Source organism: Phalangium opilio, unplaced genomic scaffold (genome assembly GCF_054372755.1).
Source record: "Phalangium opilio isolate 3A_F unplaced genomic scaffold, DU_Popi_V2 ptg000053l_1, whole genome shotgun sequence".
In the NCBI taxonomy this organism is placed as follows: Eukaryota; Metazoa; Arthropoda; class Arachnida; order Opiliones; family Phalangiidae; genus Phalangium; species Phalangium opilio.
Genome location: NW_028324172.1, coordinates 4,584,716 through 4,651,778, shown reverse-complemented (window position 1 = coordinate 4,651,778; position 67,063 = coordinate 4,584,716). Strand labels below are relative to the sequence as shown.

Sequence of the window (67,063 nt, the reverse complement as noted above, 5' to 3'; positions counted from 1 at the left end):
TTTAGACCCATTTCAAGTCGATATTTAGACCCATTTCAAGTCGATATTTTGACCCATTTCAAGTCGATATTTAGACCCATTTCAAGTCGATATTTAGACCCATTTCAAATCGATATTTAGACCCATTTCAAGTCGATATTTAGACCCATTTCAAGTCGATATTTAGACCCATTTCAAATCGATATTTAGACCCATTTCAAGTCGATATTTAGACCCATTTCAAGTCGATATTTAGACCCATTTCAAGTCGATATTTAGACCCATTTCAAGTCGATATTTAGACCCATTTCAAGTCCATATTTACCCCCATTTCAAGTCCATATTTAGACCCATTTCAAGTCCATATTTAGACCCATTTCAAGTCCATATTAACCCCCATTTCAAGTCCATATTTACCCCCCTTTTCAAGTCCATATTTACCCCCACATGTGATATCGTTACTCCGCGTGTAGCCCAGCAGGGGCATAGATAATAGATTGTATATAAACGGGGCTCTCCGCTAGATAAGGAGAGTTCCCGGTTAGAGCGAGTGGAATAAAGTTACTTTACCTTTATCTCTTATGTGTTATTCTTAAGCAACGACACTACATTTTGGCGACGGAGGCGTGTCATGTTAAAGGAGAATCGCGCTTAACAGTCGGTTTTACGGTTCGGGGTACGCTATAGTCGCGTTACGGGGATCGTCTTTAACGTCACGGACGCCGGTCAACCATTACGTTCGGGGTACGCTATAATCGCGTTACGGGGATCGTCTTTAACGTCACGGACGCCGGTCAACCATTACGTTCGGGGTACGCTAGTCGCGTTACGGGGATCGTATCATGACGTCCGCAAATTTGCCAGCTCTTGCGCCGTTTACCCTACTCAACGACTCGACCGCTGTAGCTTCACGTTGGGAAAAATGGATTCAACGCTTTGACATCTACTTGGTTGCCATGAACGTCACCAGTGACACGCGTAAACGTGCACTGTTACTTCACACGGCGGGGGATGACGTATTTGATATCTTTTCGACTTTAACGCAGACCGGGACTACCTATGATGAAGCCAAGGCCGCGCTCGCGCTACATTTCGCTCCTCAACGCAATACGGAGTACGAAGTCTTCGTCTTCAAACAAGCCAAGCAAGGCGAAGATGAGTCACTCGACGACTTCCATATTCGATTAAGAAAATTATCAACGCATTGCGATTTCCACGACGTATCACGCGAAGTCAAGTCTCAGTTCATAATGGGAGTCAACTCCAAGCGGTTGAGGAGAGCTGCGCTTCGGGACCCAAATTTGTCCATGGAAGATATCTTGAAACAAGGTCGTCTGGACGAAGCAACGGATCGTCAAGCAGCTCCAATGGAAAGGTCGGGACCAGAGACTGGTAAAGAAAGAGTCGAGGCAGTCACTCACAACAAGTTCAGGGGGCCTAGGCGAGAGGAGGCAAGGAAATCAGATCGCATGCCTCTACCACAGGACCAATCATGTCGCAATTGCGGATACGAATGGCCTCACGGAAGAAAAGGTTGTCCAGCCAAGGGTAAAATATGCTCCAAGTGCAAGAAAGCGAATCATTTCGCCAGGTGCTGTCAATGGACACAGCGGGATACACGGGAGAAATCTCACAAGGTCCGAGTGTTAGAGAAAGTAAGCTCGGAGAGTACCAGCTCGGAAGGGGACGAAAGGAACGAAGAGTACATCAACTCAGTAAACAGTTCAGCGACGGACGGGTCACCGAAGGCAATGGTATCACTCAATGGCAAAGACGTGTTAATGACCATCGATACTGGAGCGACTGTAAACGTCATGGGGGAGGAGACTTACAAGAAGCTAGGTCTACCACCAGTGAAGGGAGCGTCAGTTGAGCTACGAGCATATGGGTCCAGGAAGCGATTACCGGTACTAGGACGCTGCAAGATTACCTTCGCGACACAGAAAAAAGAAGAAAAGGCATACATATACGTGGTTGGATGCAGGTCGATATCCGTACTGGGATTCAAAACCGCGGAAAACCTTGGGTTGATCAAGATATTGACGGACGAAGTCCAGGAAATTGGAACAATCTCGGAAACAATTGATTGGAAGGCGGTATTTCCGGATCTATTCACCGGAATTGGCAAACTGAAAGGGTACCAGGCGCATCTCCACATCGATGAATCGGTACCGGGGAAAATCCAGCCTCACAGAAGAATTCCTTTTGCGATGAGGGACGTCGTGGAAAAGGAACTGGAACGATTAGAAGCAGAGGACATAATAGAACGAGCAAATGGGCCGACGCCCTGGGTTTCACCGATTGTCCTGATACCAAAGCGTGAACAGAACCAGGAGCTGACGGGAGCTAGCCAGAGAAAGAAGGAGTATCGCATGTGTGTTGACATGAGACTTCCCAACACGGCTATCAAGAGAGAACGTCATATTACACCCACGACTGAAGACATATTGGCCGTAGCCAATGGAGCAAGGCTGTTCTCGAAGATTGACCTGAGAATGGGGTACCATCAACTCGAACTGGATGAGGAGTCAAGGAGGATAACAACGTTTTCTACGCACGTCGGGCTGCGAAGATACAAGCGACTATTCTTTGGGGTGTCATCCGCTGCCGAGCTATTTCAAGACGTAATATCACAAGTCATTGCAGGGATTCCGGGGACCATTAACGCCAGCGATGACATACTTGTTTGTGGACCTTCGAAGGAAGAACATGACCAAAGACTAGAGCAAATCTTACGTCGATTGCAGGAGTCAGGGCTGACGTTGAACGCAAACAAGTGCCTCTTCGGACAGAGTTCCTTGCTTTTCTTTGGATTCGTGTTATCAGACAAGGGAATATCGGTGGATCCAGCTAAAATAACTGCATTCACATCGCTGCAACCCCCAACTACGGTAGAAGAAGTACACAGCTTGATTGGTATGATCCAATATAGTGGAAGATTTATTCCCGACCTGGCAACGATAACGTTCCCGATAAGGCAGCTGTTAAAGAAGGATACGCCGATGGTTTGGACAGAAGAACATCAACAGGCATTCACTACGCTCAAGACTCGTCTAGCTGCCGATGTAAAATTAGCCTATTTTAACCCGAAGTATAAGACGAACTTGGTGGTGGACGCAAGTCCGGTAGGATTGGGAGCAATTCTAAGCCAAGAAGATCCATGCACGAAGACGGTCAGGGTGGTAGCATACGCCAGCAAGTCGTTAACCGACGTCCAGCGTCGGTATTCACAAATTGAGAGGGAGCTCCTTGCAGTCCAATGGGCGATAGACCACTACCATCTTTTTGTCTACGGCGTCAAGTTCACCGTCTACACGGATCATCAGCCGTTAGTCCACATCATAGAGAAGCCCCACCTGAGAACCTCGGCAAGGATTGAACGGATGTGTGTCAAAATCCAACAGTACACGTTTGACATACTATACCGGCCAGGGAAGGACAATCCATCCGACTATCTCTCACGTCACCCAGAACCCTGTTCCACTCCGGAAGAGAACGATGATTTGGAAGCTTACATCAGCTACATAGTGGACTGTACTATCCCGAAAGCCATTTCCAAAGAAACGATCATAGAAGAGACCCTCAAAGATCCGACATTGCAGACGGTAATCCAAGAACTTGGCAAACTGGGAGGCTCGGGTTCAGAATTTTCCGGCAAAGATCTAACCCAGTATAAGAAGATCCGGAGGGAACTAGCGGTACATGACAGTGGAATATTGCTCAGGGGTTCAAGAATCATTATACCCTTAGGATTGAGAGAGCAATGCGTGGATCTGGCACACATCGGACATCAAGGGATCGTCAAGACGAAGAGGCTACTACGAGAGAGGGTCTGGTTCCCAGGAATAGACGAAATGGTTGAAACCAAAATTAGGAATTGTCTTGCGTGTCAGACGGTGGTAGGGGATGTCAAGGAAGAGCCGCTGAGGATGACCGAATTGCCGGATGACGTCTGGACCAACTTGGTCATGGATTTTGCTGGTCCATTTCCGGATGGCTGTCACCTGCTCGTTTTGATCGATGAATACTCACGGTATCCGGTGGTTCAGGTGGTCACTACACTAACCGCAGCCAACATCCTGGACAAGATAGAACGGATCTTTGCTCTCTTCGGGTTTCCGGAGAAGCTGAAGACTGACAACGGACCCCCATTCAATTCGTTGGCGTTTACGAAACGGTTAAAGGAGTTGGGGTGCTATCACCAGCGAGTCACTAAACTCTGGCCACAAGCGAATGGAGAAGCAGAACGGTTCATGAGGACATTGAACAAGTTCATCCAAGCTACCCAAGTTGAGCAGAAACCATGGAAGAACGAGCTCAATAACTTTTTGATGGCGTATCGAACTACACCCCATACGACGACGGGGAAGTCACCAGGGGAGATCTTGTTTGGACGGAAAGTAAGATCATGGCTTCCCGAGATGAACACTATAAGGCCAGACGCTATATTCCGGAAAGCCGAGAAAGAGAAGAAAGACGCCATGAAAGTGTACGCAGACAAGAAACGCCATGCGATTCCTCATGACTTCCGAAAAGGGGACTGGGTCTTGGTTCGACAGCAGAAGCATAACAAGCTAACACCTTTCTACGATCCCGAGCCCTATCAAGTCGTTAAAGTCCAGGGGTCACGAGTCACTGCCACTAGACAGGGGAAAACGATTGAACGCAACTGTTCTTTCTTCAAGAAAGTTTCGGCGAAAGTAGCTGCTCAAGGGTCCTCAAGGCGAGGAGATGATATACCGGACCGATCGCAACTTCCTGACTGGCCACGAATCTCTGGGGCCACATTTCAAGTTCATATTTACCCCCATTTTAAGTCCATATTTACCCCCCATTTCAAGTCCACATTAACCCCTATTTCAAGTCCATATTTAAAACCCCTGTTAATCTCATATCAAACCCCTGTTCAGGACCATACGCCTGTTATACAGTAATATTTATAGTCGTGTTTAGTGGGACTTCACTACCTTTCCTATTGTGTATGTACACGTTGAAGGCTTCCTTATTATATCAATCCTGACTGAACACGATTATAAGTTAATGCCGTTAAAATTATCCAAATGAACTCTTTTGGGCAACAACTAATTAAGTCAGATTGGTTTTAATAACGAGCATGTTTTACTTTTTAAAACATCACTTAAACAAGCTTTCTGAGGTCTGTATGCACAATTTTTTAAAAATACATGCTTTCAATTATTGCTTATTGGAAAATATTTCATGGCATAAGAAATTTATTTTTATTTTACAAACCGAGATTAATATTAGGTCATTACTAATCAACGCGGGTCTTTTCCAAAAAATCGTTTATTTTTCAAGGTCCCTCAACAAAAAAACGTTGAAAATATTGCTTGTTTTATAGGTCGGGTTAGGTAAGACATATGTTAGTTAGGTTACGTGTCATTGAGACATAAATTTCACGGTCCAGAGTGAGCCGAAAGTTAAATACATATTAAAACTAATAGAAGTAGTAGTTTAAAAGAAATGTGTCATAAATGATGCTACATCCTTATATTAGGATATAGCTTACAATCTTTTCTGCTTAGTCTCTGGGGTCGAAAGGGGTAATTCAGCATAAATATGGGCAAACCGTCGTTAGCAATTATATTGGCAAACGAAGTATAACGATAGGGTCTTGTTTAAATGTAACTTTCTAAGTACAGTGGCGTAACGACGTTTGTTGGGCCCGCCAGCAGCCCGATAATTAGGGCCCCTTCTTGAGTGTCGAGCTTTCAGAAACTATGAAAGCATCGCGAACGTTACTACTTTTCCCTTTCATAATTTATAGCAATGCGCCTTGTCGCCGCTCTCGACTATGATTTCTCATACTAGGCTCACTCCCCTAAACTGCAATGCAGGGCCTCAACTCTTCAGAGAATTTTTAATACAAAAAGTAGGATTCTCTTCGCAAAATTAATGCATTCTATAGGACCAGATTAATCAAATTATAGGATTATACGGGATTCATAAATAGATTGAGAGTGTGGATAATTTTATTTTACTTTATTGAGAAAGTAACACTCTTCAAATGAGCGTTACATCGCACATAGATCTAAACAAATACTGAAGGGTTCACACAGACATATTTAGATTTACTTGAAAAAGTGACCATTAATTAAATGAAACTGTAAGCAAAAAAGAGACCTAATTGAGTGAAAGTGACCAAATCAAGCTCTCTAAAAGGGTCAGATAGGAAGAGATGTTTTCAGAGATGACAGATTTTCAAAACTCTTTTTTATAATTAAACATATTTTAAAGGTCTGTGCTATGATTCAGTTCAATCTGTGGGCTTAGATAATGAAAGATGATTATGATCGAATTGAAGATCAATAATTCCTGAGCGAGCGAAGCGAGGTCCGCGATTTTTGGATCTGACCAAATGAGATACGAACAAAGATGTATAATGATGATGGAGTCAAAGAATATTGGTTATTAGTTAGGAAAAGGAATTAATTTAAAACATAATTGCTCAATTGACGATTGAATGAGAAGAAAATGACAGACTTGGCTCTACATGGGATCTCAGAACGTTTTACGGCGGAGAGGGCAGGAAGCGAGGCCTGGCCAATTTTTGTACATGTTAATGTTTTTGATAGGATTTCGAATCTATGAAGAAATTTCAAAATTCTAGGGCTTTGTGAAAAGTGGTGTAAAAAAGTGTATATTTACGCGCTTAATTTTCCGTTTACTTCATTTAATATACTTCTAAATTTTTCCACACCTTTGTAATATGAAAATAGGAAGTACAAATTTTACCTAAACCCATTTCAAAGGTGTTTCACCCTGTTTTCAAGTAAATTTCTACCCCTTTGTATCCCTTCAACGGGTTTTTATCTTAAACATCTCTTCAAATTCTAAAATGTATAGTATTAAGCCTACACCGGGGAAACCTCGGGACAATTCTCTCGGTTCCCTGGTAAAGATTCTTGACGCCGATGGAAAATCTCTTGACGTCATCGGGAAAGGTCCTTGGTCGAGATATGACCTGGTCAAGGTAGCCTGGGAGCACGGCCAAAGGTAACAACGAAGCCGGCTCTCTGGCGACACTGGCCAAGGTGAATCCCCTATAAATACAAGGATTCGTCCTTTTGTAAATCAGAACTTCACCCAACTAGCTCCGAGAACCTCGCCCTTTTTTAATCCTGCATACCCAAACCAAAGGGACGCAAAAATCTAGATAAATAGTTAGATTTTGTACTTCTTAGTAACTTGGAATACCAATCCAAGAGTGTAAATAAAGTTTTCGTAATCAATTTGTTTTAAATGAGGTTTCTCCTGAAGTTTTCATTTCGTACACGGAAGTTTTGTTACAGTCCTAGACTTGTTTTAGTCCGAGTCTAAAGACTTAATCGCTCTCCCCAAAGAACCATAGAGGAAGATTAAAATTAAATCAGCAGTTTAGTAATCGCAAATTCCGAATACGGGCAGCTCTTTCTTCAAGTGGTTTTTCGAACCGAATGCGAATCGAATAGTAAATATCCTATTCGAAATCGAAATCGAGTACTCGTTCAAACGAATATAACTCGTTTTTTAAAAAATCTTGTTCGAGTGCTCGTTTTGAAAAATATTCGTTTCAAAACGATTAATCGTTTTCTAAATAAGCCTAGCAGTGACTTAAATCGTAAATTTAACTGATATACCTAGCTTTAAAGTTCCAATATTCATGGATAGGGAGAGTTTATTCCTAATGCGAAAAAGTTTTCCTGGCATGGACCGATCCTATTTTTGGAGGTTCGCTCTGCTGGCGATTCCTCGGATTGGGAAATAAGAGATACCAAGCAAGGTTGGAGTGAAAAGAGGGGGTTTCATTTTTGAGTTTTTTGGTACCTTTTCAATAAGAAAAGGCCACTCTTCGTATAATTTTTGGAATGAAAAGACGTGTTGGTCGGAGTGACCGTATTTGGTAAAATTAAACTTTCATGATAATTTTCTGTTTTCGCTCTTGGACTGAAGCATTAATTCACCTACGTGGAATAAAGTGTTAAAACTATTCTGTGAAAACAGTGACAGTTTTTTCAAAACGAGTACTTAAAAGTGGCAAATTCGATTCGTCGAATCGACTACTCGATTCTAAATAAATGAATACTATTCGAAAATTCGAGTAATCGCACAGCCCTACAAAGTTCGGAAATATTTGGCAAAAATCACGAATGAAATCATGAAATCTCAAGAAATAGCGAAATCATGACATCTCACAAAATAGCAAAATAAAAGAAAAAATCCCACAATCTTTGGCGAAATCGCAAAATCAAAGAAAAAATCGCGAAGTCAAAGAAGAAATCCCTAAATCCCGTAAGCTTTTTTCGGCAATGTCGGACCCCTCGTGCGAGTCACTGTATAGTCTTAGATCGTTGTAGGGTGCTTTTCAACCATAGCGCATTGGAAACCACAAGGAGTATTGCGAAATGATTTTTGCCCTTGTTTCTAATATGAAGCAGACTACGCATCATGTCGACCTAGATTTGTCAAGTGAAAGTCTCGCGTTAAAACATGGCATCGGGAATAAGGTAGATTCGTCCAAAAATGTAACCTAGCGCGGCCCTTCCTAAAATATTAGCCTGGAGAGGTCCCTGTTGATAACTTACGTCTGCAGCTTCTTTCAATACGCTTTCGTTATAGACCTCTTCTTCCAAATGTTAAAGAAAGAGTAGTCTTGTCCAACAGCAAATTTACGTTCGGATTTAAAGTCACAAAATGATCGTTATCTACTGCGTGCCCTCACCATGAGAAGTCAAAACGAGTTTTACCAGCGGAATCGACAAAATTATTTCCGCACGATCATTTTGTTGACATCATTATCCTGTCAAAACACAACCTTATTAGTGTTTCGACACCGTTTTGTTAAAATTTGCATTTCTAATCACGCAAACGGACTTGGATCATCAGCGCCAATCGAGGAGTTCATCACTCTCAGATTCCCGGTCCACCTATTAAGGATTACGCTTTGTAATTTTAGGGCTGTCAAGAGTAAGCCTTTAAAGATTACGCATAATGATTTTTGTAAAAAACAATTAAGGGGGCATTCTCGTTCACTGATTACAATTAGTGGCTGGCTCCTCGACGAAAGGTTGGAACAATTACATTTCGAAATAATGGCATTTACAAGAAGCAATCACAGTTTGTTATTAAAGTCGTTATAGAGTCCAATTTGTTTTACACGCACATTTGCTATATCTAAAGCAGAATGTCGACAGCATTTTGACGCCATGAAGTTAAAATGTTAATTTTTAAAGGCGAATTTTAAATCATGATTTTCTAGATCAAAAATAAGCTTTCGCGACAATACCGGTATTAATGTTCAGTCAAAATCAGTTTTTCGTCTTTTCAGGCTTTAAACCTTCGAGAAGCGGATATCTAAATGAGTTTGATATTTGTCTCTCATTTTCTTTAAGTTTTAACAGCTCAAAGTAAAAGTATTTGAGTTACTCCCTCTTAAGTCAATTTTATTCTTTTAATGCTTGTTTTAAAACGGTCCGAGTTGAAGCTTTTCAATTTTCGTTTTTTGTTATCTTCAAAAGCGCGTCTAAAGTTCGAAAGAAAAGGCCAAAAGGAAAATATTGGAAAACGTTCATTGAAAATGGCCCTTAATTTAAAGTCAGGGATATAGTTAGGAAAAAGCACGGTCGTTTACTTTAACGCGGACAGTTTAGCCGTTGCTCTGTATGTACCCGTACTCTAAGGGGCACTTGCTAAATCTATGCAAGACTTAGGCTTCGTCTCTAGTTGTTCGTGGGTCCTTGGTAGTGGTTCGCCCGAGAAGGAGCTGCCAAGACTGGCCTTTCTAACTCGGAGTCTCCCATCTATAAGAGGGGTCGGACTTCGGCCAAAATCCTAAAATCCCTTTGGAAATTCTAAAATCCAAGCTAAAATCCTAAAATCCAAATGAAAATCCAAGTTAAAATCCTAAAATCCAAGTAAAAATCCTAAAATCCCTTTCAAAATAAAAAAAACTCAAAATCACGAAATTTGTATTAAAATCTAAAATAGCTTTTTGCTAAAAGTCGCGGCGATCGGCTAGGGTTACGAGAAACCTCTAGCCTCCCAATGGCACGGCTTCCACCAAAGGATAACGAAATTGCGGGTTTGCTTATCCCTAAATTCCAAAGTTGTCAAAGAGGCATACGCTTGAATTCAAAGATCAACAATAGTTATGTTTAAAATGACTTTTGGAATAAAGGTATATTAATGACGATTATTTAATTTTATTTTTATAAAAAAAATCTGGTAATTGCGTCTCCACTTGGAGAGGTTTATTTTTGTTTCCCAACTTGTCTTATCATTTAATATGAACCAATTGCCTCATAAATTTACAAAATCAGTGAAAAAGATGGTCGCTAGAGAGTATGGGTGGCCTTATAACCCAGGTTTTACCCCCCTTCTTTCCCCCTTTCAGGGGGGGGGGGTAAAACCTGGGTTATAAAGCCATCCCGGGGGGGGGGAATTAATGACGTCACGTGATGGTGTTGGAGGGGGGGAATGGGGGTTGAATTGATGACGTCACGTGATGTTGTTGGCGGGAAATTTGAATTGTTGAGCCACATGGTGGTGGTTTTCTTGATGACGACACGGCTAATTTTTGATGACGTCAAGTGGCTGGTACCTTTAGGGATAGGCTTATGCTATTGTAGATCCTGGTAGGCTTATGCTATGGTAGATCCTGAAAGATAGGCTTATGCTAGGTTATTCTAGGCTTATGCTAGTTTAAAACAATCGGATTTTAAATCAAAAACATTTAATTAGCGTGATAATAACATACATAATTAAGTTGAATTAATAATAAATTGGTTAAATATTTAAAAAAACCTCCTTAAACTTGATTCAAGCCATATCTGAAGATGTTTTTTTCCTATACCGGACTAATAAAGCGCCGTTGGTAGGAAGTCGAACCCTGGAATGGAAACTCAAATGTTGTTGAAACAACACAGAGTTGGACGCATTACCATCAGGCAACCACACGGTTTGTTAATAAGCTCCTTTTACACTTTTTTAGTCGCCGTATATGATTTTGAAATTGTTTAGCAATTTTCATATCGTTAATTTTTCGATTTGCGGTAAAAGCTTTAAGGAAGGCTTTCGTACTTTTCTTCTTACTTCTATGAATAAGATAGAGGGCGCTATACTGCCCGCATACGCTACTTTCTAACCTCTGAAGTTGTCTGGTAACCTTAGGTAACCTATTTGATGCGAAAACACCCAAAAAGTTGGGCGTATCTGATAAAGCGTGAATCAAGTCTACGGTGGTGGTTGCTGACATTTTAATAATCTACAATTACGTTTCTATTTTTATCGATTTGAATCATGCTTTGAAATTCGGCGTATACAATGCAGACTGCGGCTTCCGACAAAGGTTTAGCGAATCCCATGTCCAATCTTAATTGTCCTTGCTTAACGGGGTTCCAGTGGTTTGTTTCACTAGCAGATAGGTCCGGTGTCAGATCAAAAGCGTAGAGGGTTAACCCGTTGGGAAACTCGTCGGGAGTAATATCGTTACCGTCGTCTTTATAATGAATACCCGTGCCCGCGAACAATGTTTGATAAGCTTGTATATACAAGTTTTTACCGAAATCAGGAGTCAACGGTTTCGAAGGTATTTGTTCGTTATCGAGATACAGAGACAAAAAATTTAAATCCCAAGTTTTAAAGTAAAAGGGATTCAGAGCGTAACTGCCCTTGAACGCCGCGTTGGATACTATTCCAATAATGACGCGATTAGGCTGAGGGCCTAGATATATATTGTTAAAACTCTCGGTGCTACTTCCGGTAGAGATAGTTTTAGTTTTAAGTTCGGTGCGCGTAAAATTATATTTGGCAGTACCGTTATTAAGCGCTGCTTCATGCGCTAACAATATTTTAGGACTGAGTTTAATTTTACGTACCGCGATTGCAGCGTTTAGTATCATGACTTTACAGTTTTTGATAGTGGCTGTTTCGTCACACATTAAGGCAAACTCGTCCTTGTTGCGAGTAAACACGACTTTAAGGTCCACCCCGTTTAAGAGATATTCGGGAATATTAAACACGTCACTAAACACGGGTGTAAAAAATTCAATCACGGCCGATTTAGCAGTTTTAGTCATTCGAGCGACAAACCTTTATTTGAAAAGTCGTCGATTTTTCCGGCTTCGTCCTTTTCCCATCCGGCCATCATGAGGTGAGATTTTTTGGCCGCGGGTCCGTAATTTGAGACAGTTTCGATAAAAGAAGTGAAGGCGTAGTTTTGAGCGGCTGAAGAAACTCGGGTATTGTTCAAGAAAACATCGCAAGTTCTCCACAATGCATGGCCAGCGTTGTTCACGAAAGCTACCACGGCGGCATCAGGAAGATCACTTCCATCTTCGTTGGTGATTTTGACTTTGTTGTAATGCATGGTGTGGGCTACATCGATGTAGCTATCTCCATTGCCCGAGATGAGGTATTCGAGGGTAGAGCTATCACCAATGGCCGCCAAGGGTTTGGCCCATACACCTTGAGCATGTTCGACACTAGTTTGAATCGGCACAGGGGCAAAAATGTCCAATTCACTCTTAAGAGCTTGGAGAGAAAACATGATTTTTTCAGGAGCTAAATATATAGCGTGGCGTCTGCTTTGAATGACGGTGATAAACTGATAGGCGTTTAACTTTACGTCTCTTTATCATTAATCCTGAACCTTGCTGAGCAGCAGTCATGTTCTCATAAGTTTCCTGCAATCTCTTTTTCGCGGCACTTTTCACATTCTGACCTTGCATTACGTCACCAAGAATCTTTTGTCCCGTACTAATGGCTCTAGGTGCCAGATACTTTGCACCTCTAATTAATAAGGGGCGTGCCCATCTAAATCACCCTTTCAGGGCGCTCCCAATCCCGTGACGTTTTTGGTGGGGGGTCCTGACAAATACTTTTGACACCCCTCCACCCCCTACCTGATCTAAATAATACCTCCTATACTCGCAACGAGACTCTAATGTTTGGGGTTTTGGCATGGTCTAAAGTGTAGTTTACAGGTCGACGTTCCAAACTCGAATGACGCGGCTTGGCCTAAACTATTCCTTATATCAATGTCTATAGTATCAAAGTAACGTTTAGCAACTTTAACGTAATGGGGAGAGTTAAGTGATTTAGTTATAGTCGAACCGTGAGGTTTTTCGCTGTCTACGCCTACTATACGAAGTAGCGGGGCTACCGTATCGCCTATAAATTCATTAGCTACTATATCGGAATAAATAAACAATTGGTCGGGAATATAATAATTTAAATTAGCGGGAACAGAGCTTCTATACGATTGGCTGGTTTTATCTGAAGGGCAAGAGAAAGACGTACTTTGGCCTTTTGGGGTTTTAAATCCTAATATCCTTTTCAAAGTGGGAGAAAGAGCCAAGATACCGTTAGGTTGAATAGTTAAAGAAATGTAATCAGAGAGGGGATCCGAATCAAATTTACACTTTGAACCGTATTGAAAGCCGTTTAATCCGGAAGCTATTTGTTTAAGGAGGGCTTCTAATGAATTGTAATAACCCCCGGGAACTATAAAGGCCTCGGCTTTAACAATTGGCTGTGATTTTCCGTCCCGACCTTTTTTATTTTCATGCGAGACCACCTGAACGTGACCTTCCTCACTGGGTATGTTAAAAAAGGACATTGGGTACAAAACATCTACTAGAGCAACCTCCCAGTCCTCCCCGATCAGCTCTATAGCCTGGGGCAACTTGGTAGTGTACGAAGACGTCTTATTGTTGTCATAAATTTTCATGCTAGCGTTGCTTGGTAGCGTTAGGTAAAAGGGAGACTACATCTTTAGCCGGAATCCAACAATTCATAGGAGGGGGATAGCCTAACCACTTTACAAAAAGCTCCTTTTGTCCTCTCCTAGTCCGCTTACGAATTACTTTCTCGATCTTGTACGTCTCGGGTCTAGCTACCGACTGAAGTTCCATCCCGTAAAACACCCCCTTTATTGGTTCCCCGTTTAAATCTTCTACTTTGAATACCGGAGGGCGTCTCTCTATTTTTCCCACTATTTTAAAAACCTCTATTGTGTAAGTTCGCTCGTACCCTTTTTCAAAAATCATCTTATTTCTACTTACTCGAACGTATTCGCCCACCTTTAATTTTTTCCCGTAAACTTTCCTTTCGCTAAAGTACTTTCCGTATACATTTTTAAAAACCTGAAGGACATTGGTTCCAGTAACTTCCAAAAGGAGTCATTTTTATTGCGGAATTCTCAGTTGTAAAAAATATAACCCCTTTCTCCTTCAAGTATCCTTGTAATTGGGAATTTCTAAATTCGGTACCTTTATCCCTCTGTAGCTTCCTAGGAACCCTTTCTCTAAAGACAGACTTAAAAGCCTCAACCGTTTCAACACCGCTTTTTGATTTTAAAGGTACGGCCCAAGCTCTTCTGCTAAAGCAATCTATTACGGTTAATATGTATTTGTACCCGTCGTTGTGCGACTCAAAGAACGCATGTCGTTCAAATCCGCCTGATATTGATCTCCTATGTTAGTTACAACCACCTTGTTTCTTTTAAACTTTCTAAAAACTCTCTTATGTAAAGGATACTCATATTTTCCCTTTAACCAATCTAGTAATTGTTTCTTACTAATCCCCTTTTATTTCACTGCTAAATATAATTTTTCAGCACCCCCGAAACTGGCGGGGTGGGAAGGGTTAAAGTAGATACCTTCTAAAATTCTGGGGATTTTACGTACGCTGCCCATTTCGGAGACTCGGTTTTAATTTTTTAGCTGCTGCCTTGACACTAACTTTGGGAGCTCTAGTTCCTTTGATTTTAATTTGATGGGGTATTGTATACGAGGCTAGAGGGGAAAAACTAGAAAGTAGGTTTGTAAATGCGTAAAAACCTCTAGGTTTTGGGTCTTTGTTAGAGGAAGGCTTGACAAATTCTAAAGCTATATCTCTAATATTCGAGCCGGGTATTATTGCATCATTAACTATAACTTCCCCACTATCTGTCCACCTAAGCTTTTCAGGGGTAGTGGACATCTGATCAACGATAATTTGTACAAGCCCTTTATATTTAAGGGGGATATTGTCTAACCAAGCCAAGTTATAATAGTTGGATGTCGGTTGGGGGACCGTGGGTATAGGTTGCCTAGCGATAATATGTAAATTATTTTATCTTTGTAGAGTCTGTTCGTATAAGCGCCATTTTGAGGATTCGTCTAAATCTTTACGAGCTAAAATAACATTCATTTCATTGTCCAATTCCGAAACTACTTGTTGTTGGGGGTGTGGGAACGGGTCGCTTCTAAAGGTAGAGCTAGGGACAAGGACCATTTTCTGAGCGTACTGCATTTTTACTGACTACCTCCTGTTATGGCGCCGATAATAGAGCAAACCAGAGGGAAAAGGAAAGAAAAGAAACTACAACCCTCCTGAACTAGTATATCACGTTTTGTTTTGGCTTTTATTTAATTTAACGTTACCGTGTAAGGTATTTTCAACCCACTCTGCGATTGCGTCAATTAAGGGTTTCTTGGCGTTACGTAATATGATCCTACGATGTTTTCGAGGGGAATTGGCAATAACGGAGAGCAAATATCTTTGCGACCGAACGGCATAAGACATAGTGACTAAATGAAGAGATGGCTAAACACCCGTCTATTATTATAATTATTTGGGAATGTAAACTTTGCAAGGGTTGTCGGGAAATATTCCAGTCCTAAGTCTATGATTCTCGGGGCATCTTTGGTGTAGATCGAATAATAAATATCCGAAAGGTAAACTAGTAGCGTCACGGTAGGTATCGACAGCGAAACGCCATTTATCGGCAAACATTTGTCTAGCTATTATTGAACTTTGCAATTTGTCTCTAGGAGATTTCATAAGAATAAGATAATGAGCGTTCAAAGAAACATCTCTAGAGTCTTTGGATGGAATACGTTTTGGACGATATAAATTACACTCAACTTGCGATGATGCGTTCCCTTGGTAAAAAGAGAACCAACTTCTCCTTTGTTCTCGGTCATCAAGTCATCAATGATTAAAAGGCAAGGCTTACCGCCTGTATATTCTGATAAATCTGGCATACCTTGTTTGAAAACCACAAATTTTCTCAAACTTTCGAAAAAAGGTTGCCATTCACCGTAGAACCAATGTATTTCGCTTATATTAGGGGGAAAACATGGCTTCCCTGTTCTCTAATATTTTTAAAACTAATTGAGTTTTCCCGCTTTGAGACGGGCCTGCTATCACCATGTTAAAAGGATGGTAGAAAGGATACATGACCTTACACTTTGACTTTCAACGAACGAATGAGATAAAGATTGTAAAGTGTTTGTATATATATATATATATAGATGAGATCGACACGTAAAATGAACAATTGCAATTTCGAAAATACATGGGGTATTTAAGGAAGCATTGACGAAAAAATTAGTTAATCCCAGGACATTTCACCGAGACGAAAATGACTAATTGACAATATTGATAAAAAAAAAACAATATGGCTAGACTTTATATAACGACTAAATACATGTTGACTAGATAAATATATAAATAAATTAATATCACCGGGACTGACTAGATAAATAAATAAATAAATAAATAAAAAAGAAGAGACCCCTCACAGAAATAGATACTGTCGAATGTACTCAAACTCGGTAACCGTTAGGTAGCGTGCGGAAATCTTCAATTAACCTAACCTTATCCACCACAGTTCTATAAACCTTGGATTGGTCGACACTTATTACAGTGTGATCAGCCTTTCGGCGTATTTGCTTGGGGATTGGTACTTGGATTGGTTCCGCCGGCGGTTCGTAAATGCCTATAAGTCCCATTAACCGATCCATGTTAACCAAATCTCTGGTGGTATGGTTAAGTCGGAACCCATTAACCTTCATCTCGACGGCTGTCGATCCGGTATCAGGGTTCACAACTCGGTATGCGTAGTTCTTACATCCACCACTCGCATATTCTTCGATGTAGGCCGCGGGTCCGTACTTTTCAAGCTTACTGGTCATTTCACCTAGGAAATTCCCAGTTTCGATTTCGACGCCCCCTGGTGTGTAAACGTACAGTTTCGAATCAGTGTCTGTATATAAAACAGACTCACCCAAGCGTTCGAGGTAGGAATAAAGCTTAATCCTGGCCATGGCAGTGGTGTAGGCTGCGATCGGAACACTGAAATTTTTATTAATTGGGTCAATCTCGTTGATATAACACCACTTAGCAACGCAAATGTCGTCGCTAACTGGTATCAACGTCTTGACCTCAATTGCTGGGTCATAGAACAAGTTAAAGAACTTCTGTGGATCATCGAAGACTTCTACCTTGTCAAGGCGAGTCCTCTCACCAAATTTGCCCCAAAACGAATTCAAACACAGTTTGGCGATGGTACGCTTGCCAGCGTTCTTCTCGATACAGCTAGGATCAAGTTTTACCCCTTCCTTTTCGTAGTACTCGGCTACGTATTGATCTTTCTGCGCTTGGGTTACTACGTCAGAAGGCCAGCCGCTACTTTCCTGTTTTAGCTTCAGAAAGCAGTTGACGTAATTGTTAAAAAGCCCGCCACTTTTTGTTAAGGGGTCGTACTGAGATATTTTGTACGACCAGGCTTCGTGGATTTTAACAACCACGTAACTCTTTCTAACTGCTAAATGGACTTCGTCCGCCACAAACGTCCCCCTAATAACTCTTTCCTCGTCGGAATGTGTGCAATCCCCCTGATATTTGTTTTCAGCGCACAGCTGACACAGGGCAAAGCCCAATTTCCCCCCCCCCGATCTTTTGGGGTAAAACGGGGTGGAAGAGGTTACGAGGGGGCAGGATATCCAGTTTAATAAAACCTTCAATCTCGTTAATGGGTGGGAAGCTGTCTGTCAAGATCGTAGGGTGGCCGTATGGTAGTTTACCGTATTTGTTACACCATGGATACAGACTAGTGACGTCGACATATCGAATCTCCTCTCCTGGCTTAACCTTGTGATGAAGACATAGAGCGGAAGTACGTCCCCCGAAAAATGCGTTACGGGTATTGAGTGGTGCCCACGCATCGATTTGGATATGAATAGAAGATAGAAAGGTGTTAATTTCGGGCTTTTGCTCCCTCAATTTGTGGAATTTCGATTACCTTATACCCCACCTCCCTAAGCCTCTTATTACGCTTGAAATCGAGGTAGAGCACCCGCCCCCGCACATTCGTCCAATGGTATTTCCGCTGCCTCGGCTAATTCCTCCGCCATCTTAGTAAGCCTCTCTCCTGATTTTTTACTAATATCGGTACGACATAGTGTTTTGAAATCCGCCTCGAGGCTTTTGTCAAGGGGATGCATTGTATGACCCCTGTGTATTCTAGCAAAAACTAGAGAATAAGGGAAGCATAGCCGATCGTTGTTTTTGATTTGTATAATACATTTCTTCTCCCTGGCAAAAGTCTCGAAGCTACAGATTCCAATAGCCTTTCCTCGGCGAGCGCCTTGGTGCAACCTCACACGCTGTATGGTTATTCCTATAGAACCGAGAAAAAACTTTGATCCTCCTTCGGAATTATACGCCTTATCAGCGACTACTTCTAGTATGAATCCAATATCTATTTGATCCCTTCTTCTAAAACTAAAGTCTGCGGTTTGAATGCCTGGATTATTAATGCTTGTCATTGAAATTGCAATCATGTCATCGGGCAAACAGTCGTCCAAAACGTATTCTAGGAAGTCGCTTACAGATTCGACGATGTTATTGTCAAATTGTACTTCCATTTCCCATCCATCAAGATTAAAATTGGGGAAGGACACTACACCGCTAGAAAGTACGTTTACACCTGGTGGTGCAACTAGCGGAGATGGAGGTGGAGGAGAAAGAACCCCACCCTCTAACTGTCCTTCCCCCAAATCCATTGACTCATTCTGAGATGGAGCTATAGGAGGGGTAGTATAACCGTATAAGAAAGAAACATCGTCGTTTTGAAACGCCTCTTCCAGAGGCGATAAAGGAGGAGAAGGGCTATTGTTTGCCATAGACTGCGGGGTAATGTTAAACATAGACGGGGGTGTAGAATAGTTTGCCATAAACGTGTCATCGGCATTTAAAAAGGCTATTTCTAACGAGTCTGGAAAGTCGACTAAAAAACTATCAACTTCAATAGGGAGTTCAATTTCTACATTAGAGTTGGCTATTGCGATAATTTAAAAATACAGATACCACAAAATACTAATAATAAATCTGAATAGGCCTAAATAATAATACTAAAACACAAAAATATACTAAAACAATAAAACAGTAATGTACTTATAAAAAACTAAAATGAAAGTACTTATAAAAAATTGAAAGTACTTATAAAAATTTAAGTACTTGTAAAATACTAAGTTAAAAATTCTAAAACACTTGTAAAAAATTGAAAATACTTGTAAAACTAAATGAAAATACTAAAACACTTGTAAAAACTAAGTTAAAATACTAAAATACTTATAAAAAATTTAAAATACTAAAACACGTGTTAAAAATACTAAAGCACTATGATATGGGCACGGAAAAACTCACAAGTGTTGTTTGGGAGCAGAAGATTTCTTGGCTTGCATCAACAGCGGTCAGAACTAAACTGATGAGTAGCCTAGAGTGATCCGCCCTTTTATACTTTCGTGATACAATTAGAAAAAAAATAGATCCCCTCATTGTCATAAACATGTCTTAACACGTTTGGGCTAGTCATAAAACACTCTAAATAAAAATTCCACTGATAACAATACAACTGGTTCGACCACGCCCCCTTTTAAGGTCCTAAACCATCTGGTGTCGGGACCAATTAAAGAATTGACAAAATAAATTCTTTTGTTAGTGTTCAGCCCTCTTTTATGGCCATAGAAGTCTTGGAATGACCCAAAAAGACAAAGGGAATAGATGCTTTTGTTCAAGTTCAGTCCCCCCCTTTTCAAGTTCATAAACCAACCTGTGGGGTGGCCCAATTAAAGAAAAATAAATTCCAATGCATCTCAGGGACCCGAGGTCATTCACCCCTCCCTAAAGCCATAAATGATTTTGAGGAACTGTCAAGACTGAAAATAGGAATGATTTTGATAAATTTAATTAGAATTTATTTCAACGCTTTAAACATTTGAAATGTTTTTTTTCAAATGACGCGTTTCGTGTTGTTAAAATGTAATGAATACGACTGTTTTCGTTCCGATGGATTATTCAATTCCCTATGTATTCCTATGGGATTTTAGGAATTTTAAATGACGCGTTTCGCGTGGGTATAATGCAATGTAAATGTTCAAAAACGTTTTACTTTTAACACGAAATGTGTTGAGAAAAACTAAGTAACACCCTACACTATCACCACTGAAAAGGTTTTATCAAGGATGTAGTAGGTATAATAGCATTACAAAGAACAAATTAAGGAAAAAATTATATTTATTTCGAGTTACATTTCAAGTTTTTTGATTGGTTCTTTTATAATTTAGAAACGTAATAAGGTGTGGAATATATTACAATAATAGGACCTAACTTTCATGTCGCAAAAGTTCTTGAATAAACATTTCAATTATAGCTTTCTCGAGATTAACGCGTTTAATTCTTAGTACAATATCGTCATTCGCAGTAAGTGTTGTTGGTATGGGTTGGGTTGGCGGAATGACTTTTTCTTTCTCCCACTCTTCTTGAGGGGCATCTCTGTACTTTCTGTTTGGTGGCATGTCTTTAGTCAATGGGTTTTGGATGAATATACGCATGTTATTTGTTGGTAATCCTTGAAGTAATGGACAGTCTGCCTTGAATTTCTGATGCTCTTCGAAAACATTGTCGTTAGGTTCCCATCCTCGTAGCGTTAAGTCACAAAAATGGCATTTAACAGCGTCCGTCCCCGAACTTAAATAGTAAAACCCATGACGGGCTAGTTCTGACGGTTTTACAAACGTACTCGCAAATGCACCAAACGTTTCTAGACGGGTAATTTCTCGATTCATCTTATCCTGGCGGTGTCTAACAATCTAATGAGGTCCTGACCAAATCAGACGCTATTTATACCCCAAATAAGGGGATGAAAGGTTAGATTCTAATGGATGCTGTTACTAAGCAGACGTTAATTCGCGAAGCTCTTCCAAAGCCAGGGAAAATACTGGCAGTTACTTTCATCCTAGTAACTGTATTCCTAGTTGAATTTGCATTTCGGTATTTTAAAAATATTACTTTAATTTCGGGTAACGCAACAAAGACAAAACATGTTGAGACTTCGGGGCAAACACCTGGAATCAATTAAATGTTTCGTAGTATGAAGAGTCGCCAACTAACAAAGCAATAAATCCGAAAATAGATTCCATTCATAACAATACAACTGATTCGACCATGCCCCTAAACCCATTAAGACACGTCTATATAGTAAAAATAAAAACGGATGGGGATAAATTCTTTTGTTCAAGTTCTGTCCCTTTTTATGGCCATAGACCCGTCAACGCGTGGTTACGTATAAATAAAAAAAGCCGATGGAATGTCTTAACACGTTTGTGTGAGTCATAACTCAATCTAAATACAGATTCCATTGATAACAATGCAACTAGTTTAGCCACGCCCCCTTTTAAGGTACTAAACCATCTGGCCAATAAAGGGCAATAAAAAAAGAAAAGCACCAGTCAATATACCCTCAGGCTAATTACCAACCCCGCACTCAAGAAAATCACGCAATAAAGATCATTCAGTCCTCAGCTTTTAAGCCGTAAAGACCTGTAGCAAGAATGTCCACCAAAGTAGGAGCTTACCGCGTGAACGCCCGTGTTAGACTCGGGGCTGAATGCTCTGCCGTTTTCGGGGTCAATGGATTCAAGCCAAGCCTACTTTTGACAAAGGACGGAACAATTCTCACCATCTCGTAAGACGTTTTGAAGGAATTTATGGAGGAGTGGACGGAGATCTATTCAGCTATAGAAAGTGGTGACTGGGGTAATTATCGTTACTTGAACTTGAAAATAACAAGACGGCCCAAGGGCTCGTAATAGTAGCCATATAGTACGAGTGAATAGCCCCTCTATACCCTACCCTAATGAGTGGATAACCCCTCTATACCTTACCCTAATGAGTGAATAGCGTTATCTTTTTCTATGCTTAATTGATTTACCGTGCATAAAATCAGAGTTAATAGCCCTCGATTCCGGCAAATCGAAGAACAGATAGTTTTTAGTGATAATCCCCTTAATGAGTTCACAACATAGACTTATGCCGATGCACACTTATCGCATCTTATTAATTTCTAACAAGGACTTATGCCCAGAAACTTTTGAAAGGGAAAGTTTAGTTATAGTGATTATTCCCTCGAATTACCTTTAGCAATGCTAAAATGATCAAACGCATAACGCTCATTTAACACTATGTTAGCTTTATCTAAACCCACATTTGAATTAACCGCCAAAACTTTCCAGTCAAACATAACATAAATGACGATAGCTACCGAACGAGAACGAAACACATGAGGAGCGCGCAAGGAAACGGGGAAAATCGTTATCTATTTAATTAGCACATAAATAAAAGGAAATAAATATAAAAAGCCCAAACATTTAAATTCATAAGTATCCGACCCCACAGATAAAAATTCAAAAGTTTCCGACCCCACAGATTAAGAGGTACCCCACCCCACATCACATTTTAGAGATAAAAATAAATAATAAAAACTCGGAGTTTCTATCAAGTCTCTATGGTTTAGTGGTTAGAATGTCTGTCTTCTGCGCCAGCGACCCTGGTTCGATTCACGTGCCTGACCTGAAAAATTTTAATTAAAATTAAATCTCTAACCGAGCCCAGTTACCCCTATGGGTGGGTTGTGCTATTATAAAGTTCCTTTTAAGCTAAAATCTGACGATAACGAAAGCGAAAACTCCAGCCACGACTACTACTACTACTATTACTACTACGGCTCGGGTCAAGCTAAGAGCCTATCGTATACTACGATATGGCTAAAAATAACCGTTATGGAGGGGAATATAGTATTCGACGATGGCAGCGTATTCACGCTAACAAAGGCCGAGGCAGGGGAACTGAACGAGAAATTTAGTTTTATGAGATTTCACTTCAAGCTTTTAAATGATCAAGCCGAAGTTATTAAATGCATGTACGAAGCTATTGTAAAACGCATGAATGATATATATCAAAAATATTATGTAAGTCACGGTACTATGTCTCACAATGATTACGACCGTGTGAAAAATTTCCTAGCAGCGTGTATAGTTCCTTCGAGCATTTTCGAAGATTTTTGTAACTTAGTTCGTGACAAAAACTTGACGCGTAAACTTTAATTATATAATTTATTCTACATTTGCTTAAATAGCGACGCGTACATTCGCGAATTAATTGGAATTGATTGTGTTCATTAAAAGTTTTTACTAAAACCCGAGTCGTAATAATAATAAGCCTAGAATAACCTAGCATAAGCCCATCTTGCAGGATCTAATAAAGCATAAGCCTATCTTTTCAGGATCTACCACACCATAAGCCTAGCATAAGCCTACCCCTACAGGTACCAGCCACGTGACGTCATAAAAAATTAGCCGTGACGTCATCAAGAAAACCACCACCAGGTGGCTCAACAACTCAAATTCCCCCCATCTCCTCCCCCCCTCAATTCCCCCCATCTCCCCCCCACCCCCGGGATGGCTTTAAAACCCAGGTTTTACCCCCACCCTGAAAGGGGGGAAGAAGGGGGGTAAAACCTGGGTTACAAGGCCACCCTTACTCTCTGTCGCTAGAAATCAAATGTTAAAAATAGCTATGTTTAAAATTATTTTAGGAATAAAGTTTCTTAAAACGACTTAACTAGAACTAAGGTAGATTTCTGACAACTAAAATAATTAATATAAATTATATTTATTTAGTTATTTAAGAAAAACCTCTTAATTTGGTAGTTAGCCCTCGTCTCACCTCGGAGAGGTTTATTTTAGTTTCGCAACTGGTTCTCTTAGTCTACAGATAACTCTCGGATAAGTTTCTACTTCTTAATTGTTTCAACATGTTACGATGAAAACTAGTAGATAGGCCGAGTGTTAAAAGTAATAAAAATCTTTTTAATTTTAAGGGTTTTAAAACGGATTTGTTGTGACGGTCGCCTAATTTGTTAACATAACTAGCGCCATTCCCCTGATATTCATTAAATATGGTTTTAAAATATGATGAATAGGTGATCTACTTTAAATTTCGGTTTTACACTACACATGCGTGGTAGTATAATAAATTGAATGAAAATAATTTATTTGGTATTGAAATCCGACGATAATACACTGGCATAAAATTCAGCGCTCAGAACACTATAAAAATAAGTTGAAAACTAAAATCAGGGTCAGATTCCAAAAATACCGTTCAAAATCCTATAATAAGAGTTAAATTCCCAAAATACCGTTCAAAATCCTAAAATCCTGGTCAAAGTTTCAAAATCCTAAAATCCAAGTCAAAATTCCAAAATCATTTTGAAAATCCCAAAATCTTGAAATCCCGTACACAAAATCGCTCCATGTCCGGCCCCTCGCGAAATTCAATTTAAATCAAAAACGGGATATGTTGAGAAGTCAGAATAGATGTTTTATTTGCTTACGCACCACGCATCTAATGACTGACTGCCCATCCCCTTTTCCCGAATGTAAGCAACGCAAAAAACGCCACAACTATTCAATTTGCGATGAAAATCCCTCTAATAAAAACAAAACTCCTGCCGACGAGGGGCAGGACTCGGGCAGGACGCTGAGAAATCAAAACCCCCATTAGCTGTAAACCAAAACTGCTCTGTAGTGAGCGCAATAGGCGCGGAGAACGCGGAAAAGGGTTGGTTCTATTGCAAAGGGTAAGACAAGAAACCCTGAAAAACAAGAATCCGCATTAGAAGTAAGAGGATTACTAGACCCACGCTCTATGTGTAGTTTTATAGAAGAACAGGTATATCACGAATTAAATCTACCAGTAATTGGGGAAAAACTAATCGAGGTATATCATTTCGGTAGCCCCGAGCCCGTATCTGAAATAAGAAGAAAGGTTACATTAACTCTACAGATAAACACAAAACCATCAAGATAAACGCGATAGAGGTGCCATACCTATGCAAATCTTTATCGGTGGCAAACAGTCAAGAGGTGGAGAATTTCATACAAAACAAAGGGTGGGATCTTGCGGATAAGCCCACAATAAATGGCCCCAAAAATTCCGACATCCAATTTTTGGTAGGAGGAGATTACTATTATGAAATATACCAAAACTACATTCACAGACTCAGTGATAGTAAGATAGTGGCCATTAAAACTCTGTTTGGGTACGCTCTACAAGGCCCTACTGATTCTGATAACAATGGTATTTCAAACAATTGCACCATTATTAGCATGTGAGTTAGTGTAAGGGAGATTTCCGACAGGTTGAAAGTATTTTGGGACTTCGAAAGTATAGGGATTACAGAAGGGGACCCGATAAAAAACATAAATCAAAAGGACGAAGAAGTCATAAAGAAATTCGAAGATGAAATTAAATTTGATGGAAAGAAATATAACGTGTCTTTTCCATTCAAAACCGAAAAGGACATCCTACCCAATAACTTAGGCATAGTTTCCAAACGTAAAGGTTTTTTAGTGTCAAAATTCCAAAAAGACCCACAGCTCTATAGCGATTACAAAGGCGTTATAGATGAACAGATCAGCCTAGGTATCGTCGAAGAGGTTCCCCCCGGCGACAAGGGTGGTATCGGAACATATTACCTACCATATCGCGCCGTTAAAAGAGAGCAAGTAGAAACCACGAAAATTCGCGTAGTTTTCGATGGATCTAGTCACGCCAAGGGGGCCCTTCTTTAAACGATTGCTTGAACACTGGGCCAAATCTAAACCCAGATCTGCTTCTATTGTTAAAATTTCGTATAAATAACATCGCCATCACAGCTGACATTGAAAAAGCGTTCTTGATGGTGGGGTTAAACCCGTCCGGGAGGGACCATGTTAGATTCCTATGGGTCAGAGAGAAAAACGAAAACATTGTGCCTAACCAGTACAAAATAATGCTAATAGCCCGAGTACCCTTCGGGATAAATTCATCGCCATTTTTGTTGGGGGGACCATAAAATACCACATTCACAATTGCAAGGGAGCAGACCCTAAAATCGTAAAAGTTCTGGATGAATCGGTATACGTCGATAATCTAGGGACTGGGGAGGAGAATGTCCAGGGGGCATTCGAATTATCGCTAGGTATATATCAATTAATGATTGCCGCGAATATGCGTTTCAGAAAGTGGAGGACAAATAGTCCCGAACTTAGAGACATGTGGGAAACGTACGACTGAAATCACGAAGGTGAAGAAATATTCAGAGGAGAAACGGACCCCGAAATAGTAAAAATACTAGGCATCAAATGGGACACAGGTTTAGACAAATTCTCATTCAATTTGGAAACCATACTCGAGAAGCTACAAAACGAAAAAATAACAAACGCTCAGTTTTGAGTTCGGTTGCCAAAATATTTGATCCGATCGGTCTTTTGGCGCCTTACGTCACAAGAGCTAAACTGATTTTCCACGGGATTTGGAAAATCAAAGACAAAAATTGGGATAGCACCCTACCGGACGAAATAACAAAGGCATTCGAAACTTGGGCAAACGAAATGCCACAGATATCAAAATTAGAAATTCCCCGAAAATATTTTGGAGGAGAAAGGGTAGTTACGCAAGAGCTTCACTGCTTTTGCGACGATAGCTTGGGCGCCTATGCGTGCGCTGTCTATGAAAGATTTACGACCACTTCTCAAAGGGTGGACTAGTCACTCATAACGTCAAAAAATCGGGTAGCACCCCTTAAAGGGAAACACACTCTACCCAGGTTAGAGCTGATGGGTTGTTATTTAGGCGTTAATTTAGTTGATTACATGAAGCCAACCTTTAAAAAAAATCTTGAAGCCGTTTACTATTGGTCGGATTCCACAATAGCAATATGTTGGATAAGAGACGAAAAGGATAAATTCACACCTTTCGTATCCAACAGAATAGCCGAAATACAGAAACATTCGAACCCCAAAAGTTGGGCTCACTGCCCAGGCACACAAAATCCCGCAGACCTCCCCACAAGGGGTCTGTCGGCGGATAAATTGGTCAACAATCAATTATGGTTTTCGGGGCCGCCTAGGTTAATTTTGGGAAAATCCGAATGGCCAAACAAACATTTAAACGATCTAAAACTAGATGAAACTAAACTAGAAAACTTTGAAAAAGAAAAACGAAAAGTTTTAACCTTAGCGGTGGAAAAAAAAGCACCCAAAAGCTTAGAAAATTTGATAGACATTAACAAATTTAGTTCTATAGGGCGCCTTTTACGAGTAACGGCATTAGTATTTAGGTTCTACGAGCTTAAAATGGGTATTAACAATAGGACGGGGCCAATCCCGGCCGAAGAAATGTGTAGGGCTGAATTGAGATGGGTCAAACATACCCAAGGAAGAGAATTTAAACCTGAAATAAACGCTTTAAAAATTAATCAACCAATTAACCCTAAATCAAAAATACTTTCTCTAAATCCCCACCTAAATGAGGACGGGATTCTTTGCGTTGGGGGAGATTGCAAAAATCTCTCATGTCATACGCGAAAAAGCACCCAATCATTCTGCCCAAAAATAAGCTTTCAGAATTAATAACAAATGGTAGTCATTGGCAAATGTTGCACGGGAGAGTGCAAACCACCCTCGCGCAAACCCGTGAACAATACTGGATCATAGCGGGAAGGCAGATGACAAAGGCTTGTCATCTCCGATTGTTTAATTTGTAAAAGGTTTGCGGCTAAACCTTATCATGCTCCAACAGCACCCCTACCGTTAGAAAGAATCAACAAAGCGCCCCCATTTAGGGTAACAGCAATAGATTTTGCAGGACCGTTGTATATATCTAACGGGAAATTTAAAACCAAGTGTTACATCTGCTTGTTTACTTGTGGTGTAACTAGGGCGATGCATTTGGAACTGGCGCACTCAATGAAAACGGACAATTTCTTGCTGGCGTATGGTCGGTAGGAGAGGAATCCCACATTCGATATTTAGTGATAATTCTCTCACTTTTAAGAGAGGGGACCAGGATTTCCAATCGATTGGAAAACCAATTGAAAGAAATATTGCGGACAAAAAGGTTTTTCATGGAATTATATTGTATATTTATATTATATTATATATTTTAGTTAATTCGACATTACGGCTATGAACGATGGGAAATGGCTCAGTGGTTCAGCATTCCACTTCACATAGAGAGGTCCTTGGTTCAAACCCGAGTTCTCCCTGTAACAGCACGGATCATTCCGTTTATTTTAGTTAAATTGACATTATGGCTATGAACAAGGGGGATAGCTCAATGGTAGAGCATTCGACTGCAGATCGAGAGGTCCTTGTATCAAACCCGAGTTCTCCCTGTAGTAGCACGAATCATTCCATTTATTTTAGTTAAATCGACATTACGGCTATGAACAAAGGGGAATAGCTCAGTGGTAGAGCATTCGACTGAGATCGAGAGGTCTTTGGTTCAAACCCGAGTTCCCCCTATAATAGCACGGATCATTCCGTTTATTTTAGTTAAATCGACATTACGGCCTTTAACAAGGGGGAATAGCTCAGTGGTAGAGCATTCGACTGCAGATCGAGAGGTCCTTGGTTCACACCCGAGTTCCCCCTGTAACAGCACGGATCATTCCGTTTATTTTAGTTAAATCGACATTACGGCGAGGAACAAAGGGGAATAGCTCAGTGGTAGAGCATTCGACTGAGATCGAGAGGTCTTTGGTTCAAACCCGAGTTCCCCCTGTAATAGCAAGGATCATTCCGTTTATTTTAGTTAAATCGACATTACGGCCTTTAAGAAGGGGGATTAGCTCAGTGTTAGAGCATTCGACTGCAGATCGAGAGGTCCTTGGTTCACACCCGAGTTCCCCCTGTAACAGCACGGATCATTCCGTTAATTTTAGTTAAATCGACATTACGGTTATAAACATGGGGGAATAGCTCAGTGGTAGAGCATTCGACTGCAGATCGAGAGGTCCTTGGTTCAAACCCGAGTTCTCCCTGTAAAAGCACGGATCATTCCGTTTATTTTAGTTAAACGACATTACGGCTCTGAACAAGGGGGAATAGCTCAGTGGTAGAGCATTCGACTGCAGATCGAAAGGTCCTTGGTTCAAACCGGAGTTCCCCCTGTAATAGCACGGATCATTCCGTTTATTTTAGTTAAATCGACATTACGGCCTTTAACAAGGGGGAATAGTTAAGTGGTAGAGCATTCGACTGCAGATCGAGAGGTCCTTGGCTCAAACCGAGTTCCCCCTGTAACAGCACGGATCATTCCGTTTATTTTAGTTAAATCGACATTACGGCTCTGAACAAGGGGGAATAGCTCAGTGGTAGAGCATTCGACTGCAGATCGAGAGATCCTTGGTTCAAACCCGAGTTCCCCCTGTAACAGCACGGATCATTCCGTTTATTTTAGTTAAATCGACTTTGGGGCCTTGAACAAGGGGGAATAGCTCAGTGGTAGAGCATTCGACTGCAGATCGAGAGGTCCTTCTTTCAAACCGGAGTTCCCCCTGTAGTAGCACGGATCATTCCGTTTATTTTAGTTAAATCGACATTACGGCCTTTAACAAGGGGGAATAGTTAAGTGGTAGAGCATTCGATTGCAGATCGAGAGGTCCTTGGTTCAAACCGAGTTCCCCCTGTAACAGCATGGATCATTCCGTTTATTTTAGTTAAATCGAAATTACGGTTATGAACAAGGGGGATAGCTCAGTGGTAGAGCATTCGACTGCAGATCGAGAGGTCCTTGGTTCAAACCCGAGTTCCCCCTGTAACAGCACGGATTATTCCGTTTATTTTAGTTAAATCGACATTACGGCTAGGAACAAGGAGGGATAGCTCGCATTCGACTGCAGATCGAAAGGTCCTTGGTTCAATCCCGAGTTCCCCCTGTAACAGCACGGATCATTCCGTTTATTTTAGTTAAATCGACATTACGGCTGTGAACAAGGGGGAAGAGCTCAGTGGTAGAGCATTCGACTGCAGATCGAGAGATCCTTGGTTCAAACCCGAGTTCCCCCTGTAACAGCACGGATCATTCAGTTTATTTTATTTAAAACAACATTACGACTATGAACAAGGGGAATAGCTCAGTGGTAGAGCATTCGACTGCAGATCGAGAGGTCCTTGGTTCAAACCCGAGTTCCCCCTGTAACAGCACGGATCATTCCGTTTATTTTAGTTAAATCGACATTACGGCCTTGAGTAAGGGGGAATAGCTCAGTGGTAGAGCATTCGACTGCAGATCGCGAGGTCCTTGGTTCAAACCCGAGTTCCCCCTGTAACAGCACGGATTATTCCCTTTATTTTAGTTAAATCGACATTACGGCTAGGAACAAGGAGGGATAACTCGCATTCGACTGTAGATCGAGAGGTCCTTGGTTCAAACCCGAGTTCCCCCTGTAACAGCACGGATCATTCCAATTATTTTAGTTAAATCGACATTACGGCTAGGAACAAGGAGGGATAACTCGCATTCGACTGCAGATTGAGAGGTTCTTGGTTCAAACCCGAGTTCCCCCTGTAACAGCACGGATCATTCCGTTTATTTTAGTTAAATCGACATTACGGCTAGGAACAAGGAGGGATAACTCGCATTCGACTGCAGATCGAGAGGTCCTTGGTTCAAACCCGAGTTCCCCCTGTAACAGCACGGATTATTCCCTTTATTTTAGTTAAATCGACATTACGGCTAGGAACAAGGAGGGATAACTCGCATTCGACTGCAGATCGAGAGATCCTTGGTTCAAACCCGAGTTCCCCCTGTAACAGCACGGATCATTCCGTTTATTTTAGTTAAAACGACTTTGGGGCCTTGAACAAGGGGGAATAGCTCAGTGGTAGAGCATTCGACTGCAGATCGAGAGGTCCTTGGTTCAAACCCGAGTTCCCCCTGTAACAGCACGGATCATTCCGTTTATTTTAGTTAAATCGACTTAGGGGCCTTGAACAAGGGGGAATAGCTCAGTGGTAGAGCATTCGACTGCAGATCGAGAGGTCCTTCTTTCAAACCGGAGTTCCCCCTGTAGTAGCACTGATCATTCTTTTTATTTTAGTTAAATCGACATTACGGCTAGGAACAAGCAGATATAGCTCGCATTCGACTGATGATCGAGAGGTTCTTGGTTCAAACCCGAGTTCCCCCTGTAACAGCACGGATCATTCCAATTATTTTAGTTAAATCGACATTACGGCTAGGAACAAGGAGGGACAACTCGCATTCGACTGCAGATCGAAAGGTCCTTGGTTCAAACCCGAGTTCCCCCTGTAACAGCACGGATCATTCAGTTTATTTTATTTAAAACGACATTACGACTATGAACAAGGGGAATAGCTCAGTGGTAGAGCATTCGACTGCAGATCGAGAGGTCCTTGGTTCAAACCCGAGTTCCCCCTGTAACAGCACGGATCATTCCGTTTATTTTAGTTAAATCGACATTACGGCCTTGAACAAGGGGGAATAGCTCAGTGGTAGAGCATTCGACTGCAGATCGAGAGGTCCTTGGTTCAAACCCGTGTTCCCCCTGTAATAGCACGGATCATTCCGTTTATTTTAGTTAAATCGACATTACGGCCTTTAACAAGGGGGATTAGCTTAGTGTTAGAGCATTCGACTGCAGATCGAGAGGTCCTTGGTTCACACCCGAGTTCCCCCTGTAACAGCACGGATCATTCCGTTTATTTTAGTTAAATCGACATTACGGTTATGAACAAGGGGGAATAGCTCAGTGGTAGAGCATTCGACTGCAGATCGAGAGGTCCTTGGTTCAAACCCGAGTTCTCCCTGTAAAAGCACGGATCATTCCGTTTATTGTAGTTAAACGACATTACGGCTCTGAACAAGGGGGAATAGCTCAGTGGTAGAGCATTCGACTGCAGATCGAAAGGTCCTTGGTTCAAACCGGAGTTCCCCCTTTAATAGCACGGATCATTCCGTTTATTTTAGTTAAATCGACTTTGGGGCCTTGAACAATGGGGAATAGCTCAGTGGTAGAGCATTGGACTGCAGATCGAGAGGTCCTTCTTTCAAACCGGAGTTCCCCCTGTAGTAGCACGGATCATTCCGTTTATTTTAGTTAAATCGACATTACGGCTCTGAACAAGGGGGAATAGCTCAGTGGTAGAGCATTCGACTGCAGATCGAGAGGTCCTTGTATCAAACCCGAGTTCTCCCTGTAGTAGCACGGATCATTCCGTTTATTTTAGTTAAATCGACATTACGGCCTTTAACAAGGGGGAATAGTTATGTGGTAGAGCATTCGATTGCAGATCGAGAGGTCCTTGGTTCAAACCCGAGTTCCCCCTGTAACAGCACGGATTATTCCCTTTATTTTAGTTAAATCGACATTACGGCGAGGAACAAAGGGGAATAGCTCAGTGGTAGAGCATTCGACTGAGATCGAAAGGTCTTTGGTTCAAACCCGAGTTCCCCCTGTAATAGCACGGATCATTCCGTTTATTTTAGTTAAATCGACATTACGGCCTTTAACAAGGGGGAATAGTTAAGTGGTAGAGCATTCGACTGCAGATCGAGAGGTCCTTGGCTCAAACCGAGTTCCCCCTGTAACAGCACGGATCATTCCGTTTATTTTAGTTAAATCGACATTACGGCTCTGAACAAGGAGGAATAGCTCAGTGGTAGAGCATTCGACTGCAGATCGAGAGATCCTTGGTTCAAACTCGAGTTCCCCCTGTAACAGCACGGATCATTCCGTTTATTTTAGTTAAAACGACTTTGGGGCCTTGAACAAGGGGGAATAGCTCAGTGGTAGAGCATTGGACTGCAGATCGAGAGGTCCTTCTTTCAAACCGGAGTTCCCCCTGTAGTAGCACGGATCATTCCGTTTATTTTAGTTAAATCGACATTACGGCTCTGAACAAGGGGGAATAGCTCAGTGGTAGAGCATTCGACTGCAGATCGAGAGGTCCTTTTATCAAACCCGAGTTCTCCCTGTAGTAGCACGGATCATTCCGTTTATTTTAGTTAAATCGACATTACGGCCTTTAACAAGGGGGAATAGTTAAGTGGTAGAGCATTCGATTGCAGATCGAGAGGTCCTTGGTTCAAACCGAGTTCCCCCTGTAACAGCATGGATAATTCCGTTTATTTTAGTTAAATCGAAATTACGGTTATGAACAAGGGGGATAGCTCAGTGGTAGAGCATTCGACTGCAGATCGAGAGGGCCTTGGTTCAAACCCGAGTTCCCCCTGTAACAGCACGGATCATTCCAATTATTTTAGTTTAATCGACATTACGGCTAGGAACAAGGAGGGATAACTCGCATTCGACTGCAGATCGAAAGGTCCTTGGTTCAAACCCGAGTTCGCCTGTAACAGCACGGATCATTCCGTTTATTTTATTTAAATCGACATTTTGGCTATGAACAAGGGGGATAGCTCAGTGGTAGAGCATTCGACTACAGATCGAGAGTTCCTTGGTTCAAACCCGAGTTCCCCCTGTAACAGCACGGATCATTCCGTTTATTTTAGTTAAATCGACATTACGGCTAGGAACAAGGAGGGATAACTCGCATTCGACTGTAGATCGAGAGGTCCTTGGTTCACACCCGAGTTCCCCCTGTAACAGCACGGATCATTCCGTTTATTTTAGTTAAATCGACATTTTGGCTATGAACAAGGGGGATACCTCAGTGGTAGAGCATTCGACTACAGATCGAGAGGTCCTTGGTTCAAACTCGAGTTCTCCCTGTAACAGCACTGATCATTCTTTTTATTTTAGTTAAATCGACATTACGGCTAGGAACAAGGAGATATAGCTCGCATTCGACTGCAGATCGAGAGGTTCTTGGTTCAAACCCGAGTTCCCCCTGTAACAGCACGGATCATTCCAATTATTTTAGTTAAATCGACATTACGGCTAGGAACAAGGAGGGACAACTCGCATTCGACTGCAGATCGAAAGGTCCTTGGTTCAAACCCGAGTTCTCCCTGTAAAAGCACGGATCATTCCGTTTATTTTAGTTAAACGACATTACGGCTCTGAACAAGGGGGAAAAGCTCAGTGGTAGAGCGTTCGACTGCAGATCGAAAGGTCCTTGGTTCAAACCGGAGTTCCTCCTGTAATAGCACGGGTCATTCCGTTTATTTTAGTTAAATCGACTTTGGGGCCTTGAACAAGGGGGAATAGCTCAGTGGTAGAGCATTGGACTGCAGATCGAGAGGTCCTTCTTTCAAACCGGAGTTCCCCCTGTAGTAGCACGGATCATTCCGTTTATTTTAGTTAAATCGACATTACGGCTCTGAACAAGGGGGAATAGCTCAAAGGTAGAGCATTCGACTGCAGATCGAGAGGCCCTTGTATCAAACCCGAGTTCTCCCTGTAGTAGCACGGATCATTCCGTTTATTTTAGTTAAATCGACATTACGGCCTTTAGCAAGGGGGAATAGTTAAGTGGTAGAGCATTCGATTGCAGATCGAGAGGTCCTTGGTTCAAACCGAGTTCCCCCTGTAACAGCACGGATCATTCCGTTTATTTTAGTTAAATCGACATTACGGCTCTGAACAAGGGCGAATAGGTCAGTGGTAGAGCATTCGACTGCAGATCGAGAGATCCTTGGTTCAAACCCGAGTTCCCCCTGTAACAGCACGGATCATTCCGTTTATTTTAGTTAAAACGACTTTGGGGCCTTGAACAAGGGGGAATAGCTCAGTGGTAGAGCATTCGACTGCAGATCGAGAGGTCCTTGGTTCAAACCCGAGTTCCCCCTGTAACAGCACGGATCATTCCGTTTATTTTAGTGAAATCGACTTTGGGGCCTTGAACAAGGGGGAATAGCTCAGTGGTAGAGCATTGGACTGCAGATCGAGAGGCCCTTGTATCAAACCCGAGTTCTCCCTGTAGTAGCACGGATCATTCCGTTTATTTTAGTTAAATCGACATTACGGCCTTTAACAAGGTGGAATAGTTAAGTGGTAGAGCATTCGATTGCAGATCGAGAAGTCCTTGGTTCAAACCGAGTTCCCCCTGTAACAGCATGGATCATTCCGTTTATTTTAGTTAAATCGAAATTACGGTTATGAACAAGGGGGATAGCTCAGTGGTAGAGCATTCGACTGCAGATCGAGAGGGCCTTGGTTCAAACCCGAGTTCCCCCTGTAACAGCACGGATCATTCCGATTATTTTATTTAAATCGACATTACGGCTATGAACAAGGGGGATAGCTCAGTGGTAGAGCATTCGACTACAGATCGAGAGGTCCTTGGTTCAAACCCGAGTTCCCCCTGTAACAGCACTGATCATTCCTTTTATTTTAGTTAAATCGACATTACGGCTAGGAACAAGGAGGGATACCTCGCATTCGACTGCAGATCGAAAGGTCCTTGGTTCAAACCCGAGTTCCCCCTGTAACAGCACGGATTATTCCGTTTATTTTAGTTAAATCGACATTACGGCTAGGAACAAGGAGGGATAGCTCGCATTCGACTGCAGATCGAGAGGTTCTGGGTTTAAACCCGAGTTCCCCCTGTAACAGCACGGATCATTCCGTTTATTTTATTTAAATCGACATTTTGGCTATGAACAAGGGGGATAGCTCAATGGTAGAGCATTCGACTACAGATCGAGAGGTCCTTGGTTCAAACCCGAGTTCCCCCTGTAACAGCACTGATCATTCTTTTTATTTTAGTTAAATCGACATTACGGCTAGGAACAAGGAGGGATAGCTCGCATTCGACTGCAGATCGAGAGGTTCTTGGTTCAAACCCGAGTTCACCCTGTAACAGCACGGATCATTCCAATTATTTTAGTTAAATCGACATTACGGCTAGGAACAAGGAGGGATAACTCGCATTCGACTGCAGATCGAAAGGTCCTTGGTTCAAACCCGAGTTCCTCCTCTAACAGCACGGATCATTCAGTTTATTTTATTTAAAACGACATTACGGCTATGAACAAGGGGAATAGCTCAGTGGTAGAGCATTCGACTTCAGATCGAGAGGTCCTTGGTTCAAACCCGAGTTCCCCCTGTAACAGCACGGATCATTCCGTTTATTTTAGTTAAATCGACATTACGGCCTTGAACAAGGGGGAATAGCTCAGTGGTAGAGCATTCGAATGCAGATCGAGAGATCCTTGGTTCAAACCCGAGTTCCCCCTGTAACAGCACGGATCATTCCGATTATTTTATTTAAATCGACATTACGGCTATGAACAAGGGGGATAGCTCAGTGGTAGAGCATTCGACTACAGATCGAGAGGTCCTTGGTTCAAACCCGAGTTCCCCCTGTAACAGCACTGATCATTCCTTTTATTTTAGTTAAATCGACATTACGGCTAGGAACAAGGAGGGATAGCTCGCATTCGACTGCAGATCGAGAGGTTCTTGGTTCAAACCCGAGTTCCCCCTGTAACAGCACGGATCATTCCGATTATTTTATTTAAATCGACATTACGGCTATGAACAAGGGGGATAGCTCAGTGGTAGAGCATTCGACTACAGATCGAGAGGTTCTTGGTTCAAACCCGAGTTCCCCCTGTAACAGCACTGATCATTCCTTTTATTTTAGTTAAATCGACATTACGGCTAGGAACAAGGAGGGATAGCTCGCATTCGACTGCAGATCGAAAGGTCCTTGGTTCAAACCCGAGTTCCCCCTGTAACAGCACGGATTATTCCGTTTATTTTAGTTAAATCGACATTACGGCTAGGAACAAGGAGGGATAGCTCGCATTCGACTGCAGATCGAGAGGTTCTGGGTTTAAACCCGAGTTCCCCCTGTAACAGCACGGATCATTCCGTTTATTTTATTTAAATCGACATTTTGGCTATGAACAAGGGGGATAGCTCAATGGTAGAGCATTCGACTACAGATCGAGAGGTCCTTGGTTCAAACCCGAGTTCCCCCTGTAACAGCACTGATCATTCTTTTTATTTTAGTTAAATCGACATTACGGCTAGGAACAAGGAGGGATAGCTCGCATTCGAATGCAGATCGAGAGGTTCTTGGTTCAAACCCGAGTTCCCCCTGTAACAGCACGGATCATTCCAATTATTTTAGTTAAATCGACATTACGGCTAGGAACAAGGAGGGATAACTCGCATTCGACTGCAGATCGAAAGGTCCTTGGTTCAAACCCGAGTTCCTCCTCTAACAGCACGGATCATTCAGTTTATTTTATTTAAAACGACATTACGGCTATGAACAAGGGGAATAGCTCAGTGGTAGAGCATTCGACTTCAGATCGAGAGGTCCTTGGTTCAAACCCGAGTTCCCCCTGTAACAGCACGGATCATTCCGTTTATTTTATTTAAATCGACATTACGGCCTTGAACAAGGGGGAATAGCTCAGTGGTAGAGCATTCGAATGCAGATCGAGAGATCCTTGGTTCAAACCCGAGTTCCCCCTGTAACAGCACGGATCATTCCGATTATTTTACTTAAATCGACATTACGGCTATGAACAAGGGGGATAGCTCAGTGGTAGAGCATTCGACTACAGATCGAGAGGTTCTTGGTTCAAACCCGAGTTCCCCCTGTAACAGCACTGATCATTCCTTTTATTTTAGTTAAATCGACATTACGGCTAGGAACAAGGAGGGATAGCTCGCATTCGACTGCAGATCGAAAGGTCCTTGGTTCAAACCCGAGTTCCCCCTGTAACAGCACGGATTATTCCGTTTATTTTAGTTAAATCGACATTACGGCTATGAACAAGGAGGGATAGCTCGCATTCGACTGCGAGTCGAGAGGTTCTGGGTTTAAACCCGAGTTCCCCCTGTAACAGCACGGATCATTCCGTTTATTTTATTTAAATCGACACTTTGGCTATGAGCAAGGGGGATAGCTCAATGGTAGAGCATTCGACTACAGATCGAGAGGTCCTTGGTTCAAACCCGAGTTCCCCCGGTAACAGCACTGATCATTCTTTTTATTTTAGTTAAATCGACACTACGGCTAGGAACAAGGAGGGATAGCTCGCATTCGACTGCAGATCGAGAGGTTCTTGGTTCAAACCCGAGTTCCCCCTGTAACAGCACGGATCATTCCAATTATTTTAGTTAAATCGACATTACGGCTAGGAACAAAGAGGGATAACTCGCATTCGACTGCAGATCGAAAGGTCCTTGGTTCAAACCCGAGTTCCTCCTCTAACAGCACGGATCATTCAGTTTAATTTAATTAAAACGACATTACGGCTATGAACAAGCGGAATAGCTCAGTGGTAGAGCATTCGACTGCAGATCGAGAGGTCCTTGGTTCAAACCCGAGTTCCCCCTGTAACAGCATGGATTATTCCCTTTATTTTAGTTAAATCGACATTACGGCTAGGAACAAGGAGGGATAACTCGCATTCGACTGCAGATCGAGAGGTCCTTGGTTCAAACCCGAGTTCCCCCTGTAAAAGCACGGATCATTCCGTTTATTTTAGTTAAATCGACATTACGGCTCTGAACAAGGGGGAAGAGCTCAGTGGTAGAGCATTCGACTGCAGATCGAGAGATCCTTGGTTCAAACCCGAGTTCCCCCTGTAACAGCACGGATCATTCCGATTATTTTATTTAAATCGACATTACGGCTATGAACAAGGGGGATAGCTCAGTGGTAGAGCATTCGACTACAGATCGAGAGGTCCTTGGTTCAAACCCGAGTTCCCCCTGTAACAGCACTGATCATTCCTTTTATTTTAGTTAAATCGACATTACGGCTAGGAACAAGGAGGGATAGCTCGCATTCGACTGCAGATCAAAAGGTCCTTGGTTCAAACCCGAGTTCCCCCTGTAACAGCACGGATTATTCCGTTTATTTTAGTTAAATCGACATTACGGCTAGGAACAAGGAGGGATAGCTCGCATTCGACTGCAGATCGAGAGGTTCTGGGTTTAAACCCGAGTTCCCCCTGTAACAGCACGGATCATTCCGTTTATTTTATTTAAATCGACATTTCGCTATGAACAAGGGGGATAGCTCAATGGTAGAGCATATGACTACAGATCGAGAGGTACTTGGTTCAAACCCGAGTTCCCCCTGTAACAGCACTGATCATTCTTTTTATTTTAGTTAAATCGACATTACGGCTAGGAACAAGGAGGGATAGCTCGCATTCGACTGCAGATCGAAAGGTCCTTGGTTCAAACCCGAGTTCCCCCTGTAACAGCACGGATTATTCCGTTTATTTTAGTTAAATCGACATTACGGCTAGGAACAAGGAGGGATAGCTCGCATTCGACTGCGAGTCGAGAGGTTCTGGGTTTAAACCCGAGTTCCCCCTGTAACAGCACGGATCATTCCGTTTATTTTATTTAAATCGACATTTTGGCTATGAGCAAGGGGGATAGCTCAATGGTAGAGCATTCGATTACAGATCGAGAGGTCCTTGGTTCAAACCCGAGTTCCCCCGGTAACAGCACTGATCATTCTTTTTATTTTAGTTAAATCGACACTACGGCTAGGAACAAGGAGGGATAGCTCGCATTCGACTGCAGATCGAGAGGTTCTTGGTTCAAACCCGAGTTCCCCCTGTAACAGCACGGATCATTCCAATTATTTTAGTTAAATCGACATTACGGCTAGGAACAAAGAGGGATAACTCGCATTCGACTGCAGATCGAAAGGTCCTTGGTTCAAACCCGAGTTCCTCCTCTAACAGCACGGATCATTCCGATTATTTTATTTAAATCGACATTACGGCTATGAACAAGGGGGATAGCTCAGTGGTAGAGCATTCGACTACAGATCGAGAGGTCCTTGGTTCAAACCCGAGTTCCCCCTGTAACAGCACTGATCATTCCTTTTATTTTAGTTAAATCGACATTACGGCTAGGAACAAGGAGGGATAGCTCGCATTCGACTGCAGATCGAAAGGTCCTTGGTTCAAACCCGAGTTCCCCCTGTAGCAGCACGGATTATTCCGTTTATTTTAGTTAAATCGACATTACGGCTAGGAACAAGGAGGGATAGCTCGCATTCGACTGCAGATCGAGAGGTTCTGGGTTTAAACCCGAGTTCCCCCTGTAACAGCACGGATCATTCCGTTTATTTTATTTAAATCGACATTTTGGCTATGAACAAGGGGGATAGCTCAATGGTAGAGCATTCGACTACAGATCGAGAGGTCCTTGGTTCAAACCCGAGTTCCCCCTGTAACAGCACTGATCATTCTTTTTATTTTAGTTAAATCGACATTACGGCTAGGAACAAGGAGGGATAGCTCGCATTCGAATGCAGATCGAGAGGTTCTTGGTTCAAACCCGAGTTCCCCCTGTAACAGCACGGATCATTCCAATTATTTTAGTTAAATCGACATTACGGCTAGGAACAAGGAGGGATAACTCGCATTCGACTGCAGATCGAAAGGTCCTTGGTTCAAACCCGAGTTCCTCCTCTAACAGCACGGATCATTCAGTTTATTTTATTTAAAACGACATTACGGCTATGAACAAGGGGAATAGCTCAGTGGTAGAGCATTCGACTTCAGATCGAGAGGTCCTTGGTTCAAACCCGAGTTCCCCCTGTAACAGCACGGATCATTCCGTTTATTTTAGTTAAATCGACATTACGGCCTTGAACAAGGGGGAATAGCTCAGTGGTAGAGCATTCGAATGCAGATCGAGAGATCCTTGGTTCAAACCCGAGTTCCCCCTGTAACAGCACGGATCATTCCGATTATTTTACTTAAATCGACATTACGGCTATGAACAAGGGGGATAGCTCAGTGGTAGAGCATTCGACTACAGATCGAGAGGTCCTTGGTTCAAACCCGAGTTCCCCCTGTAACAGCACTGATCATTCCTTTTATTTTAGTTAAATCGACATTACGGCTAGGAACAAGGAGGGATAGCTCGCATTCGACTGCAGATCGAAAGGTCCTTGGTTCAAACCCGAGTTCCCCCTGTAACAGCACGGATTATTCCGTTTATTTTAGTTAAATCGACATTACGGCTAGGAACAAGGAGGGATAGCTCGCATTCGACTGCGAGTCGAGAGGTTCTGGGTTTAAACCCGAGTTCCCCCTGTAACAGCACGGATCATTCCGTTTATTTTATTTAAATCGACATTTTGGCTATGAGCAAGGGGGATAGCTCAATGGTAGAGCATTCGACTACAGATCGAGAGGTCCTTGGTTCAAACCCGAGTTCCCCCGGTAACAGCACTGATCATTCTTTTTATTTTAGTTAAATCGACACTACGGCTAGGAACAAGGAGGGATAGCTCGCATTCGACTGCAGATCGAGAGGTTCTTGGTTCAAACCCGAGTTCCCCCTGTAACAGCACGGATCATTCCAATTATTTTAGTTAAATCGACATTACGGCTAGGAACAAAGAGGGATAACTCGCATTCGACTGCAGATCGAAAGGTCCTTGGTTCAAACCCGAGTTCCTCCTCTAACAGCACGGATCATTCAGTTTAATTTAATTAAAACGACATTACGGCTATGAACAAGCGGAATAGCTCAGTGGTAGAGCATTCGACTGCAGATCGAGAGGTCCTTGGTTCAAACCCGAGTTCCCCCTGTAACAGCATGGATTATTCCCTTTATTTTAGTTAAATCGACATTACGGCTAGGAACAAGGAGGGATAACTCGCATTCGACTGCAGATCGAGAGGTCCTTGGTTCAAACCCGAGTTCCCCCTGTAAAAGCACGGATCATTCCGTTTATTTTAGTTAAATCGACAATACGGCTCTGAACAAGGGGGAAGAGCTCAGTGGTAGAGCATTCGACTGCAGATCGAGAGATCCTTGGTTCAAACCCGAGTTCCCCCTGTAACAGCACGGATCATTCCGATTATTTTATTTAAATCGACATTACGGCTATGAACAAGGGGGATAGCTCAGTGGTAGAGCATTCGACTACAGATCGAGAGGTTCTTGGTTCAAACCCGAGTTCCCCCTGTAACAGCACGGATCATTCCAATTATTTTAGTTAAATCGACATTACGGCTAGGAACAAAGAGGGATAACTCGCATTCGACTGCAGATCGAAAGGTCCTTGGTTCAAACCCGAGTTCCTCCTCTAACAGCACGGATCATTCCGATTATTTTATTTAAATCGACATTACGGCTATGAACAAGGGGGATAGCTCAGTGGTAGAGCATTCGACTACAGATCGAGAGGTCCTTGGTTCAAACCCGAGTTCCCCCTGTAACAGCACTGATCATTCCTTTTATTTTAGTTAAATCGACATTACGGCTAGGAACAAGGAGGGATAGCTCGCATTCGACTGCAGATCGAAAGGTCCTTGGTTCAAACCCGAGTTCCCCCTGTAACAGCACGGATTATTCCGTTTATTTTAGTTAAATCGACATTACGGCTAGGAACAAGGAGGGATAGCTCGCATTCGACTGCAGATCGAGAGGTTCTGGGTTTAAACCCGAGTTCCCCCTGTAACAGCACGGATCATTCCGTTTATTTTATTTAAATCGACATTTTGGCTATGAACAAGGGGGATAGCTCAATGGTAGAGCATTCGACTACAGATCGAGAGGTCCTTGGTTCAAACCCGAGTTCCCCCTGTAACAGCACTGATCATTCTTTTTATTTTAGTTAAATCGACATTACGGCTAGGAACAAGGAGGGATAGCTCGCATTCGAATGCAGATCGAGAGGTTCTTGGTTCAAACCCGAGTTCCCCCTGTAACAGCACGGATCATTCCAATTATTTTAGTTAAATCGACATTACGGCTAGGAACAAGGAGGGATAACTCGCATTCGACTGCAGATCGAAAGGTCCTTGGTTCAAACCCGAGTTCCTCCTCTAACAGCACGGATCATTCAGTTTATTTTATTTAAAACGACATTACGGCTATGAACAAGGGGAATAGCTCAGTGGTAGAGCATTCGACTTCAGATCGAGAGGTCCTTGGTTCAAACCCGAGTTCCCCCTGTAACAGCACGGATCATTCCGTTTATTTTAGTTAAATCGACATTACGGCCTTGAACAAGGGGGAATAGCTCAGTGGTAGAGCATTCGAATGCAGATCGAGAGATCCTTGGTTCAAACCCGAGTTCCCCCTGTAACAGCACGGATCATTCCGATTATTTTACTTAAATCGACATTACGGCTATGAACAAGGGGGATAGCTCAGTGGTAGAGCATTCGACTACAGATCGAGAGGTCCTTGGTTCAAACCCGAGTTCCCCCTGTAACAGCACTGATCATTCCTTTTATTTTAGTTAAATCGACATTACGGCTAGGAACAAGGAGGGATAGCTCGCATTCGACTGCAGATCGAAAGGTCCTTGGTTCAAACCCGAGTTCCCCCTGTAACAGCACGGATTATTCCGTTTATTTTAGTTAAATCGACATTACGGCTAGGAACAAGGAGGGATAGCTCGCATTCGACTGCGAGTCGAGAGGTTCTGGGTTTAAACCCGAGTTCCCCCTGTAACAGCACGGATCATTCCGTTTATTTTATTTAAATCGACATTTTGGCTATGAGCAAGGGGGATAGCTCAATGGTAGAGCATTCGACTACAGATCGAGAGGTCCTTGGTTCAAACCCGAGTTCCCCCGGTAACAGCACTGATCATTCTTTTTATTTTAGTTAAATCGACACTACGGCTAGGAACAAGGAGGGATAGCTCGCATTCGACTGCAGATCGAGAGGTTCTTGGTTCAAACCCGAGTTCCCCCTGTAACAGCACGGATCATTCCAATTATTTTAGTTAAATCGACATTACGGCTAGGAACAAAGAGGGATAACTCGCATTCGACTGCAGATCGAAAGGTCCTTGGTTCAAACCCGAGTTCCTCCTCTAACAGCACGGATCATTCAGTTTAATTTAATTAAAACGACATTACGGCTATGAACAAGCGGAATAGCTCAGTGGTAGAGCATTCGACTGCAGATCGAGAGGTCCTTGGTTCAAACCCGAGTTCCCCCTGTAACAGCATGGATTATTCCCTTTATTTTAGTTAAATCGACATTACGGCTAGGAACAAGGAGGGATAACTCGCATTCGACTGCAGATCGAGAGGTCCTTGGTTCAAACCCGAGTTCCCCCTGTAAAAGCACGGATCATTCCGTTTATTTTAGTTAAATCGACAATACGGCTCTGAACAAGGGGGAAGAGCTCAGTGGTAGAGCATTCGACTGCAGATCGAGAGATCCTTGGTTCAAACCCGAGTTCCCCCTGTAACAGCACGGATCATTCCGATTATTTTATTTAAATCGACATTACGGCTATGAACAAGGGGGATAGCTCAGTGGTAGAGCATTCGACTACAGATCGAGAGGTTCTTGGTTCAAACCCGAGTTCCCCCTGTAACAGCACGGATCATTCCAATTATTTTAGTTAAATCGACATTACGGCTAGGAACAAAGAGGGATAACTCGCATTCGACTGCAGATCGAAAGGTCCTTGGTTCAAACCCGAGTTCCTCCTCTAACAGCACGGATCATTCCGATTATTTTATTTAAATCGACATTACGGCTATGAACAAGGGGGATAGCTCAGTGGTAGAGCATTCGACTACAGATCGAGAGGTCCTTGGTTCAAACCCGAGTTCCCCCTGTAACAGCACTGATCATTCCTTTTATTTTAGTTAAATCGACATTACGGCTAGGAACAAGGAGGGATAGCTCGCATTCGACTGCAGATCGAAAGGTCCTTGGTTCAAACCCGAGTTCCCCCTGTAACAGCACGGATTATTCCGTTTATTTTAGTTAAATCGACATTACGGCTAGGAACAAGGAGGGATAGCTCGCATTCGACTGCAGATCGAGAGGTTCTGGGTTTAAACCCGAGTTCCCCCTGTAACAGCACGGATCATTCCGTTTATTTTATTTAAATCGACATTTTGGCTATGAACAAGGGGGATAGCTCAATGGTAGAGCATTCGACTACAGATCGAGAGGTCTTTGGTTCAAACCCGAGTTCCCCCTGTAACAGCACTGATCATTCTTTTTATTTTAGTTAAATCGACATTACGGCTAGGAACAAGGAGGGATAGCTCGCATTCGAATGCAGATCGAGAGGTTCTTGGTTCAAACCCGAGTTCCCCCTGTAACAGCACGGATCATTCCAATTATTTTAGTTAAATCGACATTACGGCTAGGAACAAGGAGGGATAACTCGCATTCGACTGCAGATCGAAAGGTCCTTGGTTCAAACCCGAGTTCCTCCTCTAACAGCACGGATCATTCAGTTTATTTTATTTAAAACGACATTACGGCTATGAACAAGGGGAATAGCTCAGTGGTAGAGCATTCGACTTCAGATCGAGAGGTCCTTGGTTCAAACCCGAGTTCCCCCTGTAACAGCACGGATCATTCCGTTTATTTTAGTTAAATCGACATTACGGCCTTGAACAAGGGGGAATAGCTCAGTGGTAGAGCATTCGAATGCAGATCGAGAGATCCTTGGTTCAAACCCGAGTTCCCCCTGTAACAGCACGGATCATTCCGATTATTTTACTTAAATCGACATTACGGCTATGAACAAGGGGGATAGCTCAGTGGTAGAGCATTCGACTACAGATCGAGAGGTCCTTGGTTCAAACCCGAGTTCCCCCTGTAACAGCACTGATCATTCCTTTTATTTTAGTTAAATCGACATTACGGCTAGGAACAAGGAGGGATAGCTCGCATTCGACTGCAGATCGAAAGGTCCTTGGTTCAAACCCGAGTTCCCCCTGTAACAGCACGGATTATTCCGTTTATTTTAGTTAAATCGACATTACGGCTAGGAACAAGGAGGGATAGCTCGCATTCGACTGCGAGTCGAGAGGTTCTGGGTTTAAACCCGAGTTCCCCCTGTAACAGCACGGATCATTCCGTTTATTTTATTTAAATCGACATTTTGGCTATGAGCAAGGGGGATAGCTCAATGGTAGAGCATTCGACTACAGATCGAGAGGTCCTTGGTTCAAACCCGAGTTCCCCCGGTAACAGCACTGATCATTCTTTTTATTTTAGTTAAATCGACACTACGGCTAGGAACAAGGAGGGATAGCTCGCATTCGACTGCAGATCGAGAGGTTCTTGGTTCAAACCCGAGTTCCCCCTGTAACAGCACGGATCATTCCAATTATTTTAGTTAAATCGACATTACGGCTAGGAACAAAGAGGGATAACTCGCATTCGACTGCAGATCGAAAGGTCCTTGGTTCAAACCCGAGTTCCTCCTCTAACAGCACGGATCATTCAGTTTAATTTAATTAAAACGACATTACGGCTATGAACAAGCGGAATAGCTCAGTGGTAGAGCATTCGACTGCAGATCGAGAGGTCCTTGGTTCAAACCCGAGTTCCCCCTGTAACAGCATGGATTATTCCCTTTATTTTAGTTAAATCGACATTACGGCTAGGAACAAGGAGGGATAACTCGCATTCGACTGCAGATCGAGAGGTCCTTGGTTCAAACCCGAGTTCCCCCTGTAAAAGCACGGATCATTCCGTTTATTTTAGTTAAATCGACAATACGGCTCTGAACAAGGGGGAAGAGCTCAGTGGTAGAGCATTCGACTGCAGATCGAGAGATCCTTGGTTCAAACCCGAGTTCCCCCTGTAACAGCACGGATCATTCCGATTATTTTATTTAAATCGACATTACGGCTATGAACAAGGGGGATAGCTCAGTGGTAGAGCATTCGACTACAGATCGAGAGGTCCTTGGTTCAAACCCGAGTTCCCCCTGTAACAGCACTGATCATTCCTTTTATTTTAGTTAAATCGACATTACGGCTAGGAACAAGGAGGGATAGCTCGCATTCGACTGCAGATCGAAAGGTCCTTGGTTCAAACCCGAGTTCCCCCTGTAACAGCACGGATTATTCCGTTTATTTTAGTTAAATCGACATTACGGCTAGGAACAAGGAGGGATAGCTCGCATTCGACTGCAGATCGAGAGGTTCTGGGTTTAAACCCGAGTTCCCCCTGTAACAGCACGGATCATTCCGTTTATTTTATTTAAATCGACATTTTGGCTATGAACAAGGGGGATAGCTCAATGGTAGAGCATTCGACTACAGATCGAGAGGTCCTTGGTTCAAACCCGAGTTCCCCCTGTAACAGCACTGATCATTCTTTTTATTTTAGTTAAATCGACATTACGGCTAGGAACAAGGAGGGATAGCTCGCATTCGAATGCAGATCGAGAGGTTCTTGGTTCAAACCCGAGTTCCCCCTGTAACAGCACGGATCATTCCAATTATTTTAGTTAAATCGACATTACGGCTAGGAACAAGGAGGGATAACTCGCATTCGACTGCAGATCGAAAGGTCCTTGGTTCAAACCCGAGTTCCTCCTCTAACAGCACGGATCATTCAGTTTATTTTATTTAAAACGACATTACGGCTATGAACAAGGGGAATAGCTCAGTGGTAGAGCATTCGACTTCAGATCGAGAGGTCCTTGGTTCAAACCCGAGTTCCCCCTGTAACAGCACGGATCATTCCGTTTATTTTAGTTAAATCGACATTACGGCCTTGAACAAGGGGGAATAGCTCAGTGGTAGAGCATTCGAATGCAGATCGAGAGATCCTTGGTTCAAACCCGAGTTCCCCCTGTAACAGCACGGATCATTCCGATTATTTTACTTAAATCGACATTACGGCTATGAACAAGGGGGATAGCTCAGTGGTAGAGCATTCGACTACAGATCGAGAGGTCCTTGGTTCAAACCCGAGTTCCCCCTGTAACAGCACTGATCATTCCTTTTATTTTAGTTAAATCGACATTACGGCTAGGAACAAGGAGGGATAGCTCGCATTCGACTGCAGATCGAAGGTCCTTGGTTCAAACCCGAGTTCCCCCTGTAACAGCACGGATTATTCCGTTTATTTTAGTTAAATCGACATTACGGCTAGGAACAAGGAGGGATAGCTCGCATTCGACTGCGAGTCGAGAGGTTCTGGGTTTAAACCCGAGTTCCCCCTGTAACAGCACGGATCATTCCGTTTATTTTATTTAAATCGACATTTTGGCTATGAGCAAGGGGGATAGCTCAATGGTAGAGCATTCGACTACAGATCGAGAGGTCCTTGGTTCAAACCCGAGTTCCCCCGGTAACAGCACTGATCATTCTTTTTATTTTAGTTAAATCGACACTACGGCTAGGAACAAGGAGGGATAGCTCGCATTCGACTGCAGATCGAGAGGTTCTTGGTTCAAACCCGAGTTCCCCCTGTAACAGCACGGATCATTCCAATTATTTTAGTTAAATCGACATTACGGCTAGGAACAAAGAGGGATAACTCGCATTCGACTGCAGATCGAAAGGTCCTTGGTTCAAACCCGAGTTCCTCCTCTAACAGCACGGATCATTCAGTTTAATTTAATTAAAACGACATTACGGCTATGAACAAGCGGAATAGCTCAGTGGTAGAGCATTCGACTGCAGATCGAGAGGTCCTTGGTTCAAACCCGAGTTCCCCCTGTAACAGCATGGATTATTCCCTTTATTTTAGTTAAATCGACATTACGGCTAGGAACAAGGAGGGATAACTCGCATTCGACTGCAGATCGAGAGGTCCTTGGTTCAAACCCGAGTTCCCCCTGTAAAAGCACGGATCATTCCGTTTATTTTAGTTAAATCGACAATACGGCTCTGAACAAGGGGGAAGAGCTCAGTGGTAGAGCATTCGACTGCAGATCGAGAGATCCTTGGTTCAAACCCGAGTTCCCCCTGTAACAGCACGGATCATTCCGATTATTTTATTTAAATCGACATTACGGCTATGAACAAGGGGGATAGCTCAGTGGTAGAGCATTCGACTACAGATCGAGAGGTCCTTGGTTCAAACCCGAGTTCCCCCTGTAACAGCACTGATCATTCCTTTTATTTTAGTTAAATCGACATTACGGCTAGGAACAAGGAGGGATAGCTCGCATTCGACTGCAGATCAAAAGGTCCTTGGTTCAAACCCGAGTTCCCCCTGTAACAGCACGGATTATTCCGTTTATTTTAGTTAAATCGACATTACGGCTAGGAACAAGGAGGGATAGCTCGCATTCGACTGCAGATCGAGAGGTTCTGGGTTTAAACCCGAGTTCCCCCTGTAACAGCACGGATCATTCCGTTTATTTTATTTAAATCGACATTTCGCTATGAACAAGGGGGATAGCTCAATGGTAGAGCATATGACTACAGATCGAGAGGTACTTGGTTCAAACCCGAGTTCCCCCTGTAACAGCACTGATCATTCTTTTTATTTTAGTTAAATCGACATTACGGCTAGGAACAAGGAGGGATAGCTCGCATTCGACTGCAGATCGAAAGGTCCTTGGTTCAAACCCGAGTTCCCCCTGTAACAGCACGGATTATTCCGTTTATTTTAGTTAAATCGACATTACGGCTAGGAACAAGGAGGGATAGCTCGCATTCTTCTGCGAGTCGAGAGGTTCTGGGTTTAAACCCGAGTTCCCCCTGTAACAGCACGGATCATTCCGTTTATTTTATTTAAATCGACATTTTGGCTATGAGCAAGGGGGATAGCTCAATGGTAGAGCATTCGACTACAGATCGAGAGGTCCTTGGTTCAAACCCGAGTTCCCCCGGTAACAGCACTGATCATTCTTTTTATTTTAGTTAAATCGACACTACGGCTAGGAACAAGGAGGGATAGCTCGCATTCGACTGCAGATCGAGAGGTTTTTGGTTCAAACCCGAGTTCCCCCTGTAACAGCACGGATCATTCCAATTATTTTAGTTAAATCGACATTACGGCTAGGAACAAAGAGGGATAACTCGCATTCGACTGCAGATCGAAAGGTCCTTGGTTCAAACCCGAGTTCCTCCTCTAACAGCACGGATCATTCAGTTTAATTTAATTAAAACGACATTACGGCTATGAACAAGCGGAATAGCTCAGTGGTAGAGCATTCGACTGCAGATCGAGAGGTCCTTGGTTCAAACCCGAGTTCCCCCTGTAACAGCATGGATTATTCCCTTTATTTTAGTTAAATCGACATTACGGCTAGGAACAAGGAGGGATAACTCGCATTCGACTGCAGATCGAGAGGTCCTTGGTTCAAACCCGAGTTCCCCCTGTAAAAGCACGGATCATTCCGTTTATTTTAGTTAAATCGACATTACGGCTCTGAACAAGGGGGAAGAGCTCAGTGGTAGAGCATTCGACTGCAGATCGAGAGATCCTTGGTTCAAACCCGAGTTCCCCCTGTAACAGCACGGATCATTCCGATTATTTTATTTAAATCGACATTACGGCTATGAACAAGGGGGATAGCTCAGTGGTAGAGCATTCGACTACAGATCGAGAGGTCCTTGGTTCAAACCCGAGTTCCCCCTGTAACAGCACTGATCATTCCTTTTATTTTAGTTAAATCGACATTACGGCTAGGAACAAGGAGGGATAGCTCGCATTCGACTGCAGATCGAAAGGTCCTTGGTTCAAACCCGAGTTCCCCCTGTAACAGCACGGATTATTCCGTTTATTTTAGTTAAATCGACATTACGGCTAGGAACAAGGAGGGATAGCTCGCATTCGACTGCGAGTCGAGAGGTTCTGGGTTTAAACCCGAGTTCCCCCTGTAACAGCACGGATCATTCCGTTTATTTTATTTAAATCGACATTTTGGCTATGAGCAAGGGGGATAGCTCAATGGTAGAGCATTCGACTACAGATCGAGAGGTCCTTGGTTCAAACCCGAGTTCCCCCGGTAACAGCACTGATCATTCTTTTTATTTTAGTTAAATCGACACTACGGCTAGGAACAAGGAGGGATAGCTCGCATTCGACTGCAGATCGAGAGGTTTTTGGTTCAAACCCGAGTTCCCCCTGTAACAGCACGGATCATTCCAATTATTTTAGTTAAATCGACATTACGGCTAGGAACAAAGAGGGATAACTCGCATTCGACTGCAGATCGAAAGGTCCTTGGTTCAAACCCGAGTTCCTCCTCTAACAGCACGGATCATTCAGTTTAATTTAATTAAAACGACATTACGGCTATGAACAAGCGGAATAGCTCAGTGGTAGAGCATTCGACTGCAGATCGAGAGGTCCTTGGTTCAAACCCGAGTTCCCCCTGTAACAGCATGGATTATTCCCTTTATTTTAGTTAAATCGACATTACGGCTAGGAACAAGGAGGGATAACTCGCATTCGACTGCAGATCGAGAGGTCCTTGGTTCAAACCCGAGTTCCCCCTGTAAAAGCACGGATCATTCCGTTTATTTTAGTTAAATCGACATTACGGCTCTGAACAAGGGGGAAGAGCTCAGTGGTAGAGCATTCGACTGCAGATCGAGAGATCCTTGGTTCAAACCCGAGTTCCCCCTGTAACAGCACGGATCATTCCGATTATTTTATTTAAATCGACATTACGGCTATGAACAAGGGGGATAGCTCAGTGGTAGAGCATTCGACTACAGATCGAGAGGTCCTTGGTTCAAACCCGAGTTCCCCCTGTAACAGCACTGATCATTCCTTTTATTTTAGTTAAATCGACATTACGGCTAGGAACAAGGAGGGATAGCTCGCATTCGACTGCAGATCAAAAGGTCCTTGGTTCAAACCCGAGTTCCCCCTGTAACAGCACGGATTATTCCGTTTATTTTAGTTAAATCGACATTACGGCTAGGAACAAGGAGGGATAGCTCGCATTCGACTGCAGATCGAGAGGTTCTGGGTTTAAACCCGAGTTCCCCCTGTAACAGCACGGATCATTCCGTTTATTTTATTTAAATCGACATTTCGCTATGAACAAGGGGGATAGCTCAATGGTAGAGCATATGACTACAGATCGAGAGGTACTTGGTTCAAACCCGAGTTCCCCCTGTAACAGCACTGATCATTCTTTTTATTTTAGTTAAATCGACATTACGGCTAGGAACAAGGAGGGATAGCTCGCATTCGACTGCAGATCGAGAGGTTCTTGGTTCAAACCCGAGTTCCCCCTGTAACAGCACGGATCATTCCGATTATTTTATTTAAATCGACATTACGGCCATGAACAAGAGGGATAGCTCAGTGGTAGAGCATGTAGTGGTATCTATGCTCCTTGGTTTTCGTTCCTAAACTTCCGGTGGCTGCGATCTTCGTCGAAAAGAAAAATGGCGTCTATGGTTGACGTAGAAACGCAGTGTAATTTTTATATTAATGATAGCGCAAATAAATTTGTCCAAACCGTTTTAAAACTTGAACGACAGCAAAACAGAAGCTTCGGCACTATTTCGAGTAGTCTTACAGTGTGCGAGTATCCGACAAAAAAGCGTAAAATAGAAGAAACTGTAGTGGTAAGTTAAGCCTTTGCCTCTTGTTTTGTTATGAGCGGCTATGCACCTGTTTTTGTTATTATCAACCGAAGAAATTGCCGCCTATTCCAAAATGTTACTAAATTTTATAGTTTTTTTGACACCAAATCATTGTTACCTTATCCAAGTTCTTAATAATTAGCTTGATTATTGATACCTTTCCAGGACTTTTTGAATGATCGTGGAATTAATTATTTCCAATGTTATTTTTTAATTAACCTTCATTTTTGGTGAAATAATAATTTTAATTTTGTCAATTTTAAACTTAATGTCCTTGCGTCTAACCTAATCTTAACTTGTCAAGGGACGGACCTATTCCTGCAATTAATAAAAAAAGTGTCTTTGATAACAAAGCCTTGAAAATTAAAAGATAAGTGGTCTAAATTATTTGTCTTAAAGGAATAGCGACCTGGTTTAAAACTGATGTCAAATCTAAAGAAAACCTTACTTTTTTGAGAGTTTAAACTCTTCTGATTCCAAAAATATGCAGCTTGATCAATATTTAAACACAGAAAAAACGCTTGGAAAACTTGAAATTTGGGGGCGAAAGCAAATTTGCGGAAAAAATTTTTGGCGGGGTTTTCTCCTTGATACGTCACTCGCGGCATCTCGCGGAAAAGCCAAGCACCTGAGACTCTCGAGTCTACTAATGTCGCGGCGCGAATCTGAATAAAATAGGCTTGATAGGCGTCACGTGAGCGACATCTAGAGAGAAAATTTCTCCTAACTACGTCATCAAACGAGCCACAAAATTTTAACTAGGCCTTTTCCAAACTGTACAATACTTTGATTGCAATTTTATAAATTTCTACGAAACCAAGTACAAAGTTAGACATATCATAATAAACTAGATTTTTCTTTGATTTTTTTCGTATTTTAAGTTTGTGGATGACGAAAATTATGGCTCTAACTCTTTAATCGTATTTCTTTTTCCACCAAAATATTTCATTTAAAGGCCGACTTCCAGCATCGAAAAGGGAACTTCTAGCGAACTGAAAACCGAGAATCGAGTCTAACAATGGAGTAGGGACCGTGCCGAATCCCCGCAAGGGGTCAAAAGATGGAAGGGTTCTCGCTAACTGACAGCCGTGCAATGAGGTTCTAGCGAACTGAAGATGAACAATAGAAATCCTTTTCAATTTATTTCTTCCCAAATTTTTGCTTTCCCCTGAAGGAAATGCTTCATTGCGTATCTTCAGTTCGCTAGAACCACATTGCAGCACGGCTTTCAGTTAGCTATAGAACCCTTCCATCTTTTACCCCAGCGGGGATTCGAAAATCAGTGCACGGTCCCTACTCCATTGTAAGTCTCGATGCTCGGTTTTCTGTTCGCTAGAACCCTTTTCGCTGCTGGAAGTCGGCCTTTAACGAAAATATTTTTCAACCTAATCAGAAGAAGTGCCAGGGACTTTCCCTATGAAATTTTGACACATTTTTCTATGAAATGTAGTTTTCGGAAGAACATGGGCTCTTCCCGGATAGTGGTGGTGGTGGGTGCTTGTAGGTACTTGTGGGCGCTTTTAGGTACTTGTGGGTGCTTGAAGGTACTTGTGGGTGCTTGAATGTACTTGTGGGTACTTGTGGGTGCTTGAAGGTACTTGTGGGTACTTGAAGGTACTTGTGGGTACTTTTCCGGGTGCTTGCCCCGGGTACTTGTGGGTACTTTTCCGGGTGCTTGCCCATGGTACTTGTGGGTGCTTGCCCCGGGTACTTGTGGGTGTTTGTAGGTACTTGTGGGTGCTTGTGGGTGCTTGTAGGTACTTGTGGGCTTAGGTTAAGATAAGAGTGCCATTCGAATAAAACATTTACTTTAAAAACATTATTTTTCAGTTTTTCATAAAATTTTCCAGTGGTTTCTAGGTATTTCGACAGTGCTGAACACAACACGAATATGGACAATTGCCCTCTAAACTGCACTTGTTCCATTTTCCTCTTTCAAGGGTCACGTCCCTCACTCTGACAGCGAAACCAAGGATGATGATGGGGGTGGGAAGGGATGCGAAATCTGAGAGAAATCGGCCAGCGCGCTAACTGTCGAACGGCTCCGGTTGGGTGGGACACCAGAAATAGGGGGGAGGAAATAATCGGACTCAATTGTAATTGGTTCCTCCGTAGCCCTTCTTGACCAATTACAATTGAGTACGTCGCCTATTCCTCCCCCTTTTCTTGGCGTCCCACCTAACCTCGCCCGTTCCACAGTTAGCGCGCTGGCCGATTTCTCTCAGATTTCGCATCACCCTTGGCGAAACTAGCGTTCACCTTCCTGGGGTAAGTAATCGAGGGTTTTGGGCTTTGCATTGATGTAGAAGTAACGCTAACTTAATTAAGTTAAGTTGTCCAGGAATGGACGGGCGACCATCTCGTACTTTGATTTGAATCTTATCCCGTCTCGTAGTGTTCCCCAAATTGAAAAAACCAAGGCTTACCCCCTTTCTATCTTCCTCCATAGATCATCGCCTGTCATCTTCTATTCACGCAAATGCCAATAGGTGATTTCGCAAACTATGTCAGCACGTGCCAGCTTGTTTTAGTGTTTGTGCAACGTAACTACTACGGCATAGGTTTATTGCAGGGAAAACATAGGATGAAAGGATTAAGCTGTCTGCTTGTTCAAATGTTACAGTTGGATTAGTGAATGCTTTAGCAGCTAAATGGTTTGTTTCCTGTTTAATAACAATGATTTTTATATTTATTTCGTAACCAAATTAATGAAGAGTAAACATGTTTGTAAGTCTTTAACTTGTAGCAAGGCCCAGGGCCGGAAATAAGCACAGGACACTGGACATTGTCCAATAAAATTTTTAAATGTCCCATAATTTTTCAAAAACTAAGGGGGTCACTGAACATTTTGACCAGTAAATTTTCCGATGTTTTTATAGCTTGACTATGATGATGCAACACTATTTTTGCACACTCCAGTGGACAATGTCCCATAAATTTTCCAGTCAAAGGAGGGGTCACTGGACACATGTCCTATAAGAATTTTTTCTTATTTCCGGCCCTGGCAAGGCCTGTCTATTTGTAGCAGACGACACTTAACAATCACCCTCTAGCAAAAATATATTACCTTACACGAAGTTCACTTCAATAATGGTTAGTACCGTGGACATCATCTATGAAGAGAAAACCCGAAAAAAAACTTTCCAAGAGTGAACAGGCGTGAATTTTTTCCCCCTCCCGACGCGCGCTAGTCGCGAAGAGAAAACTTTTTCCTCTCGAGAGAGAACTGTGATAAATGGCCACTGCCAAGATAATCTGACGTTTCCTAGAAACGGCGGGATTCAACTGTATTTCGCGCAAGTGAGAAGCCGCTGCATAAGATACAACCATGATACGATTGTAAGAAAAGCACATTTTTCTCACTACGCGACGCTAGTGTTTTTATTTTCACCTCTCTGCCTCGCTGTTCGGGAGGAACGCTACCGTTTCTAGCCTGTAAAAATACTTCATAGATGATGGCCGGCACCAGGTAGGGAGAAGTGAACTTCGTCCGTCTTCGTGTAAAGTAATGTATTTCTACCTCTAGTAATACGGCCGAATAAAATCTATTCTTTACTGTAGTAGGACTTTATGTGACGTCTCTAGAAACAGTTGCACGTGACCAGCCCGAATTTGCGAAATCACCTTTTGCCGATTGTTGACGCAACGCGAGCACTGCGCGCTAGCTCCCACCTTTACTCTTCGTCGAAATCCCAATACTTGAACAATTCCACATCGGCAGTTCGCCACTCACCGAGTCACGCGCTGGAACAGTTTAACGATAGTTCTATATTTTCTTTGGTTTAAGGAACCAATTTGAAGAACTCGAAACAGACGACTCTTCTCGATTCATGTCGTTTTCCGGGGCCGGAAATAAGCAAAGGACACTGGAACAATAAAATTTCGAAATGTTCCATAATCAGTCTGGGAAATAAGTTTATTTTTAAACAAGTCCGTGGGACCAGTGTCCCCCCTAGTGTCCTAAATAATAAACTGGTCTCCGGCCTGGTCCCCGCCTTTGTTCGCCTATAGATTTCCCATTAATAAACTGGTCCCGAGGACCAGTAACCCCCACTTTTTGAATTAAAAAAACTAGTCCAAGCAATTAATAAACTGGTTTTGGACCAGAGGAAGTTGATGTTCAAGACTGTCCATAATTTTAAAAAAAACATTTTGACCATTACATTTTCCGAAAGTTTTACTAGCTTGACTTCATGGTCAAGCCCCAGGGATCAGTTATTTTACCCAGAGGGTACGTTCAATAACCCTCTTTGATGACAGCGCTTACTAAGCGATGTCGGATTTTCCCTACTGTACGCTTTTTCCGCGTTTCCGGTTTTGACGTCATGATGCTCAGCGCTTGCCAATCAAATAAACCATCTTGACTTTAGAAATCTTGACAGACGAAAAGTTGGCTCGGGACTTAAATTAATACAGTAATTGTATTAACAACTTCTACCATTCAAATGGACATAATTTTCTTAAACAATTTCATTATTCGCAAGCTCGTTAATAATTGAAAAGAGACATATGCTCTTCGTAACGTTTTGAGGGCCAGTAAGACAAGACGTTTCCCCAAGTCCATTTTCGAAAACAGTGCTAACTTCAAAATGTCCCCTTTCCGTTCAACAACTTTTACGTCACTGTGACGTCTCGAGCCCATCAACCAAACATCAAGAAAACGGCGATTTATATAATTGAGATTTTCGTTACTCCCCCTCTTTGCTTAGCTCAACTATTGAAGGACAAGTGAAGCAAAATTTTTACGTATTAGCAAAAGTGGATGAGAGGAAAAGGGACCGTCCATAAACTACGTCACACTCTTATGGGGGAAGGGGGTTTCTAAATTTGTGACGGTCCGTGACAAGGGGGAGGGGAGGGGTTCTTCTATGCGTGACGTCACATTTAGCATTGATTTTGTTACGAAGTCAGTAAGAGGCCGATTGGCTCTCTTATGTTATAGAAGAGGGAAAGACAACATTCCATTGTCCACTGTTACAATAATTTACCAAAATTGTTATTCCATTATCGCTTAAATAGTAGAAAATTTAAGCAATGTTCTACTATTTACACCTTTTTATAGCCAATTTAAATAGCGCATTTAAAATAAACAGCTTAAACTCTCTTATGTCTCTGTTTATTCGCCCCTATTATTTTTGAGGATGAATCAAATCCCCCTGCCGATTGAAATGGTTTAGTTTCTTTGGCAAATTTTCTAAATCTCAAGCTCGATAACGATTAGTCTGTTTTTCGGTGACAGTGTCGAAACCTAAAAAGTGTGCCCCTTTAACTAAGCTTTATGGAACTTTTTTGAAGCTTATAAAAAGCACATCCAGACGTTAAAATTCTAAAGGTCAATCAGAGGGAAAAAGCTTAAAACGGAAGAGAACTTTGAATTTTCAGCCGTGCAAAATATTTCAGCGAGAGCGGCATATCACTTAAAAAATTAATCAAATTAAATTTGTAAATTAAGACAAATCATAGTGCAGAGGGGGGGGGGGGTTTAAAGAAATGTGACGTGGTTTTTAGGGGAGGGGTCTGAGAAAAGCGTGATCTGGGGGGACGGGGGGGTTCAGAATATGTTTTTTTTTTGCGTGACGAAGTTTATGGACGGTCCCTAACCGACAGCGCCCTATACTAACTATTACCGTTAACTTCTACAAATTTTGATGGAAAGGAGAAACAGTGTTAGACGAGCGGAGGAAAATTTTTTAAGCGAGGAGAAAACTTGAAAACTACGCAGAAGGATTTGTTCACTTTTTATGACCCGGTGGCGCATTCCGGGATTGAACCCGGGATCATTTTGCCGCGAGAGTAAAGCGCTAACCGCTACGCCACACCACTCTGGTCAAATGTTTCTTAAGCTTTGTCCACATTGAACTCGAGTTCGGCCTTCGTCTATTCGCGTCTTCGCAACAGATCACGAAAAACATTTGCACTTCTGTTCTGACACACGCAAATATTTTGCCTTTCCCATTCTTGGAGCCAATAAAGTTTGAGCAATCATTGCGCCATCTGCCCTTCTCCGTCGACGTTGTCCAAAGAGAAAAACGAGACTAATCGCCCCAGCCTTCCTCTCGTCCGTGATTGGTGCTTTTCTCGCGAAGGCGCGAAATTCTTGGCCTAGTCGCGAGAAATTTGTATCTTCGCGAGGTGAGGACGCGAAGTAGCGAAAACCCAATGTGGACAGTAGCTCGATCTTGCAAACAAGCAAAGCGAAGATGCGAACCCGCAAAATATGTCAGTCTGGACAGGCCTTTAAGGACGAAGGCTAAAAAACTGGCCGGGAAACCATTTCTTAAGTTCAAAAGATAAGGGAATGGCTGGTCAAACGTTTCTTAACAACCATTTCTAAAGTTCGCAGGACAAGAAATGGTTGCGAAACCATTTCTTAAATTAAAAGTTGCCAATGTGGATTATTAAGAATGGAACGTTTGTTCATTAAATAGATTATAAACAATGGAACGTTAGTTCACTAAAAAAATCCTTATTTCCAAGACTGCATGTAGGTATTAGATTTAAAATATACAAAAATAAAATTTCGGGTTTAAATATAAAATTACCGGAAAATTAAATTATCATTAATTGGAACTACAATAAGTAATTTGAAATGGTTGTTATCGGGATAATTAAAGGGAGTTTAAAATATAAATTATTGGGAGAATGAAAGGGAAATTCAAATAGAAATTATCGGCAAAATGAAAGGCAATTTAAAGTAGTAATTATCGGGAATATAAATAGTATTCTTTATGAAAAATTATCGGGAATATAAATAGTATTCTTTATGAAAAATTATCGGGAATTTAAAGTATTATCGCAAGTATTGATGTAGACTTAAAATGAAGCAATATAGGGAAATTAAATTAAATTATCGGCAGGCTACGTATTAAATAAAACGTATCTTTAGAACAAGAATTGGGTAATTGTACGGTAATACGAATTTTTTGATTAATTTATCCTTACATTTAACGTTTTTCTCCATTAAAATGGCTGAGAAAACGTTCGTGGTGAAATACCACCCGTGGAATATCATTCAAAGGGTTGCTGGATGTCCAGCACAGAAGTGGCCACGATATATTTCAAGTTTATTTTTAAACAAAGCATCATTTATCCAAACCGGATATCAGTGATAGGCACGTTTGGTTATTTAAACGGGATTCACCTCAAATAATGTGCGATGCCCTGGTGTTCAATAAAGTTACTCATATTTATGACAACCCCGATAAAACATTAGTTTTATTGTATCAGCTGTCAGACAACAGTTCTGATGTTAAAATGTCTATCGGGAGCTACTCCTTGCAAATTAATAATTTCTGTTTTTTAAATGGCAAGAGGTAAATAACTTATGTGTTAAGACCACGCAATTTAACTATTTACTATTTTTTTAATAGAATTCCTTCTGATGATTTAGAGAAAAACGCTCGTTTACTGGGCATTTACGAGACAGATTTTAGAGATGGGCCGATACCAGTTTAAACCGATACCGATATGATCCGATACTTGGGAAACCGATACGTACCGATACCGATATTTTACCCGATCCTTCGATTAAACCGATATCAAACCGATACCGATATGGTACTTGAGACTATAAAACTGGCTTATCATACGAAAAACCCATTTTAGACACTAGTTACGTTATCCAAAAATAGATGAAAAACTGTGCTGTCTCAGAGTTTAGGTCTTAAGTATTTATTTTCTTCAAAAAATATCGGGTAGAAATATCGGTTCATTTTTAACCGATACCGATATATCGGTTAAAGCCAAATATCGGTACCGATACCGATATGGTATCGGTATCGGCCCATCTCTAACAGATTTACCTAAATCATCTGAAATGTAATGTTTTCAATTTCACTTTTATGCCTATAGATCCGTCGCCTACTTAAGTTACAAATGATTAGCTTTGACATTTAATATTTTATATGGTTTTCCCTTAACTAAATAAAATCATTGGGCAAGCTTATTGCTGTTCACTTAAAAGGGACGACGGATGTATTCGCTATTATTAAATGGCTTCATTGCTCTATAGTTAAATTTTAATTTTACATGTACCTTATTGAACAGAAATCAAAGCTCGCCGGCACCTGAAATAGTTTAGGATTCCGATGAAATTGACGAGGCCGATGAACTCAAGTTAAGCTCTTTCATCAAAAAGTAATTTTGGTGGCAATAGATGTTTGTTTGAATATTATATATTGTCAAATAGTTCATAAAGTAAAATGTTTGGAATAGTTATTTTTAGACATGCCTTAAACAGCGTTAAAGTTTAAAAATTAATATTCTATTCCTTTCTTAATTTTCAAGTAACGAAGAAATGTTTGATGTGGCTGCTGGTGGCGCTGAGTCGTCACCTGAAAAAACTGAGGAAACTTCAGTTCACCAACCAAACACTCCTTGTAAAGGAGCGGAAAAGGCTGGTGTAATCAGCACACCAAATAAAACTTCGGTAAACGAAGAAGAAGATGACGAAGAAGATGAAGTTTTTTCCAGTGGAAATTAACGTAAAAATTATTTCAACTAAAAACTGTTTGACCTGTTATTAACGATTATAGAACGATCTGAACTTGTCGTTTTTATTAAGTCTAATGCATACAGTTCTGTACTAAGTGTTTCAACTCGATTATTTACTATATTATTAGCACATTGGAAACCACACGGAGTAATGCAAAATTATTTTTGCCCAAGTAGTAATATTATTATAATAACAAGGTTATATTATTTTAAAAAGGATTCAAACTTCTAGGGTTGATAGTTTTTTTTAAATAAAATTATTTTCCAAAGTCAAATGATGGATTCAGTGCTAATTTAATATATCTTAATGTCTTGAAATTTGAATGAGGGGTGTAACAGTCTGGTCTATTAAATAAATAAGAATCAATTTCTTAAAGTGGATACGGTTTTTTTAATAAACATAAATTTCCAATGTCAAAATTTTAAATTCAGTACTTACAACCGTTTTCTAAGGTAAGAAAAACCGAACCCACCCTCCTCGTCCAAAAACATGGCTTTTAGAGAGAAATAGATTAAAAAACCTAGACCTCTTGAAACAATTTTCTAAGACTTGTAAACGTCCAGAGGGCCAGATGTCTCGAAAGCCTTTTTGGTGATGCAAGCCATTCTGTCCATAATCAAACTATTTCATCAACACCAGAGCAGTTGAATTACTCATAAAATGAAGTCTTTCATTAAGAACGTTTAGCACTAGCGAAATAGGTATCAGTAAATGCTAATGATACTGATAGAACAGTAATGCTAATGTAAAGTCTACCACACAAGAAGCTTCTAACTGTCATCGAACAAGCCGAGGACGGCTTCGAGGAAGCATTTTTATTCTTGGCTGTCATGAAAACTAGTATAATATCCCGACTAAATCTTTGTGCTTTTACCAACAGCAACTATTATTGTGATACTTTTTCCCAACGTTCTTCAGTTAGTTTCTTAATCCCCAGAACAGGTGTGTTTTAGGCTTTTGGGACTAGAGTTTTGTTTAATTAGAAGATATTTAGTGTCATGTGTAAGCAATATGTTTGTTATCGGAAAGGGGGTGAAAGTACTAAAATTATCATTTTGACAAAGATAATTAATTTTGAACATTTTTAACCATTTTTAGAAATAATAGATTGTAACACACCTCTCATTAAAATATCATGTCAAAAGAATCAATGGGACAGAAGATCTGACCAAAGCTCTACCTCCTCTCATTGAACTTAATGTTAATTTTGATTTCCTTGGAACTTTCCGCCGGTAATCCAAAATTCGCACTTTTTGGCCTATTGAACGAGTTCTATGGCGCGATCAGTTTGAGTAGTCGAGCGCGTGATGAAGTGGGCTATGTGAAAAAGAACGTGGACCATCACATGATTAGAAAAGCTATTCTCGTTTTTTGTTTCCATTAACATCATATCCGGTTACAAGGATGTAAATAACGACTTTCTCGAACGTCAGTCGAGCGCGTGATGAAGTGGGCTATGTGAAAAAGAACGTGGACCATCACATGATTAGAAAAGCTATTCTCGTTTTTTGTTTCCATTAACATCATATCCGGTTACAAGGATGTAAATAACGACTTTCTCGAACGTCAGTATTAAATCCAAAGGCACTTTTACTCATCCAAGCTATAGACAATAAGAGGAAACATGATTTGATGGGTTTCCCATTTCCTTTACCAAAAACTTTAATTTTTTCGTCAATTTAGGCCTATTGCCTCTATTCGGACTAAAGATGCTCTAGTATAGCTAGATGGGAGTGAAAAATGTTTTGACCTTATATCTCACCTATTGTCGCTGCTTGGACTACGAGTTCTTTTCGTTTTATGATTTAATATTCACGACTTACCCGCGCAAAAATGCGTACAAAGCCGTAAACAGATGACAGGATAGAAGCCAATGTGTACATATTAGTGTGCAAGTGGAATAAACGATATCCAGTAGATAATTGAGTCCTGGATCTGAGTTGGAGGCACCATAGAAAATAATGCGTTCCTCATTTCCTTTCCCAAAAAAATAATAACTTTGAAAGCATATTTGGCCTATTGACGCTACTCGGTCTACATATACTCTAATCTATACAATAATGAATCTATTACTAAAAAAATGTTCTTGAAAGGGCTGTGTTTTTTAACGCTATACCCATAAAGGGTATAAAGCTGAATGCGAGGGATATTTGGTATCATTCTGGAATTATCTTATCAGCAGTGAACATTTAAAAATGGTTAAAGTTTCCATCAACTTCATTGAAGGAATTACGCGTTGCCGTCGAGGGGGAAAGCGAGGGGGAAGGCGAGGAGAAAGGCGTGGTAGTAGGCATTGCACACGACTGTGCTATGCTTGTAGGCAGTTTGGCCATATGGCTGCCAACTGTCCGCTTTTAAGAGGTAACGACTATTGTTTTTATAGATTTTATTAGCGATAGGTTAGTGTAATATGGGAAAACTAATAATATTTTTAATCATTAATATATGTTCAATAGCTATACAACAGCAAGCGCCAACCCAGCCAGCAGCCACCCAGCCATCGCCCACCCAGCCAGAGCTCTCACTGCCTGGTTTTCATAAGGCAAAATAATTACTGGTAATTGGTTATGAACTATGTTTTCGGGCTATTTGAATAGGTTAATGGTGAATAGTTAAGTTTTTAAAATTCCTTTATCAGAGATAATTATTTTGCTTTATTTCTTTTTTACCTCTCCGAGTGACGATGACGTCACGGAGAGGTATTACACTGGCCGTGTCTGTCTGTCTGTCTGTCTGTCTGTGTGTGTGTGTGTCTGTCTGTCAGACCCCACGTGACCGCGTTCGCAGTTTACAAATCGGAGCAAGCAAATACCCGATTTCCGGAACGCGTTCGCGGTTCACGGAAATTTGGCCATTCATCTACCAACACCAGGCTTTACTAACCGGTTTCTAAGGACCACAATCAGCTAGTCTTTGTCCATCCCACATGGACACTAGTCTGTACTTGCTTGCTTCCAAGCACAACCATCTTCTGTTCTTCGTCAATTTCACCTTGACACCAGTTTCTATGCACCACCATCTTATGTTCTTCGTCAATTCCACATTGACACCAGCTTCTATGCACCACCATCTTCTGTTCTTCGTCAATTCCACATTGACACCAGCTTCTATGCACCACCATCTTCTGTTCTTCGTCAATTCCACATTGACACTAGCTTCTATGCACCCCCATCTTCAGGTCTTTGTCCATTCCACATGGACGCCAGTCAGTCCATTCTGGCTTCTTTTCCTTCGTCATCGTTTGGTTTCAAGATATACGCGGCGATCGGCTAGGGTTACGAGAAACGTCTAGCCTCCCAATGGCAGGGCTTCCACCATCGGTTCACGCGAATGCGCTTTTATCTATTATTGGTTTCAAGATATACGCGGCGATCGGCTAGGGTTACGAGAAACGTCTAGCCTCCCAATGGCAGGGCTTCCACCATCGGTTCACGCGAATGCGCTTTTTTCTATTATTGGTTTCAAGATATACGCGGTGATCGGCTAGGGTTACGAGAAACGTCTAGCCTCCCAATGGCAGGGCTTCCACCATCGGTTCACGCGAATGCGCTTTTATCTATTATTGGTTTCAAGATATACGCGGCGATCGGCTAGGGTTATATTATTATATTATTGTTGATGAGGAGGGTACGCGCCCTAGCACCGATGCCAAAGGCATATTGTGCATCCTCGTAATCAGGCCTTGAATATGCCTGTAGCTGCAGCGTAGCGAAGAATTCGCTCCACCGTGAGAGAGGAGACCCTCGAGGGTTCCAGGGTGTGTGAATCAAAATATTCTAATCTAAGCGAGGCGAAGTAGTCGCACTCGCAAAGTACGTGGGCGGATGTTTCTTCCTTCTCCTGACACGACCTACAGAGAGGGTCGTCGGCAAAACCCATCAGATGGAGGTGCCTATTAAGCCGGCAATGCCCGGTCAAAAGACCGGTGGCCAGCCTAATATCCCATCTGCCGAGCGAAATTAGGTCCCTAGCACGAGACCTGCAGGGACCATCGACAAAGAACTTTGTCTGTCTCTGGCCCTCCATGCTGTGCCAGAGCTGATTTTGTATGACAGTCAACCTGTCATGCAGACACCGTTTGACGTGCCTGTAGGGGATGGGGACGGCCGGCTCCGGCCCCAAGAGCTTGGCCTCCGCACCCCTTTTCGCAAATCTATCGGCTTGCTCATTGCCATAATATCCGCTATGCCCTGGCACCCAGTACAGCAGAACCCTGTTGCAGGATGCCAGTCGCGCTAGCAGGTCGAGGCAGCTACGCACCAGTTGAGAAGTAATCTGACACTGGTTCAGAGCGTTCAGGGCAGCCTGACTGTCAGAATAAATTCTCACAGTCCGTCCGGTATACCCTTTGTTAATACAGTAATCTGCGCAATAACAGATCGCGGCAATTTCAGCCTGGAACACACTAGCGAAGGTGCCCAGGCAAGCAGAAAAGCCGACCCTTGTGGTTTGACAGTAATAGCCGGCGCCAGCGCCGGAATCAGTCTTGGAGCCATCGGTGAACCAAATGGTTTCACCCCCAGTGCCAAGAGGCAGCAGGTTAGTCCACTCTGCCCGACTGGGGAAGTGGATGCTGAATGGCTTAGTGAAATCAAAACTGGTAACGGTTTTGTCAGAGCACATCGTAAGCGACGGCTCAAGTGCGGCGTACTCCCGAAAGAGCTTCGTATGGCTGTAATCCCAAAGTCTTGGAACCCAACAGCCACTAATGTTGAGCCTGTAGGTTCCCATGACAGCCTCCTCCTCAATGAAGAGATGAAGAGGAAGCATGTCAAAGAGCACCTCCAGGGAAGCAGTTGGGGTCGATCTCATGGCCCCCGTAACACCAATGCAGGCAAGCCTTTGAAGCTTGCGCAGGGCAGCCTGCACCGTCTTAAGCCGGACCCTTGTCCACCAGACAAGTGCCCCGTAAGATAGTATGGGTCTGATGATCCCAGTATAGAGCCAGTGTACAGCCTTGGGGTTGAGGCCCCAAGTCTGGCCGACAGAGCTCCTGGTCCTCCAGAAGAGCATCTTGGCCTTCTTAATACACCGATCAAGATGCGGCTTCCATGTGAGTCTACAATCAAAAGTCACCCCCAGGTATTTCACCTCGGAGGACTTTGTCAGGACCTGGCCAAAGAAAGAGATATCATTGAACAGATCCTTAGTATTCTTCCTCGTAAAAGGAACAAGGACAGTTTTATCAGGATTAACGGTGAGGTTAACCGCCTGGCACCATTGCTCCACGCTAGAGAGAGCAGATCTCATAAGCGCGGTGACAGTATCCGGGAACTTCCCCGTAAAGACTATCGCTACATCGTCCGCATACCCGAAGCAGCAACAGCCCTCAGCACCCCCGAGCCTCCCCAGGAGTTCGTCCACCACCAGGCACCACAACAGGGGGGAGAGCACTCCACCCTGAGGGCAGCCCCTGCTGGTAGTCACCCCTAGAGAGTCCCCAAGGAGGGACGCCGACACCTCGCGGTCGGTAAGCATGGACTTGATCCAGCGGCCAAGAGTGGCGCTGATGCCAAATCTCTCAACAGCTTCAGTAATAACCGAGCTAGAGACCTTGTCAAAGGCCCCCTCGATATCGAGGAAGACAGCCAGTGAAATTTCCTGAAACTCGAATGCCCTATCCAGGCAATTCGTAAGGCCGTGAAGGGCCGTCTCAGTGGATTTGCCTTTTTGGTAGGCAAATTGTGAAGAAGAGAGAGGAGTTACCGAAAGTACCTCGTCTCTGATGTACCTGTCCACCAACTTCTCCAGAATTTTGAGGAAGAAGGAGGTCAGGCATATGGGTCTAAATGCTTTCGCCTCGAGATAGGAAGCCTTCCCGGGCTTGGGAATAAAGATGACCCTAGAGCGTTTCCAGTCACGAGGTATGTGACCGAGAGCAATGCAAAGTCTGTAGATCTTGCATAGCGGAGAGGCGATGTGGTCTAAGCCCTCCTGCAAAAGCAGAGGGAAGACCCCATCGGGTCCCGGAGACTTGTAGGGCTCAAAACAGTTGACAGCCCACCGAAGCTTGGGAATCGTGACAACCTGTCTGGCTACAAGCCAGTCTTCCCTCTTAGCCCTGTGCAGGACAGGGTAGAGAGAGTCAAGGTTTGTTGGATTGATAAAAGTAGAATCAGGAAAATGGACCTCCAGCATGTGCTTGAGAGTCTCAGCCCCAGATTTAGTGTACACACCCTCCCGTAGCTTAATAGCATTAAGTCGATGTGTGCTGTCGTGCGCTAGAATCTTCATGACCCTAGCCGTGGCAGGGACATTGGAGATTTGCTCACAGAAGGTCCGCCAGGAGTCCTTCTTAGCAGCTCTAATGGCCCTGTTGTAGGTGTTAAGGGACTGCCTGTATCCAGCCCAGTCACCCGTGCGCTTGGCTTTGTTAAAGAGCCTGCGCGTGTATTTACGAAGCCGGCTGAGATCCGCGTTCCACCAAGG

General features: G+C 42.4%; 1 protein-coding gene and 45 non-coding genes across 46 annotated transcripts; all 46 read left to right on the top strand.

Moving 5' to 3' along the window:
• The first annotated feature begins 24,492 nt into the window (after positions 1-24,492).
• LOC149673194 (uncharacterized) lies at positions 24,493-25,718 on the top strand. The gene is made up of 3 exons (XM_089840223.1): positions 24,493-24,523; positions 24,931-25,255; positions 25,313-25,718. The coding sequence occupies exons 1-3, from the start codon at positions 24,493-24,495 to the stop codon at positions 25,716-25,718; spliced, it is 762 nt and encodes a 253-aa protein (XP_089696349.1).
• Positions 25,719-28,879: 3,161 nt separating this feature from the next.
• TRNAC-GCA (transfer RNA cysteine (anticodon GCA)) lies at positions 28,880-28,951 on the top strand. The gene has a single exon. It is a non-coding gene; the product is annotated as a tRNA-Cys (tRNA).
• A 316-nt stretch (positions 28,952-29,267) lies between these two features.
• Positions 29,268-29,339, top strand: TRNAC-GCA (transfer RNA cysteine (anticodon GCA)). The gene has a single exon. It is a non-coding gene; the product is annotated as a tRNA-Cys (tRNA).
• Positions 29,340-29,655: 316 nt separating this feature from the next.
• TRNAC-GCA (transfer RNA cysteine (anticodon GCA)) lies at positions 29,656-29,727 on the top strand. Its single transcript has one exon. It is a non-coding gene; the product is annotated as a tRNA-Cys (tRNA).
• Positions 29,728-30,035: 308 nt separating this feature from the next.
• TRNAC-GCA (transfer RNA cysteine (anticodon GCA)) lies at positions 30,036-30,107 on the top strand. The gene has a single exon. It is a non-coding gene; the product is annotated as a tRNA-Cys (tRNA).
• A 58-nt stretch (positions 30,108-30,165) lies between these two features.
• Positions 30,166-30,237, top strand: TRNAC-GCA (transfer RNA cysteine (anticodon GCA)). Its single transcript has one exon. It is a non-coding gene; the product is annotated as a tRNA-Cys (tRNA).
• A 542-nt stretch (positions 30,238-30,779) lies between these two features.
• Positions 30,780-30,851, top strand: TRNAC-GCA (transfer RNA cysteine (anticodon GCA)). The gene has a single exon. It is a non-coding gene; the product is annotated as a tRNA-Cys (tRNA).
• Positions 30,852-31,280: 429 nt separating this feature from the next.
• TRNAC-GCA (transfer RNA cysteine (anticodon GCA)) lies at positions 31,281-31,352 on the top strand. Its single transcript has one exon. It is a non-coding gene; the product is annotated as a tRNA-Cys (tRNA).
• A 318-nt stretch (positions 31,353-31,670) lies between these two features.
• On the top strand, positions 31,671-31,742 carry TRNAC-GCA (transfer RNA cysteine (anticodon GCA)). The gene has a single exon. It is a non-coding gene; the product is annotated as a tRNA-Cys (tRNA).
• A 1,353-nt stretch (positions 31,743-33,095) lies between these two features.
• On the top strand, positions 33,096-33,167 carry TRNAC-GCA (transfer RNA cysteine (anticodon GCA)). The gene has a single exon. It is a non-coding gene; the product is annotated as a tRNA-Cys (tRNA).
• Positions 33,168-33,344: 177 nt separating this feature from the next.
• TRNAC-ACA (transfer RNA cysteine (anticodon ACA)) lies at positions 33,345-33,416 on the top strand. The gene has a single exon. It is a non-coding gene; the product is annotated as a tRNA-Cys (tRNA).
• A 178-nt stretch (positions 33,417-33,594) lies between these two features.
• Positions 33,595-33,666, top strand: TRNAC-ACA (transfer RNA cysteine (anticodon ACA)). Its single transcript has one exon. It is a non-coding gene; the product is annotated as a tRNA-Cys (tRNA).
• A 948-nt stretch (positions 33,667-34,614) lies between these two features.
• TRNAC-GCA (transfer RNA cysteine (anticodon GCA)) lies at positions 34,615-34,686 on the top strand. Its single transcript has one exon. It is a non-coding gene; the product is annotated as a tRNA-Cys (tRNA).
• A 316-nt stretch (positions 34,687-35,002) lies between these two features.
• TRNAC-GCA (transfer RNA cysteine (anticodon GCA)) lies at positions 35,003-35,074 on the top strand. Its single transcript has one exon. It is a non-coding gene; the product is annotated as a tRNA-Cys (tRNA).
• Positions 35,075-35,131: 57 nt separating this feature from the next.
• Positions 35,132-35,203, top strand: TRNAC-ACA (transfer RNA cysteine (anticodon ACA)). Its single transcript has one exon. It is a non-coding gene; the product is annotated as a tRNA-Cys (tRNA).
• Positions 35,204-35,502: 299 nt separating this feature from the next.
• On the top strand, positions 35,503-35,574 carry TRNAC-ACA (transfer RNA cysteine (anticodon ACA)). The gene has a single exon. It is a non-coding gene; the product is annotated as a tRNA-Cys (tRNA).
• A 558-nt stretch (positions 35,575-36,132) lies between these two features.
• TRNAC-ACA (transfer RNA cysteine (anticodon ACA)) lies at positions 36,133-36,204 on the top strand. Its single transcript has one exon. It is a non-coding gene; the product is annotated as a tRNA-Cys (tRNA).
• A 178-nt stretch (positions 36,205-36,382) lies between these two features.
• On the top strand, positions 36,383-36,454 carry TRNAC-ACA (transfer RNA cysteine (anticodon ACA)). Its single transcript has one exon. It is a non-coding gene; the product is annotated as a tRNA-Cys (tRNA).
• A 299-nt stretch (positions 36,455-36,753) lies between these two features.
• On the top strand, positions 36,754-36,825 carry TRNAC-ACA (transfer RNA cysteine (anticodon ACA)). The gene has a single exon. It is a non-coding gene; the product is annotated as a tRNA-Cys (tRNA).
• A 558-nt stretch (positions 36,826-37,383) lies between these two features.
• TRNAC-ACA (transfer RNA cysteine (anticodon ACA)) lies at positions 37,384-37,455 on the top strand. Its single transcript has one exon. It is a non-coding gene; the product is annotated as a tRNA-Cys (tRNA).
• Positions 37,456-37,754: 299 nt separating this feature from the next.
• TRNAC-ACA (transfer RNA cysteine (anticodon ACA)) lies at positions 37,755-37,826 on the top strand. Its single transcript has one exon. It is a non-coding gene; the product is annotated as a tRNA-Cys (tRNA).
• Positions 37,827-38,505: 679 nt separating this feature from the next.
• On the top strand, positions 38,506-38,577 carry TRNAC-ACA (transfer RNA cysteine (anticodon ACA)). Its single transcript has one exon. It is a non-coding gene; the product is annotated as a tRNA-Cys (tRNA).
• A 669-nt stretch (positions 38,578-39,246) lies between these two features.
• TRNAC-ACA (transfer RNA cysteine (anticodon ACA)) lies at positions 39,247-39,318 on the top strand. The gene has a single exon. It is a non-coding gene; the product is annotated as a tRNA-Cys (tRNA).
• A 299-nt stretch (positions 39,319-39,617) lies between these two features.
• Positions 39,618-39,689, top strand: TRNAC-ACA (transfer RNA cysteine (anticodon ACA)). Its single transcript has one exon. It is a non-coding gene; the product is annotated as a tRNA-Cys (tRNA).
• Positions 39,690-39,988: 299 nt separating this feature from the next.
• TRNAC-ACA (transfer RNA cysteine (anticodon ACA)) lies at positions 39,989-40,060 on the top strand. Its single transcript has one exon. It is a non-coding gene; the product is annotated as a tRNA-Cys (tRNA).
• A 558-nt stretch (positions 40,061-40,618) lies between these two features.
• On the top strand, positions 40,619-40,690 carry TRNAC-ACA (transfer RNA cysteine (anticodon ACA)). The gene has a single exon. It is a non-coding gene; the product is annotated as a tRNA-Cys (tRNA).
• Positions 40,691-40,989: 299 nt separating this feature from the next.
• On the top strand, positions 40,990-41,061 carry TRNAC-ACA (transfer RNA cysteine (anticodon ACA)). Its single transcript has one exon. It is a non-coding gene; the product is annotated as a tRNA-Cys (tRNA).
• Positions 41,062-41,740: 679 nt separating this feature from the next.
• TRNAC-ACA (transfer RNA cysteine (anticodon ACA)) lies at positions 41,741-41,812 on the top strand. The gene has a single exon. It is a non-coding gene; the product is annotated as a tRNA-Cys (tRNA).
• Positions 41,813-41,990: 178 nt separating this feature from the next.
• TRNAC-ACA (transfer RNA cysteine (anticodon ACA)) lies at positions 41,991-42,062 on the top strand. Its single transcript has one exon. It is a non-coding gene; the product is annotated as a tRNA-Cys (tRNA).
• A 299-nt stretch (positions 42,063-42,361) lies between these two features.
• On the top strand, positions 42,362-42,433 carry TRNAC-ACA (transfer RNA cysteine (anticodon ACA)). Its single transcript has one exon. It is a non-coding gene; the product is annotated as a tRNA-Cys (tRNA).
• Positions 42,434-42,991: 558 nt separating this feature from the next.
• On the top strand, positions 42,992-43,063 carry TRNAC-ACA (transfer RNA cysteine (anticodon ACA)). The gene has a single exon. It is a non-coding gene; the product is annotated as a tRNA-Cys (tRNA).
• A 299-nt stretch (positions 43,064-43,362) lies between these two features.
• On the top strand, positions 43,363-43,434 carry TRNAC-ACA (transfer RNA cysteine (anticodon ACA)). The gene has a single exon. It is a non-coding gene; the product is annotated as a tRNA-Cys (tRNA).
• A 679-nt stretch (positions 43,435-44,113) lies between these two features.
• Positions 44,114-44,185, top strand: TRNAC-ACA (transfer RNA cysteine (anticodon ACA)). Its single transcript has one exon. It is a non-coding gene; the product is annotated as a tRNA-Cys (tRNA).
• A 178-nt stretch (positions 44,186-44,363) lies between these two features.
• TRNAC-ACA (transfer RNA cysteine (anticodon ACA)) lies at positions 44,364-44,435 on the top strand. The gene has a single exon. It is a non-coding gene; the product is annotated as a tRNA-Cys (tRNA).
• Positions 44,436-44,734: 299 nt separating this feature from the next.
• Positions 44,735-44,806, top strand: TRNAC-ACA (transfer RNA cysteine (anticodon ACA)). The gene has a single exon. It is a non-coding gene; the product is annotated as a tRNA-Cys (tRNA).
• Positions 44,807-45,364: 558 nt separating this feature from the next.
• On the top strand, positions 45,365-45,436 carry TRNAC-ACA (transfer RNA cysteine (anticodon ACA)). The gene has a single exon. It is a non-coding gene; the product is annotated as a tRNA-Cys (tRNA).
• A 299-nt stretch (positions 45,437-45,735) lies between these two features.
• On the top strand, positions 45,736-45,807 carry TRNAC-ACA (transfer RNA cysteine (anticodon ACA)). The gene has a single exon. It is a non-coding gene; the product is annotated as a tRNA-Cys (tRNA).
• Positions 45,808-46,486: 679 nt separating this feature from the next.
• TRNAC-ACA (transfer RNA cysteine (anticodon ACA)) lies at positions 46,487-46,558 on the top strand. Its single transcript has one exon. It is a non-coding gene; the product is annotated as a tRNA-Cys (tRNA).
• Positions 46,559-46,857: 299 nt separating this feature from the next.
• On the top strand, positions 46,858-46,929 carry TRNAC-ACA (transfer RNA cysteine (anticodon ACA)). Its single transcript has one exon. It is a non-coding gene; the product is annotated as a tRNA-Cys (tRNA).
• Positions 46,930-47,487: 558 nt separating this feature from the next.
• Positions 47,488-47,559, top strand: TRNAC-ACA (transfer RNA cysteine (anticodon ACA)). The gene has a single exon. It is a non-coding gene; the product is annotated as a tRNA-Cys (tRNA).
• A 298-nt stretch (positions 47,560-47,857) lies between these two features.
• TRNAC-ACA (transfer RNA cysteine (anticodon ACA)) lies at positions 47,858-47,929 on the top strand. Its single transcript has one exon. It is a non-coding gene; the product is annotated as a tRNA-Cys (tRNA).
• Positions 47,930-48,608: 679 nt separating this feature from the next.
• On the top strand, positions 48,609-48,680 carry TRNAC-ACA (transfer RNA cysteine (anticodon ACA)). The gene has a single exon. It is a non-coding gene; the product is annotated as a tRNA-Cys (tRNA).
• Positions 48,681-49,349: 669 nt separating this feature from the next.
• TRNAC-ACA (transfer RNA cysteine (anticodon ACA)) lies at positions 49,350-49,421 on the top strand. The gene has a single exon. It is a non-coding gene; the product is annotated as a tRNA-Cys (tRNA).
• Positions 49,422-50,100: 679 nt separating this feature from the next.
• TRNAC-ACA (transfer RNA cysteine (anticodon ACA)) lies at positions 50,101-50,172 on the top strand. Its single transcript has one exon. It is a non-coding gene; the product is annotated as a tRNA-Cys (tRNA).
• Positions 50,173-50,471: 299 nt separating this feature from the next.
• Positions 50,472-50,543, top strand: TRNAC-ACA (transfer RNA cysteine (anticodon ACA)). The gene has a single exon. It is a non-coding gene; the product is annotated as a tRNA-Cys (tRNA).
• A 679-nt stretch (positions 50,544-51,222) lies between these two features.
• TRNAC-ACA (transfer RNA cysteine (anticodon ACA)) lies at positions 51,223-51,294 on the top strand. Its single transcript has one exon. It is a non-coding gene; the product is annotated as a tRNA-Cys (tRNA).
• The last annotated feature ends 15,769 nt before the right edge of the window (positions 51,295-67,063 follow it).

What these genes read in the sequence shown, in the direction of transcription:
- LOC149673194 (XM_089840223.1), top strand. Translation starts at nt 24,493, where the DNA reads ATGACTGACTGCCCATCCCCTTTTCCCGAAT. An exon ending in CCCATCCCCTTTTCCCGAAT is followed by an intron (nt 24,524 to 24,930) that starts GTAAGCAACGCA and finishes TTAACTCTACAG; the next exon opens with ATAAACACAAAACCATCAAG. An exon ending in AATTGCACCATTATTAGCAT is followed by an intron (nt 25,256 to 25,312) that starts GTGAGTTAGTGT and finishes GGACTTCGAAAG; the next exon opens with TATAGGGATTACAGAAGGGG.